This window comes from Neomonachus schauinslandi, chromosome 8 (genome assembly GCF_002201575.2).
Source record: "Neomonachus schauinslandi chromosome 8, ASM220157v2, whole genome shotgun sequence".
Classification (NCBI taxonomy): Eukaryota; Metazoa; Chordata; class Mammalia; order Carnivora; family Phocidae; genus Neomonachus; species Neomonachus schauinslandi.
In genome coordinates this window covers 145,193,702-145,265,061 of record NC_058410.1, presented here as the reverse complement: position 1 = coordinate 145,265,061, position 71,360 = coordinate 145,193,702, and the positions used below count along the sequence as shown (strand labels likewise).

At 43.9% G+C, this 71,360-nt stretch overlaps 1 protein-coding gene and 5 non-coding genes across 7 annotated transcripts; 4 read left to right on the top strand and 2 right to left on the bottom strand.

The window, feature by feature from the left end:
- Nucleotides 1-119: 119 nt before the first annotated feature.
- On the top strand, nt 120-193 carry TRNAT-CGU. The gene has a single exon. It is a non-coding gene; the product is annotated as a tRNA-Thr (tRNA).
- A 17,326-nt stretch (nt 194-17,519) lies between these two features.
- Nucleotides 17,520-17,591, bottom strand: TRNAA-UGC. The gene has a single exon. It is a non-coding gene; the product is annotated as a tRNA-Ala (tRNA).
- A 4,625-nt stretch (nt 17,592-22,216) lies between these two features.
- On the top strand, nt 22,217-22,288 carry TRNAA-UGC. The gene has a single exon. It is a non-coding gene; the product is annotated as a tRNA-Ala (tRNA).
- A 9,164-nt stretch (nt 22,289-31,452) lies between these two features.
- Nucleotides 31,453-31,524, bottom strand: TRNAA-AGC. The gene has a single exon. It is a non-coding gene; the product is annotated as a tRNA-Ala (tRNA).
- Nucleotides 31,525-41,537: 10,013 nt separating this feature from the next.
- TRNAS-GCU lies at nt 41,538-41,619 on the top strand. Its single transcript has one exon. It is a non-coding gene; the product is annotated as a tRNA-Ser (tRNA).
- A 6,383-nt stretch (nt 41,620-48,002) lies between these two features.
- ZBED9 (zinc finger BED-type containing 9) lies at nt 48,003-65,230 on the top strand. 2 transcript variants are annotated; one of them, XM_021697092.1, is made up of 4 exons: nt 48,003-48,543; nt 59,755-59,902; nt 60,810-62,302; nt 63,314-65,230. In XM_021697092.1, the coding sequence occupies exons 1-4, from the start codon at nt 48,124-48,126 to the stop codon at nt 65,228-65,230; spliced, it is 3,978 nt and encodes a 1,325-aa protein (XP_021552767.1). In that variant the 5' UTR covers nt 48,003-48,123. The 2 variants fall into 2 exon arrangements, 1 of the variants encoding a protein (XP_021552767.1); XR_002480731.1 differs by lacking the exons at nt 59,755-59,902; nt 60,810-62,302; nt 63,314-65,230 and adding an exon at nt 49,609-49,680 and having other exon boundaries at nt 48,517-48,543.
- Nucleotides 65,231-71,360: the final 6,130 nt, after the last annotated feature.

Here is a 71,360-nt window from a genome sequence, read left to right as displayed (position 1 = left end):
ACCGCCGCGTCCGGCTCCCGCCCGGCCGCGCGTTCCTGCGCGCTGGAGCGGCTGCGGCGCGGCCTTTCGCCTGATGCAGGGCCGTTGATCGGGAAAGTACCTTCACGGGGCGCCCGGCTGGCTCCGTGGCTTAGTTGGCTAAAGCGCCTGTCTCGTAAACAGGAGATCCTGGGTTCGACTCCCAGCGGGGCCTACGGAGGCTTTTTTCGTTGTCTTTTTTTTGTTGTCAATTTATTCAAACTTTTTAGTCTGAAATCAGCTTAATCTCAGTATCAGGTCTACTGCTTGGGAGCTCTGATCTCTGCAACCTCTCATTACAGCTGCATTCTCAATGAATCTCTGCCTCTCGACTGGTGATTTACCATACGGTTCTGCTGTGGGCGTTCAAGAATTTCTAAAATAAAATTGGAAAATTTTTAATTCATTTAAAAATAGATTCTGCTGGGGCGCCTGGGTGGCTCAGTTGGTTAGGCGGCTGCCGTCGGCTCAGGTCATGATCGTGGAGTCCCGGGATCGAGTCCCGCATCGGGCCCCCTGCTCGGCGGGGAGCCTGCTTCTCCCTCGGACCCTCCCCCCCTCATGCTCTCTCTCTCTATCTCATTCTCTCTCAAATAAATAAATAAAATCTTTAAAAAAAAATAGATTCTGCTGGTTTTCCAAACTCAAGCCATTTTACTTACATCATACATAGATGAAAAATGGTTGCAATTTACTGAACACTTACTATGTTTCACTTTGTGTATTTTCTCACATACCTTTAAATCGCTAAAAATACTCATAAAAGTAAGCATTATTATGCACATGTTATGGATGAGAAAACAGAATCAGAGAGAAGCGAAGTAACTTGCCCAAATCACAGCTAGTAAATAAATAATCAAGCTAGGGTCTTAACCTAATATTTCTTAGTTCAAAGTCATGGTCTTGCATTTCAGATAATTTTAGTTATAAAATCACACAGTGTCCATATGCTTTAGAATAATAGTTCTTAAAATTGTACGGCACATGAACTCATTAGATTATCTGATGAAAACTGGCTTATAACTACCGCCAAAAACAAAAGCAAAAAGCCAACAGACATATGGATACATTTTATATATTCTTTCAAGATGTTCACTGACCTGGGAATGCAAGCTGGTGCAGCCACTCTGGAAAACAGTATGGAGGTTCCTCAAAAAGTTGAAAATAGAGCTACCATACGATCCAGCAATTGCACTACTGGGTATTTACCCCAAAGATACAAATGTAGTGATCTGAGGGGGTACCTGCACCCCAGTGTTTATAGAAGCAATGTCCACAATAGCCAAACTATGGAAAGAGCCCACATGTCCATCAACAGATGAATGGATAAAGAAGATGTGGTATATATATACAATGGAATATTATGCAGCCATCAAAAAAAAAATGAAATCTTGCCGTTTGCAACGACATGGATGGAACTAGAAGGTATTATGCTAAGCGAAATAAGTCAATCAGCAAACGACAGGTATCATATGATCTCACTCATATGACGAATTTGAGAAACGAGAGAGGATCATAGGGGAAGGGAGGAAAAAATGAAATAAGATGAAACCGGAGAGGGAGACAAACCATAAGAGACTCTTAATTATAGGAAACAAACTGAGGGTTGCTGGAGTGGAGTGAGGTGGGAGGGATGGGGTGGCTGGGTGATGGACATTGGGAGGGTATGTGCTATGGTGAGCGCTGTGAATTGTGTAAGACTGATGAATCACAGACCTGTACCCCCGAAACAAATAATACATTATATGTTAATTAATTGAATAAAGATGCTCATTGACCTCCTAGGTTCTTGGGTGCCCATGAACCACTGAAAAAAATCTTTGACTTTCATAAAGTAATAGATTAAATAAAAATGGGCATTAAGCAAACATAAGGTATTATGGGGAGATATTTTACTTCTTGATGTTATTTTTTATAGGATTCTTAATCCCTCTTCTAAGTAGACTTAAATTAGGCCACGAGAGGCAGACATCTGGTTAGAGTTGTCATGACTCTGGGCCAGGATGCCGATTTCAAGACATTACACTTCTGGATCTGTGACCACTGAAATGAGTTCTGGAGGAATTCTGCATGCACAAACAACTCTAATAGCTGGACCCAAGAAGTAGATCTACCTTCATCTCTTTTAGCTGATAGTTATGAAGTTCATTCATTCCCTCAGTTATTTAAAGAATTATGTATTGTATGCCTACTCCTCCAAAATATGGAAAGGTAAGCTGGGCAGTTCTGGGCTCCACCTCAAAGGAGATAAGAGCTTAGCGGGGAAAGAGGAGGAGATGGAAATCAATTACATGATCACCAAGAGAAAGAAAATGTCATAGCTATGATAAATGCTACAAAAATAATGACTAAGATTTAGGAGAACATACGCAAGAGATTTCACTTAATCAGGGAAGTCAGAGAAGGAGAGACTTGAGTTGTAAAGAAAAGGAAGAATTATGTGGGAAAGAGAGGTAGAGCATAGAGTCATCCCGCAGAGGAAACCAGGCAGGGCGCATAGGACTGAAGGAAGGCCAACATAGCTAGAACAGAAAGGGTGCACACAAGCAGGATGAGAAATGAGGCTGGAAAAGGATAGGGCTAAGGACAGGCTTTTATCCGCCATGTTGGGGTGTTTGAACTTTATACTAAGAGCAACTACAGTGTATGTGAGAGTTACCATGAACGCATAATCATTCTGAAAAACCACTAACCAAGACAAAGAATGTGAAATTTCAGATTTATTTTCCTAAGTTATTTATTTTCTTTTTGGAAGATAGATTTAAAATTTTAAAATATATATATTTTAAGCAACCTAACGGAGGTGCAGAAAGCATAAATGTAAGACATAATCAAAGGGAATTGGCATCAAGTTTTAGGGGAAAAATTCCCCAGATTGAGGAAGCTTATTTCTACAGCTCCCAGGGAGGTATTGCTCGAAAATGACTCCTTTTCAAGATGTTTTTAGAATGATCTTTGGCAGAAAAAAAAGTAGATATATCCATTCCCTCTGCTTAATTATAGAGCAGTAAGGAACAATCCTATCCTCTTTCTCTCTTTACTTAATAGGTGAACCCACTGATGTATTCCTGAGCATGCATTTGTGCTAATGGGGAGTTCTCTTTGGAAATTCACTCTCCATTCTGTTTCTTATTGGATGTTCCTAACTGTTTGATGTAAGAGAATTTGGAGGTCAGGTCTTCTAAGTTTTTTTTGGTTTTGGTTTTTTGGGGGTTTTTTTGGCTTTGTTTTGTTTTGCTTTTGTTTTGGTTCTGCGCTCCGAAAGAGGTTATCTAAGGTGCCTTAATGGAGCTTTGCCGTCTCCTCAAACTCAGCCAAAAGTTGAATCGGTTTCTTCATAATGCAAACTTTGTAAGATTCTGCACTGGGCATAAATTAACAAGTGAATTCAGTCCAGAGATGTTTTCCTCTGTCTGGGGAAAGCAGTATTCACTCAATGGATCAAATTGTTGTTGTAAAAAATAAAATCTGTGTTCCTGTAAGTGCAGAGAAAAGGCTAGTATTTAAGTGACTGAGCACAAAAGGAAGGGAGCACGGAGTTTGGGGTGACAAAGGCATAGCATGTCCAGATCTGCCATTAACCAAATGTGGAACGTTGTTAGGTGACTTGACTATTCTAGTTTATATTTCATTCTTTTACTTTTCTTTTAACTATTACTTTTAAAGTAATTTTATTTTTACAGAAAAATTACAAGAATAGAACAAAGAATTCCTACATATCCATCATCCAGATTTCCCAAATATGAACATTTTATCTCATTTAGTTTACCCTATTATACATATATATATATACCCTATTATATATATATATATATATATATATAAAATTTTTGGTGGCTCATTGGAGAGGAAGTTGGAGACCATGATGGTCCTTTACCTGTAAATACTTCAGTGTATGTTTCCTAATAATAATATTCATTTACATAACTGCAGCATAATTATCAAAATCAGAAATTAACATTGATATAATACCATTATGTAATAAACAGGGCTTATTCAGACTGTTAATTGTCCCTGTAATGTCCTTTTAGAAACTTTCTTATTCTATTTTGGTAAAAACACTTGACCATGAGATCTCTTCTCTTAACCAATCTTTTTTTTTCAGTAGACCCTACCACCAGTGTGGGGCTGGAACTCACCGCTCCAACATCAAGAGTCACACACTCTAGAGACTGAACCAGCCGGGCACCCCATCTTAACCAGTTTTTAAGTATACCATACATTATTGTTGACTGTAGGTACAATGTTTTACAGGAGATCTTTAGAGTTTATTCATCTTGTTTGACTGAAACCTTATGCCCCTTGATTAGTAACTCCCTCTTTCCCCCTCTCCTCAACCCCTGGTAACCTCCATTCCACTCTGATTCTATGAATTTTTTTTTTTTAAAGATTTTATTTATTTATTTGACAGAGCGAGACACAGCGAGAGAGGGAACACAAGCAGGGGGAGTGGGAGAGGGAGAAGCAGGCTCCCCGCAGAGCTGGGAGCCCGATGCGGGACTCGATCCCAGGACCCTGGGATCAAGACCTGAGCCGAAGGCAGTCGCCTAACCAACTGAGCCACCCAGGCGCCCTGATTCTATGAATTTGACTATAGTAGACACCTCATGTAAGTGGAATCATGCAGTATTTGTCTTTTTATGACTAACTTATTTTACTTAGCATCATGTTATCAAAGTTCATCCATGTTTTACATATTATAAAATTTCCTTCTTTTTAAAGGCTGAATAGTATTCCAGTGTATGCCCATATCACATTTCCTTTATCTACTGATCTATTGACGTTTAGGTACGTCTCACATATTAGCTACTGTGAATAGTTCTGCAGTGATGATCAAAAGAGTACTAATACCTCTTCTGGATCCAGATTTCAATTATTTTAGATAAATACCCACAAGTGGGATTGTGGGATTATATGCTAGTTCTATTTTTAATTTTTTAAGGAAGCTCCATTCTGTTTTCTATAGCTGATGCACCATTTTGCATTCCAACCAACAGTGTGCAACAGTTGCAATTTGTCCACATCCTGACCAATACTTGTTGTATTTTATTTTTTTGATAATAGCCATCCTGATAGGTGGATTGAAAATATCTCATTGTAGTTTAATTTGCTTTTCCCTCATTATTAGTGATGTTGTGCATCTTTTATATACCTGTTGACTATTTGTACGTTTTCATCAGACAAATGTCTATTCAAGTCCTTAGCCCATTTTTAAATCAGGTGATCAGTTTTGTTTTGTTTTATTTTGTTTTGATTGAGTTGTAGGAATTCCTTACCTATTTTGGAGATTAATCCTTTGTCAGACACGTGGTTTGCAAATAATTTCTCCCATTGTGTTAAGTTGCTTTTTCAATCTACCAGGAGATTTGTTTCCACTCATTTTTTTCTTTCTGTTATGCAGAAGACTTTCCATTTGATGTGGTCCCACTTGCTTATTTCTGTTCTTGTTGCCTTTGCTTTTTGTGTCCTATTCAGAAAATCATTGCTAAGACCAGTGTCATGAAGCTTTTCACTAGGTTTTTATCTAGGATTTTACAGCTTCAGGTCTTACATTTAAGTCTTTAATTCATTTTGAGTTGATTTAAGGATTCAATTTTATTCTTTTGCATGTGAATATCTAGTTTTCCCAGCACTGTATATTGAAGATACTATCCTTTCCCCACTGGTATTCTTGGCACCCTTGTCAAAGATCAGTACCATATATGCATGGATTTATTTCTGGGCTCACTATTCTGTCCCATTGGTTTATATGTCTGTCTTTATGCCACTACCCTATTGTTTTAAAACTGGCTTTGTGATATGTTTTGAAATCAGGAAGTGTGATGCCTTCAGCTTTGTTCTTCTCAAGGTTGATTTGACTATAAGTGGTCTTTTGTGGTTTGGTATGAAACTTATAATAATGTTTCTATTTCTGTAAAAAATACCATTGGGATTTTGATAGGGATTGCATTGATCTTTAGAATGCTTTGGGTAGTATGGACATTTAAACAGTGTTAAATCTGCCAACCCGTGAACATGGGACATCTTTCTGTTTGTGTCTTGTTTAACATCTTTCATCAGTGTTATAGTTTTCTGTATACAAGTCTTCCTTCCACTTCCTCAGTTAAGTTTATTCCTAGGTATTTTACTCTTTTTGGAGCTATTATAAATGGGATTGTTCTCCTAATTTCCTTTTCAGATAGCTCATTGTTAGTGTATAGAAACATAACTAACTTTTGTATGTTAATTTTGTATTCTGCAACTAAACTGAATTTATCCATTAATTCTAACAGTGTTTTAATGGAGTCTTTAGGGTTTACAATTCTACTTTTTTCTTGCTTTCTGGATGCCTTATTACCTATTTTTTGGATGCCTTTTATTTCTTTTTTCTTGCCTAATTGCTCTGGCTAGAACTTCTACTACTATGTTGAATGGAAGTGGTCAGAATGGGCATCCTTGCCTTGTCCCTGCTCTTAGAGGAAAAGGTTTCAGTTTTTCACTGTGGAGTATGATATTAGCTGTCGACTTTTCATATACAGACTTTATTATATTGAGGGGCTCTCCTTCTATTCCTAGTTTGTTGGGAGATTTTATCATGAAAGGTGTTGAATTTTGTCAAATGCTTTTTCTCTGTCTTTTGAGATAATCATATGATTTTTATCCTTCATTTTATTAATGTTGTGTATCACATTGATTGATTTGTGGGTATTGAACCATCCTTGCATCCCAGGAATGAATTCCATTGGTCATGATATATAATCCTTTTAATGTATTGTTGGGTTCAATTTGCTAGATTTTGTTTAAATTTTCTGCATCTATATTCATCAGGGATATTGGCCTGTCGTTCTTTTCTTGTGATGTATTTGTCTGGTTTTGATAGTGGGGAAATGCTGACCTCATAAAATGAGTTTAGAAGTATTTCCTACTCTTCAGCTTTTGGAAGAGTTTGAGAAGGATTTACATTAATTGTTTTTTAAGTGTTTGGTAGGATTCGCCTGTGAAGCCATCTGGTTCTGGGCTTTACTTTGTTGGGAGAGTTTTGATTCAATCTCCATAATGTTTATAGGTCTGTTCAGACTTTCTATTTTTTCACGATTTAGTCTTGGCAGGTTATATGTGCCTAAGAATTTATCCACTTCGGGACGCCTGGGTGGCTCAGTCGTTAAGCGTCTGCCTTCGGCCCAGGTCATGATCCCAGGGTCCTGGGATCGAGTCCCGCATCGGGCTCCTTGCTCAGCAGGGAGCCTGCTTCTTCCCCTCTCCCCCTCTGCTTGTGCTCTCTCTGTCAAATAAATAAAATCTTAAAAAAAAAAAAAATTTATCCGCTTCTGGGTTGTCCAGTTGGTGGCATTAATTGTTCATAGTTAGCTCTGATGATCCTCTTTGTCCCTGTGGTACCAGTTGTCCCATCTCTTCTTTCATTTCTGATTTTATTTGAGTCTTCTCTCCTTTTTTACTCATTAGTTTAGCTAGTGTTCATCAATATTTATCTTTGCAAAATCAACTCTTAGTTTTGCTCATTTTTTTCTATTGTTTTCCTAGTTCTCTATTGCATTTATTTCTGCTCTATTTTTTTACTATTTCCTTCCTTCTGCTAACTTTGGGCTTACTTTGTTTTTCTTTTTTTTAGTTCCTTGGGATATAAAGTTAAATTGTTTATTTTAAGTATTTCTTCTTTTTTTTTTTTTTTAAGATTTTATTTATTTATTTGAGAGAGAGAGTGAGAGAGAGAAAGAGCACAAGAGGGGGGAGCTGGAGAGGGAGAAGCAGACTCCCCGCCGAGCAGGGAGCCCGATGCGGGACTCGATCCCGGGACTCCAGGATCATGACCCGAGCCGAAGGCAGTCGCTTAACCAACTGAGCCACCCAGGCGCCCAAGTATTTCTTCTTTTTTAATGTAAGCATTTATTGCCATGAACTTCTCTCTTAGTACCACTTTTGCCACATCCAATAAGTTTGGGTATCTGTATTTTTGTTCTTGTTTCTCAAGGTTTTTTTTCTAATTTCTGTTTTGATATTTTCTTTAACTCAGTGGTTGTTCAGTAGTGTGTTATTTAGTTTCTACGTATTTGTGAATTTTCCAGTTTTCCTTCTGCATTTGATTTCTAATTCTATTCCATGGTAGTGAGAAAAGGTAATTGGTATGAATTCAATCTTCTTAAATTTGTTAGGACTGGTTTTGTGACTTAACATATGATCTGTCCTGGAGAAAAATCCATGTGTATTTGAGAAGAATGTATTCTGATGCTGTTGAGTGAAGTTTATATGACCTTTAGGTCTATTAGGTCTGTAGTGTTATTCAAGACCTCTGTTTCCTTACTGATATACTTTGATTGACATACTTTCTGGATGCTCTTGTATTGCTATCTATTTCTTTCTTCAGTTCTACCAACGTTTCCTTTATATATATTTAGATACTCTGATATTGGGTGCATATATATTTATAATTGTTATATCATCTTTGTGGATTGATCCTTTTATCATTATAAAATGTCCTTCTCTGTCTCTTGTGGCATTTTGACTTTCTCTCTCTAATATTATATTAAACATTTTTTTAAAAGATTTTATTTATTTGACAGAGAGAGACACAGCGAGAGAGGGAACACAAGCAGGGGGAGTGGGAGAGGGAGAAGCAGGCTTCCCGCTGAGCAGGGAGCCTGATGCGGGGCTCGATCCCAGGACCCTGGGATCATGACCTGAGCCGAAGGCAGACACTTAACGACTGAGCCACCCAGGCACCCCTCTAATATCATATTAAATATAATACTTACTCTAAGTATTGCCATCCCTGCTCTCCTTTGGTTACCATTTGCATGGAGTATCTTTTTCCATCCCTTCACTTGCAGCCTCTGTGTGCCTTTACATCTAAAGTCAGTTTCTTGTAGACAGTATATAGTTGGGGTGTTTTGTTTTGTTTTGTGAGAAAGAGTGTGGGGAAAGGGGCAAGGGGAGAAAGAATTCTAAGCAGGCTCCACGCTCAGAATGGAGCCCAACACAGGGCTTGATCTCATGACCCTGAGATCATGACCTGAGCTGAAATCAAAAGTCGGATGCTTAAAAGACCAAGCCACCCAGGCGCCCCAACTGGGTCTTGTTTTTTAGCCATTGAGTCTTTCTGTATTTTTTGTTTGGGGAGTTTAAACCATTTACATTGAAAGTAATTGTTGGAGCTGGGCGAAGTCCCCGGGGTAGGTCTGCACAAGCGCAGAGCTGCGAGGGGCGAGTATGGGCTGGTGGGGCGGCTTGGCTTGAGGGTTGTAGGGTTGTTCTGTTACCGGGTTGTTTCTAATTGCAAAATCTTATAGGCATTTAAGAAAAAAAAAAGTTACTGAATTAAAAAAAAGAAAGTAATTGTTGATAGGAAGAGTTTTACTATTGCCATTTTGTTAGTTGTTTCCTGTTAATCTTGTAATCATTTGGTCTCTTATTCTCTCTTGCGGTCTTCCTTTATGTTTTGTTGCTTTTTAAAATTGATACGCTTTTATTCCTTTGTCTTTTTCTTTTGTGTCACTTCTTTAGGTATTTTTGTGTATGTGTGGTTATCTTGGGGCTTACATAAAGTATCTTATAGTTGTAACAGTCTGTTTTAAGCTAAAAACAATGTACATTCAATTGCATACAAAAACTCGACACTAACTTCTCCCACACACTATGTTGTTGTTGTTACAATTTACATCTGTCCATATTGGGTATGTTCTAAACATATTTTTAGTTATAGTTATTTTTGATAATTTTGACTTTTAACTGTTATGTGGAATTAAAAATGATTTGTTTACCATCATTACAGACATACAGTATTCTGTACTTGCCTATGTATTTACTTTTACCTACGAGTTTCATACTTTATGTTGTTGTGTTGCTATTTAGCGTCCTTTCATTTCAACTTCAAGAGCCGTCTTTAGCATTTCTTGTAAGACAGGTCTAATGGTGATGGACTCCTTCAGTTTTTGTTTATCTTGGAAAAATCTTTATTTCTTCATTTTTGAAGGAGAGTTTTGCTAGGGATAGTAGTTTTTGTTGGTAGTATTTTTCTTTCTGCACTTTGAATATATCATCTCGCTCCCTTCCGATCTGCAAGGTTTCTACTGAAAAATACGTTGAGTCTTATGGGGGCACTCTTCTCTTTCTGCCTTCAAAATTCTTTGTCTTTGACTTCCGACAACTTAATTAATTAATTAATTAATTAATGTGTCTAGGTGTAGATTTCTTTATGTTTCTCTTATTTTGTGTTCTTGGGGCTTCTTGGATCGGATGTCCCTTTCCTTATCCAGATTTGGAAGTTTTCAGCCATTATTTGTTTGAATAAATTTTCTGTTCCTTTCTCTGTCCTCCTCCTTGTATTTCCATAATGTGTGTATTGTTCTGTTTGATGGTGTGCCATAATTTTCTTAAGCTTTCTTCACTTTTTTTCATTCTTTTTTCTTTTTGCATCTCTGATTCAATTACTTCCAGTGACCTTTTCAAGTTATCTTATCCTTTCTTCTGCTTGATCCAGCTGCTGTTGAACCCTTCTAGTGAATTTTTCGGTCCAGTTATTGTGTTCTTCAAGTCTATGATTTATGTTTGGTACTTCCTAACATTTTCTCTCTCTTTGTTAAAATGCTTACTTTGTTCATGCATTGTTCTCTTGACCTTCATGAGCCTCATTATGAGAGTTATTTTTAATTCTTTGCAGGTAAATCATGTAATTCTACTTCATTACTGTCAGTTACTGGAGATTTACTGTTCCTTTGTTTGGAACATCTTTATTTGGTTCTCCATTTTCCTTGACTCTCTGAGTTGGTATTTGCACATTAGACAAAGCACTAACCTCTCTCAATCTTTATGGCCTAATGTGGGAGAAGACCTCCACTGATCAGCTCAGCCAGAGTTTCTGGGTGTCTCTACAACTCCTTCCCCAGGGAGAAGTAGGCAGTTTGGTTTTTGTCTGCTCTGTGCTAGGGGTGGGTGGGGAGTTATTGCTTCTACCTGCCCACGCCTCTGTGTCCATTCTCCTGTGGGTGCCTAGACTGTACCAGATCCATCAGAGTAACAGGACTGGTGATATAGGTGCTAGTTATTTGGGAAGCCCAAAAAGTTGGGGCTCTGGGCACGTGAATCACTCCTTTCCTCCCCCGGGGGAACCTGAGAGCTGGGATTTTTTTCCTGTCTGCTAGCGCTCTATGCTGATCAGGAAGGAGAACTGTTGACACCTACCAGCCCAAGCTGCTGCCTCAGTTCTCCCCCAGATGGAAAAACTCTGCGAGAAGTGTCACAGCTCCAAGGATGGCAAGACAGAAACCAATTCTCTGGGGAGCCCCATTGGAAAAGTTGGGGTTCTGAAGGCACAAATTAGCCTTTACTCCCCTTGTATGAAGCTGGGAGTTAGGGGGTGCTTTCCTGATTGTTTGGCACTAGACCACAGGCAGGGTCTCTGGTGAGAGGGTATTCTGAATCTCCCTACCAGCTTCAGTGAGGCTGGTTTTATAGTCCCCTGGGGTGCAGGAGTCTTTCTGTTAGTTTCTGATTTCTCCGAAAGGGAATCTGTCCATGAATGATTGCTGAATAGTGCATTGTGGAGGGAAGGAGGCTCCAAGGCTTCTTACTCTGCCATATTGCTGATGTTAGTCTCCCTCCCCCTACAATGCCTTTTTTTTTTTTAAGATTTTATTTATTTATTTGAGAGAGAGAGAATGAGAGAGAGCAAGCACATGAGAGGGGGGAGGGTCAGAGGGAGAAGCAGACTCCCTGCTGAGCAGGGAGCCCGATGCGGGACTCGATCCCAGGACTCCGGGATCATGACCTGAGCCGAAGGCAGTCACTTAACCAACTGAGCCACCCAGGCGCCCACCTACAATGCCTTTTTAGCAAAAGAAAATCTTTGATTATGTGCTGAATTCAGCTGTCATTCTCTTTCACCTCCTTTCATCTGTAGGCTTTGTTTTTCTTTTATGACATTGGCATTTTTGGGGAGTACAGACCAGTTATTTTGTAAAATATTCCATAATTTGGGTTAGTCTGCTGTCTCCTCACAATTAATTCAGGCTGTGTATTTTGGGTGGGAATACAAGACAACTGATATTGTGTCTTTTTCAGTGCATCTTATCAGTGGACATAAAATGTCAGTTGTCCCATTACTGGTGATGTTAATTTTGATCATTTGCTTATGATGATGTCTGCCAGGCTTCTCCATAATTCTTTTATTATTACTATTATTATTATTATTATTATTGCAGTTAGTATCTTATGAGGAGACTATGTAAATATCGTGTTCTCATTCAACTTTGACCTATTTATCACTCATTGATGATCCTTGCCTAAATCAATTATTAATGTTATGATTTCCCAGTGGCGATTTTCTAAATCCATCATTCTTTCTACATATATCATTTGACGTCTTATTATAAGAAGAAGAATATTTCTTTCTTCTTTTTTGACTTATTTGTATGGACTCATTCATAGGTTGTTATGTATTCAATAGGTTATAACCCATTACTATCAGTATTTATTTTGATACTTCTTAATCTGAAGCAAAATTCAGAGTTCAATGTAGGAAACAGGACGCACTCGAAATGTTTTAAGCGGGAAGGATTTAAAAACAGTAAGTTGGATGCTACAACGGTAAGCTGGTGGTTAGTATGAAATCAGCAGAAGTGATTGAGAAACAGACTTTAGCCCAGACTTTCAAGTGTGACTCCAAACAATACCTATGGGGCCTCGTTAGTGCTCTTCCCTGATCTAAAAAGTGTCCATGCATGGAAGTGATCTGCAAGGCAAGCTAGTAGTAACACTGCTGAGGCCCCGAACGTGCCACTGTCCCTGCGGTCTGGGGAACACGAGGTTCAGGTTAGGAGACTGCTTTCTCTGTAATTCTGCCATTACTTTCTCCTCTTTCCAGAGGGGGCTTGTAACACTGCCATGTTGGGGTTAATGTAGAGCATGAACTCAGCCATGGTACCTGGCTCGCTAAAATGTTAACCGGGAGGCTGCTGGGGGCGAGGGAAGGTTTCGCAGGAGGGCGCAGGCCTTTGGAATGCTGAGGCCCTCGTGAGTGCTCTGCCATGGGAATGCCGCTGGGAGTTGCCTTCCTGAACTTTCTTAGCCCAAAGAGCCGCCCTGGGATCCAAGAGATGTACGCATTGTCCCCTAGGCTACGTTTAGCAGAACTGGTAGAACAAGATGATCCGCTGATCAGTGTATCGTTATCTTTCCTGTAAACAGATCCTCCTAGTTCCAGTAAGACCCCTTGTCACACATCACGTGCTTGAGAAACAGTGATAAGGATTTGTGATTCTCCTGAAGGACCAGTAAAAGCGGGAGCAAAGAAGAGCGAAGGGTCTTTGTCTCTGGGCGGGGACCCCTTGCCTTCTCTCTTTCACTGCCGAGTCTGGAGTCATCTTGCATCCTCGCCGGGGCCTGCTGGCCATTCCCAACACTGCAGAGAAAGCACAGGTCCACGATCTTGCTTGGCCAGCAGGGAATTGCCAGCATCAGCAGGATAATACCGTTTTGTAAATCTCGAGAAGTGTGCCTAATAATTGTTGTAATACCCTTTGTGTAAAGATCCTTAGGTAAAAGGGGCTCTGGGAAATACACTTGTAGCTTTCCAAGCCCTCCAGTCAGCCAGAAGAGTGTGCGAATGGATGCTGACTGCCAATACGTATCCAAGGAACGTAAACTTCTTTATCCCTGGCATGTGAAGAGAGTAACAATACCGTGTTATTTTTAGAAATTGCTTCCTGGATAGCATTTAGAATTGCATCCGTTTCTTGGGCTGCCATAATAAAGTCCCTCAGACGAGATGGCTGAAACAACAAATTTATTTTCTCACCACAATTCTTGAGGATCGAAGCCTGCAGGTCTTGGCTGAGTCATTGCTAAGGCTTATCTCCTTGTCTCCCTGGCTCATGGATGGCCAGCCTCTTCCAGCATCTGTGTGTGGTCTTGCCTTAGGGTCTGTGTGGTAATGTCTTCTTTTTATAAGGACACCAGTTATATTGGATTAAGGCCCACCCTCCTGAGCTAACTTTAACCTAATTACATCTTCTCTTCAGATCGCAGAAATCTTTCACCTTTAACCTAATTACATCTTTAAAGAGCCTATCTCTAAGGACAGTCACGCTCTGCGGTACTGGAGGGTAGGACTTCAACATTTGAATTTTGGAGAGACACAATTCAGCCCATAACAAGGATTAATTAATGCACATGTGGAATTTTCTTCAAACAAGTTTCTTTCATTTGCTCATTCACTCACTATCTTACTAATTTATTTACTCTTCCTTCCATCCTTCCTCAGAAAGTGCAAGTGCCATTTCATTTCTTTCAATTTAACAATATTTTGAACAGATGTTAATATCTTGTCTGAAACTCTCATTAGCCAAAGAGCACTTGTTTTGAATTCAATCAGATGAATTATAATATATTAATAACTTTGTACTTTCGATAGGGATTTGAGCTAAAATGTCTAATAATTCCAATAAAATATTATTAGCAAACTGGAAAGGTAGAATTATGTTTCAGGGCACAACTTAAGAAAGCTTCAGTGACTGAGTGAAACATCACTTAAGAGTTTCTGTGATATTGTGATTCATAATAAGAAATATATATTTGATCCTTGTCCCTATTCCTGGCACAGAGTTCCTAAAACCCTTATAAAATCTCCCCCCCCCTTTTTAAAATCTTTTTAAAGATTTATTTTTTTAGAGAGAGTGAGAGTGCAGAGCCCGACACAGGGCTTGATCCCATGACCCTGAGATCATGAGGACCTAAGCTGAAATCAAGAGTCGGCTGCTTAACTGACTGACCCACCCAGGCATCCCCGCCCTTATAAATTTTAAGTGATAAGAGCACTAGGAGCATCTTTTGTTCTAACGAGGCGACTCTGTATGGCTCCTGGATGGGGCCTTGTCATCAGAAAGACTAAGCTTAGATTAGAAGCTTGGGATTTTCCTCACCCCTGCCTCCCACCTTCCATTTTCCGGACAGGACAGAGGGCTGCAAATTGAGTTAATAATTGATCATACCTACATGAGGAAGCCTCCATAAAATCCCCAAACTATGGGGTTTGGGGGAGTTTCCAGGCTGTTGAACACATCCAGTCAGGGAGGGTGACACACCCCTACTCTAAGGGGACAGAAGCTGCCATGCTCGGGATTCTCCCAGACCTTGCTCACCCTGTGTATCTCTTCATCTGGCTGTTAATCTTTGTCCTTTATCATATCCTTGAATAAACTGGTAAATGTGTTTCCCTGAGTTCTGTGAGCTGTTCTAACAAATAATCAGGAGGTCACGGGAACCTGTGATTTGTAAAGCCAAGTCAGACAAGCTGTGGGGAACCTGGGCCCCCCAGTTTTTGCATCCGGCATCTGAAGTAGGAGACAGTCTCGTGGGACTGAGCCCTTAACCTGTTGGATCTAACTATATCTGTCAGAATTGAGTTAAATTGTAAGACACTGGCTGCTTAATATGGGAAAACCCCACCCACACCTGGTGTCAGAAGTGTTGTGAGTGTGGTTGTTGCGTAAGAGTAGAAGAGAAACCTCGGAGGGGACGAAGGTGTTCCTTATAGTTCCTGGTGGACAAGACAGTGCAAAGCACTGACTACGTAACTCACAGTTGGAAAGCAGGGAGCCTGACAGACTTAGAGAAAGAACATCTCTTCTCTGCACCTGAGGTTTGAGACATAACTGTCAATTCCTTCTTTCTCTTTCTTTCTTTTTCTTTCTTTACCTAGAAGTACAAAGTTACTAATATTTATAATTTGATTGAATTCAAAACAAGTGCTCATTGGCTAATGAGAGTTTCAGACAAGATATTAACACCTGTTCAAAATATTGTTGAATGCAAAGGAATGAAATGGCACTTGCAGTTCATTTTAGATTGAAACACTACCTGCCACACACACCCAGTTACATATATCATCATTGGCATCGTCAACAATCAAGGTTCCCTCAGTAGAGGCTCTACCTTTGTCCCAACTGTTGGGTAGATGAAGAATAAATTTGCTTATTTTCTAATTGGTTTCCTTTAGAAATTGATTTGTACAAGCTTCTTTTTTAGTTTTAATGACAACTTTCATCATATCTAGCATATGTAAATATACTTAACAGTTTATCCCTGGTTTATCAGTTTGTCACAAGGTTCATTTTAAATTTGATCCAGGCAAGTGAATAATATTTGTATTTATGTAGGGTTTTGTGGGGTTTTTTTGTGTGTCTCAAGTAGGCTTTCCCTATAGAAAGTTCAGGAACTTTAATTTCAATTTTATGGAGAGACCAGTCTCTGTTTCTTAACCTCACAATATCTTTTTTTTTAAATATTTTAAATTTTTTTATTTTTTTATTCTTATGTTAATCCCCATACATTACATCATTAGTTTTAGATGCACAATATCTCTTTTTATCTTCCATATTAAAAAATGTTAAATAAATTACAATTGCTCAGTCTTAACACGTAAAAGATGAACTTAATTGTTGCTCAGGCAAGGGAGGGGGGGAATGCAAAGAGAAGTACAGGCTTTGACCAAACAAAGCAAGAGGCAGAGTTATAGAATTTGGGGGTAGGGGTGGCGGTGAAGTTTAACTTTTTGATTTAATATCATTTGATTTTGTTTAATTGAAGCAGAGTTTTATAGAATCAAAGCAAAGCAGGACTGTGAGTAAAGTGGCAGCATCCTGTTTTCTTAAAACTACAGAGTTATGAGAAATTTTAAAAGATGTTCCTGAATCCTTATTGAAACTCTGGGAAGTGGTTGGAAGTCGAGTCTGAGTTTCTATGTTGAAGTCATAGCAAAGTTTTTGTTAAAGCCTCCGTCACCTGAGCCACATCACTCAGATAACCGGGATACTCTATTTTTACTGATAGGATTTCCAAGAACAAACTTCTCAGCCTATGTTTTTAGAGAACACTGTTCTTTAGCCTGTGTCCCTGGTGACAGTTGATAAAAGTGGTTTTGTCTACTTTACAAAAAGAACCAAGGAGAAGCTAATAAAACCCCCTCCCTCTCTGCCTAGATTTCTAACCATGTCTCTTTTACCTCTTATACCTGAAGACTGTTCTTTGCCTACAATTTCTCCTAGGCACATTCTCAGCAGCCAACTAATTAGAAATTAGTCATGCTTTCGCCCATGTAAACCAATGGTGCACTTTCTATTCAGCGGTTGACTTCAAATATGAACTCTTCTAAAATAGAAGGAATGAGAAAAAACATTTTTTATGGCTCGGTAAGGTAGAAGCACTTGTGACCAGGGTCAAGGAATTGTTGAAAAACATAGTTGCAGGAGTGGAAACAAACCAGTCCCTGGTCTCCCGCTAATGTCTCTTAAGTATCCTCCAAAACAGGGATAGAGCACCAGTCTGAGTGCTCTTGGCAGTGGTGGCAAAGTGTATTTTTTTTTTTCAGCAGCGTATTTGACTACCTAGAACAAAGTGTGATTTACTTGTTTAAAGTTTAAATTGCTTGGAAATACCAAAAGTCCTAAAAACCAAGTATGTCTGCTTTAAGATGAGCATTTCAAAAATGTACCCAACGGGCAACAAGAGACTGGAGATGCCAGGGATTGAACCCGGGGCCTCATACATGCAAAGCATGTGCTCTACCACTGAGCTACATCCCCAGGCCTACCCAAGCTGTCCAGTGTAACAATACCTTTCTTTAGGAATATACATCAACTTTTCCCTAAAATGTATTTTGTTATACTTTGATGTGCAAGAATAATATGAATTTTATAGGTCTTGAATGTTGGAAAGAAGGTGTTTGTGAATTAATATCACTGAAGGCTTTAGATTCATTTGAATCTGCCCAGGCCCAGCTCAGAACCAGCAGGGACAAAACTGGCTTCTATCCTAGCAATCACCACGAATACAAGTCATTCAGATCAAAAGCCTCTTGGACAGGCCGGCATCAGAAAAAATAGAACCATAGATGGCCACAGCAAACCACTGGAAAATGTTACGGTGCAGAGTACAAAATCCCACTGGAGGAGCCTCTCCAGCCGGGTAAAGGACTGGGGTAGACTCATTTTGCAAGGTGCATTCAGTCTCAGGTTCCAGGCCTGGCATTGTCCATAATCTCAGCCTGGCAGAAGAAGGAAAAGCCCACTCCGTAGATTGGGTGAGTAAACCTGTATCCCGTGGATTAAAAAGTGTAAGAAAAATGCTGATGATTCAAATATAAACCCAGGTTTTTACAGTTTAGAAACAGGTTTCGGTGTCAGGCATTTGGACCACCCAGCACCAGCATCACCTGAGATCCTGCTAAAGATACAAATTCTCGGGCCCTGGCACGGACGGAGTCAGGAACTCGGGGCGTGGGGGTGCAGCCATCTGTGCTCTGGTAAGACCCGGGAGGTGATGCTAATACTACACTCCGGAACCACTGGGATACTGGGATACGCGAACACATTACTACATCATTCTCTAACGACACAAGACTAAGGTGTTTCCAACGTTTAAAGATAAAATAACATATTAGGCCTGAGTTTTAATAAATGCGTAAGTGCGTGAGGGAAATCTGATTTTTGAATTTAGTTTTTAAATATACGGTGAAAAATAGTATGTGAATAATTAAAATGTTCATTTTTAAAACGTAATGAGTTGTACACGAACGCACAACCAGCAGCAGGTGTATCTCTTGATATTCGGAAGCCCTTGAATATGAGATACTCTATCCGCGCGAGCCATTCGAAGAGAAGAGGAAGATAAAGATGAGTAAGAGCGGCCGACAGCAAAACGCCGAAGTAACGCAGATAGCGGTCCTGCTGTTGGACACAGCGGGGCATGCGGAACATCGGCCGAGGCCCCCCCTTGAGAGCGCCCGCGTCGCCGTCACGTCGGCGGGAGCGAGGCGGGGAAGGAAGAGGGACCGCGCGGCTCCGACTTCGCCCAGCCATCGGCCGCTAGCAGCAGCCCGCACGGGGCGCACGGTCTAAGGACGTCTGTGAGCGAAATTACAAAAAAATTCCTCGTTCGTGGGGAACAGTCGCAACCCCTGATTGCCATCACGAACGGGATTCAAGGGAGCAAAGATTAGCACCTGCCCTGTGGGGCGGTGGGTCGCGGGCTGAGCGTCGAAAGGCTTGGAGACCCCGCGGGGCTCAAACCCGCAGGCTGATTGTCTCAAGAACTGGGTAACGCGGGCCGTCCAGGGATCACGTACGCGGCTCATTCCTTACCTCGGTGCGCCAGAACCCCCGCCCCACCGCAGAGAACGGCCTGGCGGCGCTAGTCACGCATCGGAGGGAGCTTCCGTGCGCGTCGGGCGCTGGGCCGCGCCGCAGCCCCCTGCGCGGGGGGACGCTGGCCATTCACGCGCCCGCCGCCCTCCTTGCACGCGGCGGCCGGGGTTCCAAGCTCCTTCTCCCGCACAAAGCCTTTGTGACGTTTAAAATCTCACCGACGCAAATGGGTAAGGGGAGCGGTGCTGGGGGCCTTCCTGGGGTCCCGGAAGGGGCAGGTGCGCGCGAGCCCGCTCATCAGCTTCGGGTTATCAGCCAAGCGGACTTTGGGAAAACAGACAAGGACGACAGCGACGACGACTCTCGCTTCCTCGGCCGCACGCACCACCGTCAGATCTTAGTTCGGGAATAAATGCAGCGATCTGAGTGGGGAAGGAGCGCGTTGTCACCGTCCCCACAAGGCATCCTTAGTCGTGCGGGCGGCATCGTAGAGACAAGCCTGTGCCCTGAGAGAGCAAACCAGGTGAGGACTCTCACTAGCAGGTGTAAGGGGAGGGGACACGCGTGGCAGTTGGCCCGGGGTTCAAAGGAGCCCCACGGACGAAGGCGCCGGGAGAACGTTTGGCACCTCTGCAAACGCACGACCCAGAGGCGGCCTCAGCGGCGGGGCTACAGAGGGGTCCTCCCCGGGCCGGGTGGGGTGACGGGTCCTGCGCCGGAACACCAACCCACACCTCGCTGATGGGGAGCAACCCTCGCAACACTTCCCAAGCCCAGCCGCTACCCGACACCTGAGCCCAGCGACCTCGGCGCGCGACCCCGAGAGACCTCCGTGCAGCCTGGCCGGCGACTTGCTCCAAGGACCAGGCGGGGACAGGGACTGGGGAGGCTGAGAACCAGGGAGGGAGGCGGTGGCTCCACTGGACCAAAGACTTCACTCCCGGGGCAAACTCCGCGTCCGCAGGTGCCCTTCCCACCACCGGAGAAAAGCGACCACACAGCTCGGGAGCGAAGAGACTTCCCACTCGGGCGTTCCTTCACTCCCTGGGTGTCTGTAATGCGTGCCCTACCCTGGCCGGAAGGAGAGGAGGGAATTGGGACGCAGGCGAAGCGGCAGCCGTGGACTGGGCGGGCCCACTCTCCCCGCGGAGCGCGCAGCTTGCTCAGAAGCGCACACCCCGCGCCAGCCTGCGCGTCTGCTTGCTAGCTTGCTGCAGGGGGGCGGCTGCCATCTGGGCCACCGCTGGACCCGGGCACGTTCACTGCACAACACAGAGGCCTTCGCGGTAGACGGGGACCACTAGGTGACCAGCGCGTCCTTCGGCCATCTGGGGCTGGCGCGCCGGGTCAGGCCCGCCGGGCTCCCCTCCGGCGGGACGGTCTCGCGCGGCGGGGGAGGCGGCAGGTGCGGAGTGGGCCGGTGCACTCGGCAGGGAGCTGGAGACTCGAGGGGACTGCTGTCGGGAGAGCGCGGGGACACGGTGCGCTTCCCTCGACCTCCCGTGGTAGTGAAGTAGGGTCGTGGGAGGTTTGCGCCGCGCGATCCAGGCGTACTCGCCCCCGCTCACGTGGCGGGGGGGCTTTCGGTGAGACGCACATCTTAGCCAGTCGTCTCGCGCCTCGCGGGAGGATAAAACCACCACTTTATTGCTTATTTGTAGACATTTATATTCATTTTTTGTGTCTCCCTTACTGGTTCCAAACGTGTCCCCTTAGGAGGGTCCCCCGTCCTAACCCCTTTGCGACACGGCAGTGCCCAGGGGAGTTTTCAGACCGGCCGGGCACTGTCGCTGCTCTGGGCATTTTCTGGGAGAGTCCAGTGCTTCCGAGGCCCCGGGAACAGCCGGCCTGGTAACAGAGCACGGCTTGCTCCAACCGCAGAGGAGCGGCCTCGGCGGGAGGTGAACCCGGTGAGGCCAGGGACTCCGCCCGGAGGAAAGAGAAACTGAGGCAGGGCGAGGCACAAGTTGAAGCTGTGGCCTGGCTCCGAGCGCTGGGAGCGACCGGGGCAGTCCTCGCAGCACCCCGCGCTGAGCCTCGCCTACGGCCGACACCAGGCCGGGCCTGCGGGGCACGTTAGTCCGCCCTCCTCCCGAGGACCTGACGCCGAGATGAAGACCCCGCGAGCGCGGAGCAAGGACCACGCTTCGGTCGCTGAAGAGTGGCGCAGATGTTGGCGTCGGGGACTGTGAACGGTCCTGAAAACACTCAGCGGCCGGCTCCCGAGCGCAGGGGTCTTCCGCACCCGGGAGGGTCGAGCCCAGTGACACCCGGGGCCAGGGCACTCCCGCCCAGCGACGAGCTTGGCGAGCATGAACTCGGGACAACCAGCAACGCATTTCGGACCCGCAACTCCTCCGACCTGGCGGCCAGCGAGTCCCCGCTTGGAGCCCGAACAAATCCGTGCGGGGAACGTCTCTGCGGTGTCCGCGCGCCACCTTGGCGCAGAACTTCGGCCGCAATCCGAGAAGCGTCACCGCTCACCGCGGCAAGCCCCAGATGGTCCTTTATTCACTTGGCCAAGCGCTGATTTTAAGACTGCTGGGCGCCCAGCTTCTGATCAGGGATGCGGATACTTTTTGTCTGCTGCGCCTTGCCAGAGCGCTCGTCCTACCGTCCTGAACTTACCTGTCTCTGTGGTTCTCAGTCTTCCTGCCCCCACACCCTTCGCAGTCACAGCTGTCCTGAACGCAGTGCGCCCCGGGCGTCCTCACGCTGCTTCCCGCGTGGCTGCTCCGGGCCGGGCGCTGTGCTGCCGGCTTGGGGGGTGGGGGGCGGTGAGGAGGCCCACAGCCACCCCTTCTGCCCTTCTAAATCACCCGACGCGAGAGCGAAGCAGATTGAACCCAGTGGCGTAAATCTGCAAGTACAAAGCGTGCTAAAGGACGTTACAGGGAGGTACAGGGAACCGTGGAAGGTGTTACTTAATGCGCGTTTGTTGAGTCCCCTGGCTGTGTTTCTGTGAATGCGGACTGAAGAAACCCGCGGAATCCTAGCCGCACGCCTTACCAGCAAGGCAGAACTCTTGGTCGACAGTTGAGGGGAGAAAAGAGCATCCGCGCGGTGGGGATGTAGCTCAGTGGTAGAGCGCATGCTTTGCATGTATGAGGCCCCGGGTTCGATCCCCGGCATCTCCACTTTCAGAAGGTCGGAGCGAGAGTTCCGACTGGCTTCTTATTCAACCCTTGGCAGGCCTTTCTTCAATTATTAAAGTTACTGAGGACGGAGTTTTCCTCCAGCTGAAGTCCTTAGTAGCCTCAGAATTAAATTGATTTGAGACAGATTAACAGGGCGAAGAAAGAGTTTTATTACTTGTGCACAGAGACCCAATAATAGAGGGACCTATTTCGGACAAAGAATAAATTTGTGAGGACTTGACAGGATAAAGAAAACAGATGCTTGGGAGCCTTATTTTAAGTGGACTTTGGGCTGAGGTAGATTTAGTAAAAAAGCAACAAGTTTTATTTATACAGCTGTCTCGATTTTAAATTTCCTATCTCTGGTGATAAGGGTGTCTTTAACTTCTTAGAGCAGGGAGGGGACCTTTCACATGAAAGATCTGTTTCCTGCTTCCAGGGGCCAGAGGAGGGTGTGATGTCCTTGCACCTGCTGTTTCCCCTGAGTAGCTTCTATTAAAAATAATTACTATGCCATAGAGGTCCATTTTGGGACAGGCTGCCCTGAGCTCTACAGTACTTAAATAAATAAGCTATTGGGGGCATTTAAAGTTAGGTGTACTAAATTACTGGGGAAGTTCAAATAATGCCAAATTCCTCCACTTGATAAAAATTATAAAGCTACTATATCAAAATCATGAAAATACTTTAGAGCATGGAATACTACTCAGCTGTCAAAAAAATGGAACCTTGCCATTTGCAACAACGTGGATGGAACTAGAGGGTATTATGCTAAGTGAATAAATCAACTGGAGAAAGACAATTATCATATGATCTCACTCATATGGAATTTAAGAAACAAACAGAAGATCATGGGGAAGGGAAGGAAAAATAAGAGGAAATCAGAGAGGGAGACAAACCATAAGACACTTTTTTTTTTTTAAGTGACACAGCATTTTTTTTTTTTAAGATTTTGTTTATTTATTTGACAGAGAGGGCGAGAGCACAAGCAGGAGGAGTGACAAGCAGAGGGAGAGGGAGAAGCTGACTTCCTGCTGAGCAGAGAGCCAGGACGCTGGGACCTGAGCAGAAGGCCACTGTTTAACTGGCTGAGCCACCCAGGCGCCCCCCCATAGGATACTCTTAACTCTAGGAAACAAGCTGAGGGTCGCTGGAGGGGAGAGGGGTGGGGGGATGGGGTAACTGGGTGACGGGCATTAAGGAGGGCACGTGATGTGATGAGCACTGGGTGTTACATGAGACTGATGAATCACTGACTTCTACCTCTGAAACTAATACACTATATGTTAATTAATTGAATTTAAATAAAAAATTTAAAAAATAGAATCATAAAAAAATACTTTAGAATATATTTAAATCTCATTACAAACAAAATGATTATAAAACCTTCCTCTAAAACAAGTCTCTGAATGGGGTTTACATGGAGGCAGATATCAGTTGACTGGAGGTGATGACTCGAGACCAGAAACAGAATTCTCTGCAGTACCACTGAAGATGAGCCTACCCTCTTTTCTTGCCTATTTGGATCATCCTCTCTTAACAGTTAGACTTTGAGCTTTATATCAGGAACTGTCTGAGCAACTTACTTTAAAATACCTTTTCTTTTTATGCTGGTCTTTTACCAATATGCTACTTTTTTTCTGACTGTCGTACATAACAACCAAATTTTCAACTGCTTACTGAACAAGACACGGTCTTGAACAAGGAGCTATGCAAATCTGGTTAAAACTTGTTTTCCTTTGACCAAAGATTGGAGAGAGAACAGACATAGTTGAGAGGATCTAATAGGTAGGAGAGTTTATAATGTGCGTGGATGGGATCCCAGTTCTATCTTTGTTATCTCTACTTTATGTCTCCCCCACCAAGGGGTTAGTGCAGCAAAACTTCTAGCTGCTCATCTGTCTGTTCATTCATTCATGGCTTATTTCCTTCCCCTTGTCAAGTCCCTGCTAGTTTTCACTTTCAAGCTTCCTTCCCACTTCCTGGCACCGTTTATCTCTAAGAAGCTATAGAAAGATGCCATTTTGTTGGCATTTTTTGTCAACGATCAGAAGATTCAGGAATACCTATCAGGGGGACGTGGTTAGTCTTGGAGGGAAGGCATCCTGTTGGAGGACCCAGATTGGACAGGACCCCCCAGCAGTTCCTTTTTCCATTGGCCCCTTCAAAGGTCAAGGCATGACCTGAATTCTGTAAACAAAACAAGGCTTTTGGCTTTGTCCCCTTGGCAACTCTCAAATAGAAGTACAGGCAGTTAAATACAGACTTACATGCCGTCACATTTATTGATTATCGATGTATCATTCCATGCGCTAGCTGGTCAGCAGGCTTGATGTGGATACCGACCGAGTAGGCTTCTGATCCCCGCAAGGGCCTCCGTGTATTTAATTTACCCTTTCGCATGAGTCTTCAGCATCTGTTTATTCTAGGTCCTGTCTGCCATCACATGATGAAAGTTTTCTCCCTTTTGGCTGAGGAAAAAATCTATTTTCAATTACTCTTCCATAATTTTCTTTTCGATAGACTACACCTGCTCTGGTGTAACAGCTGTTGACCTGAGGACTATCACTGAACGAGCTGAAGACTGATGCCACACGGGCCATCTATGCTCATGGCTGTTCTTGTATTCTGTGACATATAACACTGAACATTTACAAGTAACTTAAACTCCTTTCTTCATCCAGTCTGAAGAAGAAGTGTAGATGCTGAAGGGAAGCCACGCTGCCTTCCATGCTAGGACCTTGGATGCAGATGTACCAGCTCTGCTGGGAGGGCAGAATAATGCATGGGTGCAAACCCCACTCGGTCGTTTATCTTGCAGTAACACTTTGATCTCTGCTGCAGGGGGGGCCTTCATTCTAATTTCCCTTCTTCCCAGTTTCCTTTGAAGCCAGCTGCTTGTAAATGATATGCACCACAGGACATACACAGCTCTGGTAGGATGGATTCCCAGTGCAGGGTAGAGCAGGGCTTCCTCAGTCACAAGAACTGGTTCTGAAGGGAAAAGGCATCTCAAGCAAGAGGGGGCTGGATGCATAAACTTGCTCTTCATATTTGCTCCATTCCGGTTGCCCTTCCAGCAGGCAAAGGAGTTATTATTATGTTTTTATGGCTGATATTTTCGTTCTGTTCTTTCATAATAATTACCACCATGACCCAGTTTTAGTAACAGCAGTCCAAGACCTCTTTCTTCCCTGTTAAATACACAGTGAATTAGCTGCCCCATCATCACCTGCATCATCACGATAATTTCATTACAACTGCACGTGTCAGCTCACAAGACTCACACACGGGGGCGCCTGGGTGGCTCAGTCGGTTGAGCATCTGCCTTTGGCTGGAGTCGTGATCCCGGGGTCCTGGGATGGAGCCCCGCATTGGGCTCCCTGCCTCGAGGGGAATCTGTTTCTCTCTCTGCCTCTGTTCCCCCTGCTTGTGCTTGCTCTCTCTCTCTTTCTGTCAAATAAGTAGAAAAATAGAATTTTAAAAAAAAAAAAAAAAAGACTCAAGTACAGTCGGGAAGGTTGAAAGATGTGATAGATAAATTATAATACATCAAACTAAACATTTATTTTAATTGTATTCTTTAGTTATAAAGAAACTAAAGATTGTTAAAGATTTAGGATACCTTAGAAACAAAGGATACCTTAGCAAAAATTAACACATCAATGACTGTGATGATTAGCTTTTCTGACAACTTCACTGGGCCATCGGTGTCCAGATGTCCGATTAAACATCTCTGGGTATGCCTGTGGCTTTTTCCAGGAGAGATTCCCGTTGGAATTGGTAGACTGAGTAACGCAGATAGCCCTCCCTGATACGGCTGGGCATCATCCAATCTGTTGAAGGCCAGAATCGAACAAAAAGGCAGAAGGTTGGGTTCACCTCCTCGCTGCCTGACTGTGGGAGCTGGGACATTGAGCTCCTGCCTTCAGGGCTCCTGGTCTCAGGTGATCAGCCTGGAATCAGAATCTCTATCATCCCCCTTCATCCCTCAGGCCATCACACTACACCACATATATATGAGCACCACCTAATACAACAACAGAGTGGGAGAAGTTACTTGCAATAATTAAAATTTCATTAAAAAATGAAATAATTTCTAGAATATTCAGAGAACAACTGCAAATCAATAATAAACCTGTCAACTCTTGACATTACTCAGGTTTAATGCCTACAGTGAGGTACATTTGATGGACAAAGAACTACACCTACTCGATGTGTATAGTGTGATGAGTTTGGACATAAGCAAATACCCATTATACCATCACCACACACAAGGTCTCAACATATGCACTACCTCCCAAAGTTTGTGTCCTTTTGTTTTTTGAGTGTGTGTGAGAGAGAGACCTACCCTCTTAAACTCTGAAGTGCAGGATACCTTCTTGCTAACTGTGGGCCGACTTCTGTCATATTCATCTAGCACAACTGAAACCTTACACTCACTGAGCAGTAGCTCGCTCTCTCCTCCCCTCCACCGGCCCTGGCAATCCCGACCACATTCTCTGCTTCCATGAGTTTGACTGTTGCACACAGATGCCTCACGCAGGAATTGTCCTTCAGGATGGCTTATTTCCTTTAGCACAGTGTCTTCCAGGTCCATCCCTGTTGTCACAAATGGCAGGATTTCCTTTTTTTTTTTTTTAAGGATGAACAATATTTTTGTATATATATATATATATATGCCAGAGTTTCTTTATCCATTCACCCGTCAGTGGATGCTTTGGTGGTTTCCATATCTTGACTCTCAGATGTCTTTTCAAAATCCTGTTTTCAATTCTTTGGGATATGTATCCAGAAGTGGGATTGCTGATCATTTTGGAGTTTTGTTTTTCCTTTTTTTGAGGAGCATCCATACTATTTTCCATAGCTGCTGCACCATTTTACATTCTCACAGACAGTACACAAGGGTTCTAATTTCTCCATATTCTCACCAACATTTGTTATCTTTTTTAAAATAATAGCCATCCTAACAGGTGCGACATGGTATCTCATTGTAGTTTTGATTTACATTGTACATATATCACCACATTGTACATTTTTAAAGAATTATTTATTTATTTGAGAGAGGAGTGGGGGAAGGGCAGAGGGAGAGGGAGAGAATCTCAAGCAGACTGCCCACAGAGAATGCAGCCTGATCTTACAACCCTGAGATCATGACCTGAGTCAAAGTCAAGAGTTGGCTCCTCAACTGACTGAGCCACCTATATCCGCATTTTAAATATATTACAATTTTATTTGTAAATTATGCCTAATTAAAAAACTATACACTGCAATGATTTTCTTTTTTTTTTTTTTTAAGATTTTATTTATTTATTTGACAGGGAGAGACACAGCGAGAAAGGGAACACAAGCAGGGGGAGTGCGAGAGGGAGAAGCAGCCTTTCCGCTGAGCAGAGGGTCCGATGCGGGCTCGATCCTAGGAGTCTGGGATCATGACCTGAGCCGAAGGCAGACGCTTAACGACTGAGCCACCCAGGCGCCCCACACTGCAATGATTTTCAAGAAACAGAAGCCATTCTTTGAGAAAAATGAAAATTAAATTTAACACCCCCTCTCCTCCAGCAACCCTCAGTTTGTTTCCTGAGATTAAGAGTCTCTTATGGTTTGTCTCCCTCTGGTTCCGTCTTGTTTCATTTTTTCCTCACTTTCCCTATGATTCTCTGTCTTGTTTCTCAAATTCCACATATCAGTGAGATCATCTGATAATTGCCTTTCTCTGATTGGCTTATTTTGCTTAGCATAATACCCTCTAGTTCCATCCACGCAGTTTGCAAATGGCAAGATTTCATTTTTTATGGCTGAGTAATATTCCAGTGTGTGTGTGTGTGTGTGTGTGTGTGTGTGTGTGTGTGTGTACCACATCTTCTTTATCCATTCATCTGTCGATGAACATCTAGGCTCTTTCCATAGTTTGGCTATTATGGACATTGCTGCTATAAACATTGGGGTGCAGGTGCCCCTTTGGATCACTACATTTGTATCTTTGGGGTAAATACTCAGTAGTGCAATTGCTGGGTCGTAGGGTAGCTCTATTTTCAACTTTTTGAGGAACCTCCATACTGTTTTCCAGAGTGGCTGCACCAGCTTGCATTCCCACCAACAGTGTAGGAGGGTTCCCCTTTCTCCGCATCCTCGCCAACATCTGTCATTTCCTGACTTGTTAATTTTAGCCATTCTGACCAGTGTGAGGTCAGAATGTGGTTTTGATTTGTATTTCCCTGAGGATGAGTGATGTTGAGCACTTTTTCATGTGTCTGTTGGCCATTTGTATGTCTTCTTTGGAGAAGTGTCTGTTCATGTCTTCTGCCCATTTCTTTGAGAAAAATGAAAATTAAATTAAAAATATATTTAAATATATAATGTAAATAACAAATATTAAATGTAAACATTTTTAACTTTCTGTTTTGGACATTTTATTTTTAAGATTTTTTTAAAATATATAATCTCGGGGCACCTGGGTGGCACAGTTGGTTAAGCGACTGCCTTCGGCTCAGGTCATGATCCTGGAGTCCCAGGATCGAGTCCCGCATCGGGCTCCCTGCTTGGCGGGGAGTCTGCTTCTCCCTCTGACCCTCCTCCCTCTCATGCTCTCTGTCTCTCATTGTCTCTCTCGCAAATAAATAAATAAAATCTTAAAAAAAAAAAAAAATTTTAAAATATATAATCTCTACCCCCAGTGTGGGGGCTTGAAGTCACAATCCCAAGACCAAGAGTCATACGACTGAGCCAGTCAGGCACCTCTGTTTCAGACATTTTAAAATAGAGCTTATACTATAATGAATACAGCTGCATTCAGTCACACAATTTCAGCATTTAACCATCACTTTGTTGTTCTTGTTCAATTTTTACCAACTTTCACTTTTTATTTTTGCTTCCCCCTGGAAAACAAATCAAATTCCAAACATTATATTAATTTCAGCCATAAATATTTTCACATGGATAACTTTTAAAAACATTACCATAATAGTATCACAACCAGCAGAATTAAAGAAACTTCTTAATATAATCTAATGCTCAGTTCATGTTCAGTTGTTTCATTTTCCATTTATTTTGTTCGAATCCAGATCCAAACATGTTGCATTTAATCTCCTTGTATGTCATTTCATCTGTATGAGTTCTACCTCCTTTCCCCCCCCGATGCCATTTATTCTCTGAGGGTCAGTTTACCCAGGAGAATTTTTCACACTCTGGATCTGGCTGATTGCATGTGTTATTAAACAGATTCTTGTATTCCCAATACTTACTGTCAATAGATGGCTCCATTGGTTTGACTGGATAAAGCATTAATTTTTTAACTCAGGTGTTTCGTTGGTGGGGTTGGGTATGTTCTATTTCATTGCATCCACACGCACATGATGTGTAGTTCTCTTACTTTTAGTGTCATGGAATTAATCGTTGGTTTTAGGTGATGTCAGCCCATTCCGTCCATTCTAGAGTTCCCCATCCAATTTCTCCTCATGGTTGTAGCTGCCATTGATGATTGTGACCTGGATGCATCGTATCTGTTGTAAACTGTTGACTCTAATTTTAATCATTCCTCCTGCATTTATCAGCTGTGACTCTTCTTTGGAGAAAATCTTTGTCTTATCAACTATATGTTTATCTTAAAAACATTCCAGGGGCGCCTGGGTGGCTCAGTCAGTTAGGCATCTGCCTTCAGCTGAGGTTGTGATCCTGGGGTCCTGGGATCAAGCACCCTGTCTGGCTCCCTGCTGGGGGCAGGGAGTCGGCCTCTCCTTCTCCCTCTGCCCCTCCCCGCTCTCATGCTGTCTCTCCCTCTCAAATAAATCCATAAAATCTTTTTTAAAAATCCCATATTACTCATATAGGATAAATACTTGATTTGTTTCCTTCATTGGTCAGCTTTCAAAATAATGAGTGCCATCCAAAAACCTCCAAAGGTTGGACTATTGCGTGTGAGTCTGTGTTGGTTTTACAACTAGGTCCTCTAAATTCTCTATTTGTAGTAGCTTTCCCACTTTGAAAGATGATTTCCAAATGTATAATCCTTCCAAGATATATGGAGAGAGCTTTATCACTTACTATCCAATACTTAATCCTCTATTTTTTCATATCTGAATGCCTTGATTAATACCTCCATCACAGAGGCATCTACCTGGGTGGCTCATTTGGTTAAGGTTTGGACTCTTGATTTTGGCTCGGATCATGATCTCAGGGTCCTGAGATTGAGCCAGGCATGGAGCCCCACATCTGGCTCAGCTCTGGGTGTGGAGCCTGCTTAAGATTCTCTCTCTCCCTCTCCCTCTGCCCCTTTCCCCATCTCTCTCTCTCTAAAAAAAAAAAAGAAATACCGCCATCACAGCATTAAATAGTAATGAAGATAACAGACATCCTTGCCTTGTCATAAAAAATTTTAAATCTGTTTGACACAAAATACCTTAAAGAGACTTAAATAGGTGGTAGAGATCCCAAAAATCTCCTAACAATATATATTACACAGCATTGTCTTCCAGAATAAGAAACAATCCCTAGAAATTAATAAATTTAAAGTGATGGCTCTCTCCATAGTATATATTCAACTAATATCGCAGACTGGCAAATCAGCTTTGAGTTTTGAATTGGCTAGGCTCTGCAGGTGTTATCGTGGGATGCCTGTTGGTTTGGGGCAGTGGAAATGGTCCTCTGGTCATTTCTAAAATGAGCCTGACACGTCGTTTATTTGATTGAAGAGCTATTTATCGAAGAGGCAGGGACTTTGGGCCGCTCGGCCACAGTCTGCGCCCAGTCTCGGTCGCTCCCGGTCTGGGCTCGGAGGGCGCCGCGTACTGGGACGGCACTTCGCTGTCCCTCGTGTGCGTCAAATCCCACCGTTACGACTGGGCCGGCTCGGTCCACGTCTGGTGACGCAAAAGGGTGAAGTAGCTCGCAAGTTCAGAAGGAAAAAAATCAATACGATCTTCTTCTGCTGTTCCACCCCCGGTGTGTTCTTCGCCCCAAGAGCTTTTCAAATCAGAAGGAACGAGGCCGAGCGGCAGGTGTTTCCTGTCGCGCGCGATCCGGGACGCGGCGGCGGCGTCCTCGGCACGGACGGTGGCTGTCGCGACGGCGGTCCGCAGGTGGAAAACGGAACGGGAGAGGGCCCGGGGGGGGCAGGAGAGGCGGAGGGGGGCGGGTCGGTCACAGGCGCAGCCTCCCAAAACTGGTGGAGGTGCCGGGGATTGAACCCGGGACCTCGTACATGCTAAGCACGCGCTCTACCACTGAGCTACACCCCCGCCTGCCGGTGCGGCCCTCCGGATTCCTCTCGTGATTTATAATCATTATTCCTTCGCCTCTGAAAGATCTGGTGGATTGCAGAGGAAATGTGGATGCAGACTTCCTCGCGTGCGGAACAGGCCGCGCGCTGGCTTCGAAAGCAGCGAAACAAAACAAAAAACCCCAAAACCCCAGAATGAGATTTCGGAGGAAGGAGGCTGAAAGGGCCGTGTGCGGTCTCGCGCTTTCCAGCCGCGTTTCCTGCTTTCTGCGCTGAGAAGCCCCGGGAGGCCGCGGCAGGTGGCGGCGCGGCGGGGGGGGGGAGGGGAGGAGGCCGCGCCCCCCGCGCCCCGCGGGCCCGAGACCCTCACGCCACCTCGGTTTCCGGGCGCCGAAAACGGCCGCTGAACGCTCCGTGCTGGTGGGACGCCCCCGCGGGCTCACGGAGTCCGCATGGATCGCAAGGACAAGCTGGGAGCCCGAGCCTGGGTGACAGGTGTCCCCGTCCGCAGCCCCCGGCGGCCCCCGCTGTGCGGGGCTCGTGGGGGGCTGGGGGGGCTGTTGGCTCGGTGTCAGGTGAGCAAGCCAGACAGCCCTGGCTTCTGCTGCCCCACGACCAGCCCGTGGGGACCTCGGGAGCGGTGAAGAATCACGGGTTCCTTGGATGGCTTGGGGGCGGGGGCTTCTGCCTTAAAGAGTTGGCCCGGTCCAGCCCAGACTCGCAGCCGTCGATGTCCCTGGAGCACCCGGTGCAGTCCCTCTCTGCCTCTGAGGCAATTTCAAACTTGCTAGAAAATTGAAAAAGAAAAAAGAAAAATAGTACAAAAATGTCTTTAACCCAGATTTAGCCATTGTTAATATTTTACCCCATTCGCTTGAACCTTTGCTTCCCCTTTCTCTGATTCGAGAGTAAGTTGCAGTCGGTCCTGTTCAGTTATCCTCACGTACTTTGCTCGGTAACCAGGCGCCTTGAGGAACGTCGGGGACTTCAACGCTTGACACCGTGGCTGTGTTTCATCTGCAGCCGGCATGCCAATTTGACCAACTGACCCGATTTCCCTCTGGTAAGGCGTCCAGTTAGAGGTCAGGCATTGCATTTAGTTGGCCTCTTTTAGTTTGCTTTAATCTGGAACATTTCCACAACCTTTTTTTTTTTAATAGAACGTTTTCACTTTGGGTCTGACTGTAGTTTTCTCATGGTTAGTTTCAGGTCGTGCATTTCCCAGCGGAATACTTGGTGGCTGGTGTTGTGTAATGATCATATCTGGAGACTGCCTCGCATGGATGAGTGACAGCACCGTTCCCAAATACTCTGGTGCTTAGTGGGAGAACTCACTCGTTCATAGTATTTAGAATGAAAAGAGCAGAGACGAGGAAAGAAGAGGGATAAGGACCAGATTTAAAGGCTTAAAATTAGATGCCGTGCCTGCTTACAGAAAGCATCTTTGTAAAGTTTTCCCTGAAGATTTGAGGGAGAATTGGCTGGGAGATACACCCAGGGTCCAAAAATACACATGCTGTGGTCCACTAGATCACACAGCCCTCAAATGCATGCAGGTCTCAGTCCCTGGAGCCTGTGAGTGTTACCTCGGACAGCAAGAGAGTGCAGACGTGATGGAGGTAGGGGTTCTGAGCTGGGAAAGTCATCCTGGGTTCTGGGGATGGGCCCTGAATGTAATCATCCCTGTCCTCCATGAGGGGAAAGCAAAGGAGAAGACCGTGTGTTTACGGAAGGTAGGTGCTGCCCTGAGGCTTTGAACGCACAGTAAGCAACCGCGGGCTCAGAAATGAAAACAGTGCAGCTCTAAAAACTGGAAAATTAAACAAAACGGATTCTCCCCTGCAGCCGCTGGAAGGAGTGCAGCCCCACCAACACCTCTAAAAGTGTAAGAGAATAAATGTGTATTGCTGTACGCCACCCAGAGTTTGTGGTAATTTGTTACAGCGGCCATGTGATACTTGATTGCACTAAGTTTTGCAAGTCGGCATTGGAAGACAGCTGTGGTGATTTCCCTCCTGCCAGAAGCACATAGAAGTTTCCATTCCCCAGCATCTTTAACAACACCTGCTGTTCTCCACCTTTATGGTCTGCGCCATTCCTTTGTAGGCAGGATTTTGTGTTACTCTTCCTGATTGGCATTTCTCTGATTTCTAGTGAGGTTCAACATCTCTTAATATTATAAGTCATTTAGGCATTACTTTTCTGAATTATTTATTTCCTTGTCCCATTTTTCTTTTGTGTTGCCTCTTTTTCTGATGGTATTTTATTTTTTTAATAAGATTTTTTTTTTTTTTTTAAGCAATCTCTACAGCCAACGTGGGGCTTGAACTTACAACCCTAAGATCGAGTCGCGTGCTCTACCAACTGAGCCAGCCAGGTGGTATTTTTAAATTTTTAAATTTTTGTTTTTTAATTGCTCTTTTGCAAGGGGTCTTTTATATAGTATATATTAATTTCTTGTCGGTCTTAGTTGTTGCAAAAAATCTCCTTCCAGTCTATTATATGTTCACAAATTTCATCTGTGGCATTCTTTATTGATTGAAAACCAACACTTCTCATGACAGGACTGTCCATTTTCAATGATTTGGTTGTGCCTTTTGGTTCTTTTTGGTTTGTTTTTTTTTTAATCTTCACCAATTATGACTGATTAGAAAGTCCTACTTCCCAACCATTAGTCCTTGAATAGTACATCCATTGTGACATTTCCAGTCTCACAAAGAGTTGGAGAATTCTCTAAGGGGTCACTCAAAACAAATAAAAGTTATCTGGCTCTACAGTAATTCAGGAGCCCCTGGAGCCCAAGTCAGGGCAATTAGTGATCCAAGCTTTAGATGTGGGAGCCCTGCCCGGAGTGCCTGGGAGTCAGAGCAGCTGGGAACGAGCAGTATAGGAAACACACCTGGGTCAGTCCAGGAGCAGGTTATCCTGAAGCCAGGTGCTGACACAACTGTGGGGGTGAATGATTTCATGTCATAAGAGTGGGGATGTGGAAGAGCAGAGCCTGACGCTTGTTATGGGCTGAAACCTGTCGTGGGACGTGGGTGGCTCAGGGTCAGCTTTGTCCCCAGTTCTGGGAAGAAGTAGAAACATACCTTCTTTGACAGAAAACTTCCCCAAGTTAGGCCTGCAGGACTCATTCATACTAAGATCACACAGCCAGCTCAACAGTAAGGGTGACTACACGCACAAGAAGATAAACCACTATGCTTATGGTTCAGCAGATACAAAATGTGACATATATAGACCTAAGGAACTGCAGATGTTGAAATTTTAAGAAACAAGATAAAGAATAGCTATGTAGGATATGTATCAATAAATTAAGGATACAGAGTATGCAAGAAGAATGAATAGAATGATATAACATTTAGAACTCAAGAAATAAAGATACAATAGTTGAAATTAAAAATTCTGAGTAGGTAAGACTAAACAGCATATTAGCTACAGCTGAAGAAAGAATTACTACATTGAGAGATAAAGCCAAAACGCTGATCCAGAATACGACAAAAATAGTTAAGAACATGGAACATTTGAAGCAAGCTGTGACAGATGAACCTGACCACAGGTCATTTGCACCTCCTCCCATCAGGGGGTGGAGTCTAATTTATTCCTCTAAACCTTGAATCTGAGCTGCTCTGACCAGTGGAGTACAATGAGGTGATGATGTGCCACTTCCAAGTCTGGTCTCCAGAAACCTTGTCGTGCCCCCCCAACTTTCCTGGAATACTACTATCATTGTGAAAGAAGGCTGGACCATCCTGCTAGAAAGATCACACTGAGGAAACCTGATCAAATCCCGGAAATAGTCCCTGCCTACCGTCAGATATGTTATTGAGGCCATCCAAGAACAGTCTCCAGCTGACCTACCAACTGGCCACAAAGAAATTAGTCCAGTTGACCCCCACAAAGAGAAGGGTTGATACAGCCCACTTGAGCCCTACCCATATTGCTACCCCATAGGACTGTGAGAAAATAAGTGGGTGTTGTTTTAAGCCCCCGAGTTTCAGGGTAGTTTATAACACAGCCACAGAAGATCGATAAAAGAACACAGTAGAGATGTAGGATCAAGTAATAAATTCTGAAGTATATATAATTAGAGCCAGGAATAAAAGAAGAGAAAAATGTAGGTGAGGTAATATCTGAAAACATAATAGCTGAGAATTTCCCAGAACTGGAGAGGAATTTTCATGCATAAAAGATTCAGAAAGCACAGTGCATCACGAGCAAGGTAAAGTGAACAACTATATCTTCACACCTCCTACTGAAAGTATGTTACACCAAAGAGATCTGAAATCAGCCAGAGAAAATGGGCAGATCTTCTGCAAAGGAGGAACAATTAAAATGTTAACAAGAACCTTAATTTCATGATACAATCCAGGAAAAGGGAAATCTATTTTAGAAGTACTAAAATAAAATAATTGTCAGTCTAGAGTTGTGTACTCATCAAACTAACCTTTAAGAATGGGAGCTTTTTACACCGTTTACAAATAAAGATTTATTTATTTAAGAGAGGGAGCGGGGTGGGTGGGGGAGGGGGAGAGAGAGAACTCCAAGCAGACTCTGCTCTGAGCAAGCAGAGCTGGGCTGGGGCTCGATCTCACAACCCTGAAATCACACCCTGAGCTGAAATCAAGAGTTCGATGCTCAGCCAACTGAGCCACCAGGTGCCCTGACCACAGTTACGAATAAAAACCAGGAGTTGACAACCAAAAGACCCACATCAAACAAATTCTTTTAATTTGTATTATTAAAACATTCAAACTTGCATAGTTAGAATAGTATAATGAATGTCCACGTCCATCTCAGTCTGGTTCAACAATGATTAACACACACTATTCTTATTTCATTCATCCCTCCCCGTTTTTTCTGAAGTATTTCAAGCTATTTTCAAGCATCATGCAGTTTGATCTTTAAATATTTCAGTATATACCTCTAATAGATAAAGACATTAAAAAAGTAATTTCAATAACTTTATCACATCTAAAAAATTTAACTCAAATTCTTTTTTTTCTAATGTTTCTTTTTTTACGGAGGGGCAAAGGGAGAGAGAATCTCGGGCAGACTCCACACCCAGCTCGAAGCCCAATGTGGGGCTCAATCTCACAACCCTGAGATCATGACATGAGCCAAATTCAAGAATCCAACACTTAACTAACTGAGCCACCCAGGCACCCCTAACTAAAATTCTTAATACTAATACTCAGTCCAAGTTCAATTTTCTCAGTTTTGTAAAAATGCCTTTTTATAGTTGATTTGATTCATAATCCAAATAAGGTCCACACATTGCTTATGGTTGATAAAATCTCTTAAAATTCTCACCGTGTAACATTGCCTCTTTTATTTTTTTTTTAAAGATTTTATTTATTTATTTGACAGAGAAAGACACAGCGAGAGAGGGAACACAAACGGGGAGTGGGAGAGGGAGAAGCAGACTCCCCGCCAAGCAGGGAGCCTGATGCGGGACTCCATCCCGGGACTCCAGGATCATGACCTGAGCCAAAGGCAGTCGTTTAACCAACTGAGCCACCCAGGCGCCCGCCTCTTTTATTTTTTTAATGCCATTCACTTGTTTATGTAACTGGGTGATCTGTCCTCTAGAATCTCTTATGTTCTAAGTTTGGTTGATTTTATCCTTGTGGTATCACTTAATGTGTTTTCTTACTCTCCTTATCTCTTATAAACTGGGGATTCACATTCAGTTGTTCTCAGCTAGAATTCATTATAAGTTTCACTATGTAAGGGGTGCCTGGGTGGCTCAGTTGGCTAAACATCTGCCCTTGGCTTGGGTCATGATCCTGGGGTCCTGGGCTTATGTCATGATCTCAGCGTCCTGCTCCCTGCGCAGTGGAGAGTCTGCTTCTCCTTCTCCCCCTGCTCATGCTCACTCTCTCTCAAATAAAATCTTTAAAAAAAAGTTTCACGGGGCGCCTGGGTGGCTCAGTCGTTAAGCATCTGCCTTCAGCTCAGGTCATGATCCCAGGGTCCTGGGATCGAGCCCCGCTTCGGGCTCCCTGCTCGGCGGGGAGCCTGCTTCTCCCTCTCCCACTCCCCCTGCTTGTGTTCCCTCTCTCGCTGTGTCTCTCTTTGTCAAATAAATAAATAAAATCTTAAAAAAAAAAAGTTTCACTATGTATTTCCTCTAGTATCACATCAGGTGGCATATAACTTAGGTTTTTCCACTTCTAATTATGCTAAGATTGTTCACTGGGTTCAAATATTATCAGCTGGTCCACCCCTTTGCCTTCCACCCAGTGGTTTCTTCAACCACTGATTATTACTTCCTACATTCATTATGCGTTAACAGTTGTAAAATGATGATTTTTTTAAGAAGATTATTTATTTATTTGACAGAGAGAGAGTTAGCGAGAGCAGGAGCACAAGCAGGGGGAGTGGGAGAGGGAGAAGCAGGCTTCCCGCAGAGCAGGGAGCCCAATGCGGGACTCTATCCCAGGACCTTGGGATCATGACCTGAGCGGAAGGCAGATGCTTAACGGCTGAACCACCCAGGCGCCCCTAAAATGATGATTTTTAAAGCATTTCTTTTGCATTTCTATCTGTAACTATTCTACAAATGGTAACTTTTCTTTTTTTTTTTTTTTTTTTTTTTTAAGATTTTATTTATTTGTGAGAGAGAGAATGAGAGACAGAGAGCATGAGAGGGAGGAGGGTCAGAGGGAGAAGCAGACTCCCTGCTGAGCAGGGAGCCTGACGTGGGACTCGATCCCGGGACTCCGGGATCATGACCTGAGCCGAAGGCAGTCGCTTAACCAACTGAGCCACCCAGGCGCCCCCAAATGGTAACTTTTCTTAATCATTTATTGGATATCTTTACAAAGGCAAGGTAAATGATAGGTTAATTATTAAAATAACTTCTAAATGATGTACTTCTTGCAGATTTTTTTTGTTTTTTTGTTTATTTTGTTTCAGTTCAATTAACGTATAGTGTATTATTAGTTTCAGAGATAGAGTTCAGTGATTCATCAGTTGTATATAACATCCGGTGCTCATTATCATTACATGACGTGCCCTCCTTAATGCCCATCACCCAGTTACCCCACCACCCCACCTCCCCTCCAGCAACCCTCAGTTTGCTTCCTATGATTAAGAGTCTCTTATGGTTTGTCTCCCTCTGTTTTTATCTTATTTTATTTTTCCTTCCCTTTCCCTATGATCCTCATTTATTTCTTAAATTCCACATATGAGTGAGATAATATGATAATTGTCTTTCTCTGATTGGCTTATTTTGCTTAGCATAATACCCTCCAATTCCATCCACATGGATGGAATGATAAGTATTCATCTTTTCTGGTGGCTGAGTAATATTCCATTGTATGTATGAACCACATCTTCTTTATCCATTCATCTGTCGATGGACATCTCGGCTCTTTCCATAGTTTGGCTATTGTGGACATTGCTGCTATAAACATTGGGGTGCAGGTGCCCCTTTGGATCACTACATCTGTATTTTTGGGGTAAATACCTAGTAGTGCAATTGCTAGGTTGTAGGGTAGCTCTATTTTTAACGTCTTGAGGAACCTCCATACTGTTTTCCAGAGTGGCTGCACCAGCTTGCATTCCCACCAACAGTGTAGGAGGGTTCCCCTTTCTCTGCATCCTCACCAACATCTGTCATTTCCTGACTTGTTAATTTTAGCCATTCTGACTGGTGTGAGGAGGTGGTATCTCATTGAGGTTTTGATTTGGATTTCCCTGATGCCGAGCGATGTTGAGCACTTTTTCATGTGTCTGTTGGCCATTTGGATGTCTTCTTTGGAAAAATGTCTGTTCATGTCTTCTGCCCATTTCCTGACTGGATCATTTGTTCTTTGGGTGTTGAGTTTGATAAGTTCTTTATAGATCTTGGATACTAGCCCTTTATATGATATGTCATTTCTTGCAGGTATTTTTGATGTCAGTGCCCATCATGGTTTTTCAAAAGTTGTAAAAGGCCCAGGGCAATTTCCACTTTTTTTAGTCTTACAGCACATCAAAATAAATACAAAAGGAAGATTCTAAAAATTGGGATATATTTGAAATAATTATACTGAAAGATGAACTCTGTTAACACCAAATAAATATACAGTAACTGTATGTATAATGTACTTTGGAGGTATCAAGAAAGGTGTGAATTTGAGCCTTCATGCAATTGAGGCTGAGGCTAAATGGGCCTCACTGATATTATCTAAAACTCTTTATCGATCTACCTTCATATGTATTTAAAATAATAATAATAACAAGACTGTGCATACTACACTTGAACTTGCATCCCTCCCACCTCCACTTGATAGTTGGGTTTTAAGAAGGGAATAAGGATGTAAGTTTTTAAATTTTAATAGGACTTAAAAAAGATTATCTTTTAATGTGTTTCTGCCAGTGTACATTTTCACAGCAGTATTTCAAAACACGCTTTCCAACATCTGGCCCAGATTTGTTATTATTAATTTTATAAATATTTGTCAATCTGATGGAAGGGAGAATTTATTACTATTTAATTAGCTATCTTTAGATATACATGAAGTGGAGCTTCTTTTAGGACGTTTATTGTCTGGTTTTTTCCTACTTCTGTGGATTGCCTGCATATATTACTGGTTCATTTTTTTTTTCTGCTGGTTCTCTTTTCTTAGGGATAATAATGATAATGCAGAGCTTTGTTAACCAATGGTGATTCCAAGGGTCAGGCATTTTAAAGCGCTTTGCATATTCATTCAATCCTTACAGCAGCCCTGCAGTGTTACTCATGAGCCCAACAAACTGAAATAATTGAAAACAGTCTCTCTGAGTACCTTGCTTTTTGGTTTTAGTAGTTCTTTTATTAAAATGTAGATTTGTTTCATTCATTCACTCAAGAATAGCTATTGTGTGTGCCTACTACTCGCCGGATGTGATGTGATGAATAATGAACTATGATCCCTGCCCTCTGGGGAGCATTGGAGGGAAAACAGTAAAAAAAAAAAAAAAAAAAAAAAAAAAACTTTGTTAATCTAACAGGGAAATTTCCGACTCAAAATTTGTATTGAGAAATAGTTCTGAAGTCACCGGTATAAATTGGGTTTCCTGGGAACTGTAAAGAGGGACACACAAGAAGTGAACCTAATCGATTTGGACAAAACAGGAGTCCTAACTCAAGGCTTAAGGAAAATCATAACACCGATAATATGGTTGTTTGACTCACTATATGAATAAATCCTTAGTGCTTTAACCTATGGATTGTAGGTGAGTTTCCCATGATGGGTGGTGTATGCTGGAGGTGAGTTTATGAAATTCAGTAAAGGAACCTGACAGGGAGAGAAGCCGAAGCTAAGAATAGAGGTGGAGGCTTCATGGGAAGGAAAAAGCATCTTGGCAAGTAAGAACCTCATCTTCCCATTTCTCTCCAGAATCCTGCACGAAATACAGAAAAGCATAGAAGCCTGGTGAGTGAAAGGGGTTCCTGATGCTGGGTTTACCGAAGTTGTCAAGTTTCCCCTGGGAAGAAGCACCACGGAGGTGGGGAGAGCGCTGCAGAGGGAGCCGGCGAGGTGGCCTCCCGAAGCCCCCGGCAGCGCTCGGGGCCCCCGCCCCGGGCACGCTGGACCCCGATCCCGGGTCCCCGCCCCCGGCCGTGCCCGGAGCGGAGGCGGCCGCGCTGCGTCAGCCTCGCTGGGATTGCGGTTCTCTCCGGCCCCAGCGCGGGCTCGTCCGCGCGCTCGCGTTCAGTTTGCTGCCGCCGGCTTCCCGCGCGCAGGTGCCAAGCCCCGGAGAAGCGAACAGGGGAGACGGGCAGGCGCGGCGCGCAGGCTGACGCGTTGGGGGCGCGTCCCAGGGGATCCCAGCCCTGCCCGAGCGGCGGGCACGGCGGAGTCCCGGGCGCTGCGCCGCCAGGTGCGCGCACAGGCTCCGCTCAGCCTGCCGGGCGCCGTGAAGGGACCTGAAAACACCTGACCGGGGGACGGCCGGGGGGACGGAGCCGGCACGAGGCCGGCGGCAACGCAGTCTCGCGGACCACGGCGGAACCGAGCGCGGGGTGAAGAGCCTGAGCGCGCCGGGGAGGCGCCCGACGAGGTGGCCGAGTGGTTAAGGCGATGGACTGCTAATCCATTGTGCTCTGCACGCGTGGGTTCGAATCCCACCCTCGTCGAGAGGTTTTCCTCGCCCTCCAGGCGGGGTGGCTCTGGGGGGCCGCCTGCGCTCATCCCGGTGCCCCCCTCACCCACCGGCTCGGAGGCTGGCAGCGGCCGAGTTTTCCCCGCGGCACAAGCAGCACGGTCGTCACGGTGGGTCCCTTGTCTTTACTTCCGACCTTCTTGAGGGCGGGAGAGAGATTCACGGTCACCCGGGAGTCCCCGGGTCTTCCGAAGAAGCAGTTGGATGGTTAGCGGGAGGGTATAGGAAAACAGTGCCTCACCTAAGTGATAAAGTCACCCACAGAGATAGGTAAATGAGTTGCTTATACTGTGCTTTGCACGATATTTTCAGCCGGATTTTAACTGTTCTGCAATTTTCAACATGTTTGCTAATTTAAAGTGTCCCCTCGCCCCCAACACATGTAATTTTGAATGTGTTTATCTGTAAAACTGTAACATGTTCTTAGAAATGAGTTTGCTGCGTCCCAGCATATATGCATTTGAAATATTTAGACGTAGTGCCAAATTGCCCACCAAAGGAATTTTATTAGTCTACACTCCCAACCAATAATGATTGAAGTCCTTGTCCCCTCACCCTCCCCAGTATGGTATGTTGTCAACTTTCAGTTGTCTGTTCATTTAGTAGGTGAAAGTGATATTACAGTACAATTTAACTTCCATTTCACTTATTATGTCAGAATACCTCTTACATTTATTAAAAAATAGAATTGTTTTTGTTGTAATTCATCTGAATTTTTATTTATTTATTTATTTATTTGAGCTGAGAGCAGTATTTGAAGTATGATCTCTGGGCTGTTTCAAGTGCTTGCTGTGAATGGAGAATTCTGGGCCTCACTCTTATCTATTAAATTATGATCTCCGGGACTGTGCTTTCGAATCTGTGATTTAATAAAGCATTCAGATGTTTCTTCTGTTGACCTTAAAGCCTTGTACCTGGCTTAGGTGTCTACATGTTACATCTAACCACCCAGAATTCTCTCTATTTCTGTAAATGTTCAGCCCAGGAAAGCTGCTCCTATCTTCAGTCTTTCCAGCCACATCTCTCCTATTTTGTGCAGATTTTAAAAGCTGTTTTCATATCCTCAGATGATTGGCCACCATTAATTCATTCACTCTACTCTGGACACACCTCTACATAGCTGATTGCATCCTCAAATCCTGAGTTAGGTCTCTTCTCTGGAAAAGACATTTTCCCAGGATGTGTCTGTAAGTTCTTTGAGGGAATTATCAAAGAAAAATTGCACCAGATGGAGTTAAACAGGCTTAAGTTAAGACTATTGCAATAGAAGACAGAGATTGAACTCAACTTGGAATACAACTGGGGCAGCTAGGTTCTTAACAGCCAGTGGGCAGGGAAAGAGAGTCACTGGATGGAAAATTGCTAAAAAACAAAAAAACAAACACACACACAAACTTGATTAAATATTTAGTGGAGTAGAAGGAACTTGATTTGATATCAAGGGTAGGGGTTTCCCACCTAAACTGGTTTACAGGATTCTTGCCCAAACTGGACGCCATAGGATTCTTTCTTAACCTGGGCTTGACAGGCCGAGGATGGAGCGAGCCTCTTTCAGAAGAAGGCTCAGAAGAACCTCACTTGTTTGGTCAAGGAGGGAGTCCTTGTCAACACCCCTAGAGGTTCCCTCAGCTTCCTAAAGGCACAGGAGAGCCACTGAACCTGTGAGGAACCAGCAGAAGTATCCACATGCCCTCCCAGCCTCTCTCATGTGTCTGGCCGGTTCTGGCTCCCTGTGGCACCTTCTCTGGGGCCTTCTCCCCAGGCCTGGGTCACTCGGGCGCAGACACCCCTCCACCCAGGCCTTTTCCATTACCTTAATTTAGAGGATTGGAATAAAGTCTGAATTCGTGGATTTGAGCTAAGACAAGTGGGTCCACGATGCTAGATATGATCACAATGATTATGTCATTAAATTCTCTTTCAATATTCAAGAAGTATTTCTTCCTTCTGTTCCTGTCACTCATAAAGTTCCAGGAGGGCAGTTGGAAGTCTGGGGTCTATTTGTGCTATTGAGTTTGTTTTGGTGAGGATGTTGGTGCTGCGTGGCTGAAAGACCACAGGCTGGCGGTGGTGCTGGTTCAGAGGACTGCAGGTACAGTCTTCCCAGACGGGGAAGGCCTTCGGGCCATTTCACAAGAGAGAAGACACTTTGGGGGAGGTCTCATCACACTAGCATCCACGAGGTGGAAAGAAGGCAGGACCACGCCTGCTGTGGCAACAGCCTGAGCAGAAGAGGTTATTTCCCTTTGCAATTAGCATTATCACAGACCATGTAAGTGGAGGTACCATCAAGCACCCCCGGTGGGAACCAAAAGAATGTTCTCATAAACTTAGTAGCCTTCATTTGTTATGTAATTTCTGTGTAACCAATGGTAATTCATAATAGGAGCTGATATTTGTAGTCTAAGGAATTACTGGAATTGAGGAGAGTAGGACTTGACTTTGTTATGAGAACATTAAAATGTTGAAATAAAAAGGAATCTGAAAATAAGTCACTGGATTTAAAGGTTGCCCCTTATGACATAGAAGAGATTCACCTGTACAAAACACAGAGACCTGTCTTTTCCTTTTTTTTTTTTTTTTAAGATTTTATTTATTTATTTGACAGAGAGAGAGAGAGCGAGAGCAGGAACACAAGCAGGGGGAGTGGGAGAGGGAGAAGCAGGCTTCCCGCTGAGCAGGGAGCCCAATGTGGGGCTCGGTCCCAGGACCCTGGGATCATGACCTGAGCCGAAGGCAGACGCTTAACGACTGAGCCACCCAGGCGCTCTCCTTTTTTTTTTTTTTTAATACCTATCTCTTCCTAATTTAGCTCCTGTCTTGTTGGAAGGAAATCTTTCCTTCCTGTGGCCTGTTTTTCTCTTCATTCTAAAGGTAAAATGAGTGTACGGACTTTCTAGGTTTGATCTTTACGTCCAACTCTATCCTGTCTACACAGTGAGAATAATGTTCCTCGAGCAGACTTTTTGTCCCTGAGTCTCAGCTAGGGTGGTTCAGTTGTAACGTTTGTTGGTGTGAGGACACCCCACCCTGTGCTGCCTGTGTTGGACTGGGGTGCCAGTCAGGGAGCATCCTGCCACCTCCAGGCTGCCCTCCAGGAACTTGAGGTTCCTTGTGGTAGGAATGAGGAGGAAGCAGAGAGGGTGGATGAGTGTTCCTAGTTGCGAGAGTGAGAAATTCCCTGGGTGTGGGGCTTGGCGTCTCTGCCTCTGTGCAGGGCACAGACTGAGAGCTCCAGGGGACACCTTTGTACTTGGAGATGTTGAAGGTGCTGGGTGCCCCAGAAGGTGAACTTTTGAAAATGGAATTTAATTCCCTGTTTCTTCTGTTTGATTCTAGTTGGGAAGTTGAATACTGCTGCGTGTTCGGATGCCATCCCACGAACTATAAAGTAATAAGAGATGGCATCGAGCCAGATCAAACCCAGCTTGAGGATTCCAAGTCCAGACACCTCTCCATAGTCGTGGTTAAGTATCTCCTCGGAGTAAATGCAGTAGCTCCAACCCAGAGGTGGGTCAGGCTTCCATGGGACCAAGCTGATAATGAAATCTGACGCTGTGTTGTTGCTGAAGAGGTGATGAGCAAAATATAACTTAAGGCAGTTGGGGCACTCTCCACCCCGTTTCTGTTGCCATCCAGATTTTGTGAGGTCTGCAGCCTACACAACTTAGCTGGTCCTGTTTTAGAAAAAGAATAGACGTTATCAACACAAAATTAGATACAGCCACTCCAAGGTGTATATGATGTATCTGAGGATAAGCTGCCGTAGAAAGAGGCAGCAGTCTTTTTTTTTTTTTTCAAGGTATGGAAAAAAATTTATTTAGCTTTGTGAGGCTTTACTTTCACAATAATACATATCCTTGGCACTGTAAGACCCTATTAAAGTTTCATAAATTGCCTTAATAAGGCAATTATTTAGGTTGATTTTATGAGACTTTAAGACATTTAAGTTTGAGAAAGTTAGTGGTTTTCAGGATTTGCACAGATGATGACAATCAAAACAGTAAAATAAAGAATAAGACTTTCTTAACACCCCTAATAACACAGTAAGCTGCAATTTCTTTTTTTTTTTTTTTTTAAGATTTTATTTATTTATTTGACAGAGAAAGACACAGAGAGAGAGGGAACACAAACGGGGAGTGGGAGAGGGAGAAGCAGACTCCCCGCCAAGCAGGGAGCCCGATGCGGGACTATATCCCGGGACTCCAGGATCATGACCTGAGCCGAAGGCAGTCGCTTAACCAACTGAGCCACCCAGGCGCCCTAAGCTGCAATTTCTAATGAAACACCTATTCCTAGGTTATATTCATTTTGATCAAAGAGGCAGCAGTCTTAACTAATTTCCATTATAATATACTTTGGCACTTTTACAAAACATGTTTCATACAGGGCTACCCTCTCCAGGGTCTCGCAAAGAGCGTGTGCAAGTGAGGGGTCATGATAAATACTTCTCTGAGGGGCTGTTTGGCAATATCTTTCAAAATAATCTCCCTCAACAGTTTTTTCCTTAAGCACAAAAAAATTAAAAATGTTTAAGAATGTTCATTGTAACATTTTGCAGTATCAGAAATTTGACAGTGTGCCCATCCACTTAACGGAAATAATAGCTGCTACTAAAAACACTGGGACAGAGGTAGGTACCCACATGTTGGCTTGGCAGTTTTGGGAGAGGATTTACTTTAAAACAAACAAAACCCAGCAATTTCTCAATTGTAATATAGCATGATGTAATTTTTATAAATCTTAATTTGTGAGTTTATATATTCATTTAAAAGTAGATTTGAGGAATATACACCGAACTCCGTATGAATTTTTCTGAGAAATGGAGTTGGGGAATAAAGGAGTTTTTCATTTTTTTGCCATGTGCACCTTTGTGATATAATTTTTCTTCTGTTTACACGTGCTATCACTTTTGATACTAAAAGTGACAATCTACCAAGAAATTAACACCCTTCCATAGAGCATTCAGAAGTCCTGTTTGCTCCATGTTGGCGTCCTGTGCGCAGCAGGGCCGTGATCGTAGCGCACAGAAAACGAACGGGATAGAAGGTGGATCCGTGCCTGCAACGGAGGAGCCATCGGCGAGGGAAAAGCACGGAAGGTAAATGCCGCGCGTTCACAGCGGCCAGGAACCTGGGAGGCTCCTTTGAAGATCCGTGACGAGGGCACAGAAGCCAACATTTTATATACAATTTCACTGGGTTTAGGGACTCACCCAAGACCATTTACAGAACCCAGGGGTAACAGCTTTTAATTTAGAGATTTCCAAAAGAAATGTCCTGATTCTTCAAAGCCTCTTGAATCGGAAATGCCAAAATGTGAGTCATCAGTAGGGACCGAAGCAGAAGGGAAGCGAGAACCGGGAGAGGGAGCCATGCAGCCGTTCAACAAACTCCCCTCGGGGGTGTATCATTCGCCGAGGCTGTTGGCCAGGCCGGGCCGGCTGGGTGCGGGGGAGGAGGAGGAACCGGGGCGGGCACCGTGGTGCCGCCGGTGCTCCCCGACCTGGCGCCGCGCCTTCTCCAGCCCCGCCGTTGCGCGCACCTGCCGACGCCGTGGCCGCGGAGCGCGCGGCCCGAGGGAGCACGCGGCGGGCGGGGCGTCCCCGCGCTCGGGGAGCGCGCACGGTGGCTCCGGCGTCGGCTCAGGGCGGAGCCGCCGCCGCCGCCGCCGGGGGAAGCGCCCTCTCTGTGGGTCGCGCTGCTTCCGCACCCGTAAAATGGAGAGATGACACCGGATGTCACAGTGCCTTCTCAAGCCTGGCTTGCGGCGACCGGGGAGGGAGGCGGGGTGCAGCCCGCAAATTCGCGGCCGTGGCGTGCGCCGCAGGGGTGCCCTCGCACCCGCGTCCGACTGCAAAGAAAACCCGGAGCCGCCTGGAGCCGGACGGCGGCGGCGCCCGCTTTCCCGAGCGCTCGCTCCGGGGCGCAGCCGCCCGCGGCCACGACCACCGAGAGCTCGCACCGCCCGGAGTCCTAGAGCGGACCGGAAGTGCGCACCCGGCCGGCGGGGACGTGCGGGCGACGGCCGTCGCGTCGGAGACCCCGCCGGCCGGGAGGGTGGCCCTGGGCCCGCGGCTGGGGCGTCGCGCGGGCGCCCTGCGCTCCTCGGAGGCGGGAGCCGCGGCTGAGGGACGCGGGTGTGCGAGCGGCCGCCGTGCTGGCCGCCGGGCTCGGCTCCGGAGCGACCTCGCCCGGGCGTCAGGAGGCCCAAAGCGGCGTCGGTCACGTCGGGTTTCGGCGTGGCGGGGCCCGTGCTGCGCGCTGGGTCCTGTGCCCGCCGTGCCGGTCCGCGCGGAGCCTGGCTTCCCGGCCCAGGGACTCGCCCCAGGAGTGCCCCGTGTTGTCTCGGACACAGGTCCTGCGCCGCGGCCGCCGTCCTTCCGTGTTCACGAGAACTTCCCGCCCAGCGTGGGGGGCGGCGCGCCAGGCCGAGCGCGCACCTGCCCAGACCCGGGCCGGAGCTGTCGGGGCTCAGCATGGCCGCGGCCGCCGGCGTCCTCCCGGCCCCGGCTGGCCAGGCTGCGGGGGACCAGGCGGAGATTATCAGAGTGAAGGTTAAAGAAGAAGACCACGTTTGGGATCAGGGGTCCTGCCTAAAGAAGAACGTGTCTCACACCCGGGAGCTCTGTCGCCGGCGCTTCCGGCAGTTCTGCTACCAGGAAACTCCTGGGCCCCGCGAGGCGCTGAGCCGGCTCCGGGAGCTCTGCCGTCAGTGGCTGCGGCCCGAGACGCACAGCAAGGAGCAGATCGTGGAGCTGCTGGTGCTGGAGCAGTTCCTGACCATCCTGCCCGAGGAGCTGCAGGCCTGGGTGCGGGAGCGGCACCCGGAGAGCGGGGAGGAGGCGGTGACTGTGCTGGAGGATCTGGAGAGGGAGCTGGATGAGCCTCGACAGCAGGTGAGAAATGGCAGGTGCCAGCTTCCCTGGAGAATGAGTGCGTGCGTCGAAGGTGGAGTACGTGCCATCAGCTTCCCACGGGTGGCTGCTTATCGTTTGAACACATTCATGCCTGTGGGACCACTGTTGATGTAAGTGACAGCTGATCCAAATAAGTAGATGATGTAACCAAATGGGAAACCTTGATCTATTGCTTACCAGTAGGAAATACATCTTATTTAGTGACTGTGAGATTAAAGTAGCTGTCTCTTCTTAGGGCACCCACTACGGTAAGCATATATGAAAACAAATCGGTATGAGAGTATAAAGAATACCTTCTAGGAGAGACAAATAGAGAAGTAGCCAAATGTAATAGAAATACCGGAAACGGTGAATGATGAGATTTGGATTCCATAATAGGCCCTGTCACCAATGAGCTGTGTAACCTTGGACATATCACACCTTCCCTGGGCTTTAATGTCTTCATCTGTACAACAAAGAGATTGATTGCATCATTTTCTAGATACTTTCCATTACTTGGGGTTGTTGGTGTGGGAAGTGTATCGAGCTCAGTATTTGGTCTTTCACCATCACACTAGAGATTATTTTTAAGGGAGTATACTTGTCTCCTAGGACAGTAATTTTAGACTGTGATGGATACTGCCACACACTCTTACTTTTCTGTAATGATACTATCCATACATCTATCTGAACCTTTTAAATAGGAACATTTTATGTATACAGTCTGATCTGTTAAAACACATTTTTCTGAAATGCATGTCTTTCATATGAGACTGATAAATAGGGACATGAGTCCATGTAATGCTGAAGTTGTGCTGACTCATACATGAATTTTACCAGCAAGTACATGTTTTGGGCCACCAGGTAAGAGCAGCTGAATGCGAAGTATCTGATGATAGTGGAATGCAGCACGTTGTGAAGACTTACAGTACTGTGCCAAAGGCCCACTCACCTACACCCCCTTCCTCTGGGCTCTCTTGGCCACACTCTCTGTTTTGGAAATGCTTATTTGTATGGTTCCCTCCCATCTTTGTGCATTTTTTGTTAAACTTTCTTGTATTCCAGAAAATGAGCAAGCACAGGGGTTTACAAGTGCCACAGGAACGTGCTGGTGATAAAATTTCTGCTAGTAAGCATAAAAGAAGAAAAGCTTTAACCATCAAAGAAAAGCTCGAAATCAAAATGCTTTGAAAAAAATGGAAGAACCTGGGACACTGATTGTGCACCTGGCATAAAGGAGTCAGAGAATGGGGCGCCTGGGTGGCTCAGTCATTGAGCGTCTGCCTTCGGCTCAGGTCATGATCCCAGGGTCCTGGGATCGAGCCCCGTGTCCGGCTCCCTGCTCCGTGGGGAGCCTGCTTCTCCCTCTCCCACTCCCCCTGCCCCTGCTTGTGTTCCCTCTCTCGCTGTGTCTCTCTGTCAAATAAATAAAAATCTTTAAAAAAAAAAAAATAAAGGAGTCAGAGACTGCTGGGAAAATGAAAGAAAGTTACCTTGCTGGAACCAGTGCTACGGGGTTCGTTAGAACAAGGCGTGAGGAAATGGAAGAAATAGCACATCTGTCAAGTGTGTGGATTGAATACCAAGCACAGAAGCAATCAGAGGCAGCCTTTCTCAGAATAAAGAGAAGGTCTTAGCAGGACATGAAGACCTTAAGAAAAAAGCTGGAGATCCTGCACATGTGCCTTCATTTAGCGGTAGTGTCTGTTCCGTGACTTCAAGCACCGCCATGCCTTCCGCAATGTTCAGCTCTCTGGTGAAGCTGTGCGTGCAGATGAGAGAAGTGTAGACGGTTCCCCCAGTGTTAGGAAATTTGACTGATGAAGAAGGCTGTACGTGGAATCAGATTTTTAATTTTGACGAAACCAGTCTCTATTGGAAGCAGATTCCCTCAAGAGCCTGTCTCTCGAAGGAGGAAGCACACACTCGAGGGCTGAAGGCTGCAGGTCGTCTGGTGTGATGCTGCCTGCAGATGCCAGTGAGGATGTACAGCTAAAGCCTGTTGTGACGCATCCCGTCGCCCACCCACAAGCCCTGAGAGGAGGTGCCCAGACTAGCCTACTGTAGTTCTAGCAAGAGAGGCTGCGTAACAGGGCAGATACTTACTGATCTTTTAGGTGATGTTTTTGTAGATGATTTAGGAAAGTAACTGTAAGAGGAAAAAAAATTCTTTCAAAATTCTTTTAATTCTTAAGAATTATAAGCCATCCAAGCCATTCTCCAGTAGTTGCTGAGCTTTCTTCAAATATTAAAGTTCTCTTTTCCCCTCCTAATACAACTTCTTTAGTCCAGCCCCTTGATCAGGGTGTGATCTCAGCCTTTAAAGCTTATTAAGGAGGACATTGGAGATGTTTATTGCACCTACAGGGGGTGAAATGCACACACAATTTTTGCATTCTGGAATCAGTTCAACGTTAAACCTGCCATTGATACTATTGAAGAGGTTTGGAATGATGGTCACGGAAGCCTGCTTGCTTGGAGTATAGCATAAAATTCTCCCTGATTTAATTCATGATTCCGAAGGCCTTGAGCCTTCACAAGAGCGCTCCCAAAGCAAAGCAAGCTGTGTTGCTCTGGCAGAGGAGGCTGAATCTGGGAAGTTGGGAGTGAGGGTATTGGGAAGCTACTGCAATCCTGTGCAGAAGATCTCTCCACATAAGAGCTGCAGCAGTTAGTTGCTCAGGCACAAGTGGAAGGTGTGGAAGGAGCTGCCCCGAAAGAGCTGTTCATTTCTCCCTCACTTTGTGCTTTAGGTGCATTGGAGAGGGCGTGGCAATGGCCAAAGGTAATGCAGAAGGCAGCAGGATCGCACTTCTGCGTAAGGTCCTATTCGGAACCATAGAAGCTGCTGCTTTATGAGCGAAGGAAAATGTTTAAGCAGCAAAAACTGGGTATCTTTTTATAAGTCAATGTCAAAGAAGTAAAAACAAGATGATGAGCCAGAACCATTACTATATTTCTTCTAAAATCACTGCATTTCTTGGAAAATGTGCAAATGCTTCTCCACCTGGACTTCTGAAAGCAGCATCTCTACCCTTGCTCCATCCTTTCCTTGTACCTCTTTCTAACACAATAGTTTCACCTTTGTAAGGTCAAGTTCTATATGAAATGTGATCATTCTTTATGTCTTTTTGACTGTGCTTTTATTTTTAGTAGAATTGCTATAGTTTTATTAGCGCCCTAGTGACAAAGTAGTGTAGATGTTCAGTAGTCTATCCTGTAACTTTTTTTTTTTTAAAGATTTTATTTATTTATTTGACAGATAGATACACAGCGAGAGAGGGAACACAAGCAGGGGGAGTGGGAGAGGGAGAAGCAGGCTTCCTGCGGAGCAGAGAGCCCGATGCGGGGCTTGATCCCAGGACGCTGGGACCATGACCTGAGCCGAAGGCAGACGCTTAACGACTGAGCCACCCAGGCGCCCCCCCTGTAACTTTATTTTCTCCATAAACCTTGTTATTTTTTTGTGCAGTTTTGCAGAAAGCATGTTTTTTCATGAGTTCACGTATTCTAATGTAGATGCCTATATAAGCAGTTTCTTACCTCTAGCCAGTACATCCTCTCCCTTTGTTTCAAAAAAACAATATTGGTTTTTCCCTTAAGATGTGCCTGTTACTTTAGAATTTCCCTCTTTTAGCTTTGTTAAGAAATGTAGCCATTGATAGGACTTGGTGTTTGGTCAGTTCTGGGTAATGTTCACATTTGATAGTTTTTCATACGATTCAGGATTATAGGAATCTCCCTAGTCTTAGAGAATATTATGTTTGCGTACGTGTTTCTCATTTTTCTTGTTTCTGTGTGATTTCTGGAAAAGGGGAAATGGCACTGTTGCAGACATTTTCAGCTGCCAGCTGGACACAGGTGTCCCTGCTTCAGAAAGTTTCTCTCTAACCCACTTCACTGTACTCACTTGCTCTTACAAAACACCTGCGTTAGTACAGGAATGGCTCCTTTGCATAAAAATGAAAATGCCCTCTGGATTTCTTCTGGTGAGCAAACCCAGGAACGAATGCAGTCCTTTTACGGGCGAAGTGGCCCCACGCGAACTTACAGAAAATGGGGGGGACTTTGCTGTATGCCATTTCGCTTGCAGTAGTTTTCATAGGAGCGCTCTACTCCTGTACAGCGGGAAAACCTGTGTCTGTTCTCCCCTCTTCCTTCCTTAAAACAGGATGATTCCTTCCAGCTTTCCTTGTACTCGAGTTGGCTGTGCAGCATACCTCTGGCCAGGGAGAAACAGGCATGTTTTCTGGGAGTTTCTGGGAAAGCTTTTACTTTCCTTATAGAATGGGACAGATGTGTTTAGTTCTGTATTTTCCCACTTCCTGTTTTGAACATAAATGTGTCTGGAGCCATTTCAGAAACTTCTTTTTTCAGTTGATAAATTTTGGAGAGGAGGTTGACAATACTACAAACAAAATTGTTTCTATCCATGGATATTGCAGATGAATATAAAATTATCTATAATCTGTACCTTTTAAAGCATAATATTTCACTAGCTGACATCTGAATGTTGGTATGGACTCTGTTTTTCTTTCATTTTTATTTAAAACAAACAGCATTTAGCATAGGAAATGATGAGATGCCACTGATAGCTAGTAAAGTGAATATAATGTTATATAATATTATATTTCATATATATTTATATGTCTTTATATATGCTTTATTAATCCAACAAAAATTAGCAAAAAACCCCCACTTAATTCTAAGTTTTATTGTCAATTATAGGATAACTCTTTGATTATTTAAGCTAGCATTTCTTTTTTTAAGATTTATTTATTTATTTGACAGAGACACAGCGAGAGAGGGAACACAAGCAGGGGGAGTGGGAGAGGGAGAAGCAGGCTTCCCGCCGAGCAGGGAGCCCGATGCGGGGCTTGATCCCAGGACTCTGGGATCATGACCTGAGCTGAGGGCAGACGCTTAATGACTGAGCCAGCCAGGTGCCCCTCTTTTTTTTTTTTTTAATTTTATTTTATTATGTTAGTCACCATACATTACATCATTAGTTTTTGATGTAGTGTTCCATGATTCATTGTTTGCGTATAACACCCGGTGCTCCATGCAGTACCCACTTTAATACCCATCACCAGGCTAACCCATCCCCCCACCCCCACCCCCCTGCCTCTAGAACCCTCAGTTTGTTTCTGAGAGTCCACAGTCTCTCATGGTTTGTCTCCCCCTCCGATTTCCCCCCTTCATTCTTCCCTTCCTACTATCTTCTTCTTTTTTTTTAACATATAATATATTGTTTGTTTCAGAGGTACAGGTCTGTGATTCAACAGTCTTACACAATTCACTGCACTCACCATAGCACATACCCTCCCCAGTGTCCATCACCCAGTCACCCCACGCCTCCCAACCGCCTCTACTCCAGCAACCCTCAGTTTGTTTCCCGAGATTAAGAGTCTCTTATGGTTTGTCTCCCTCTCTGGTTTCGTCTTGTTTCATTTTTCCCTCCCTTCCCTATGATCCTCTGCCTTGTTTTCTTAAATTCCACACATCAGATCATATGATACTTGTCTTTCTCTGATTGACTTACTTCGTTTATCATATAATACCCTCCAGTTCCATCCACATTGTTGCAAATGGCAAGATTTCGGTTTTTTTGATGGCTTAAGCTAGCATTTCTTTTCAGTATATACATATGGGGAGTTAGCCAATTAGCTAAAATAAATCAGGACATGCAGATCAACAGTATTTTATGGTAATTGGGGTTGTGTCAAACTTCACTAGGAATTTTATCATCTAGATTGATCAATGAATATTTCTAGGGCAGTATTAAAAACTTATATGTGCATTATAATGGACTTTTATGCTCATTTTATGCCACCTTTTATAGTAACATGGATAAAAAGTTTTTTTTTTTTAAATGTGCGTGGCTTGTTTAATTTGCCGTAGTAATTGTTTTCCATTGCTTAGCTTGTCACACCTTAGCATTGAAAATCTCAGCACAAGCTCAGACGTCAATGAAAGCATCACTTCCAAACACTATTTTCCAGACTTATATTTTCCCTATGCCAGATCCAAACTATGTACAAAAATCTCATATCTGAATGTATAATGTACTACAAACCAATAAGCAAAAGGACACATACCCCAATAAAGAAATCAAAAAAGATTTGAACATGCACTGTACAAAAAAAAGGGTAATTAGCCAATAAAACTGTAGAACAATGACTCAATCTTACTAATCAGAAAACTGCAAATTAAAACAATATGTGGTACCATTTTATTCCAACCAGTGTGGATTCAAAGTGCTGACATGACCAAATTTTGGTAAGGATGTTGAGCCACTAGAGTGCTTATATCCTGGTAGGAATAAGTTGTTTTGACCATTTTGGAAATACCTCCCATGCATAAGCATACTCTGTGATCCAACAAACCTACTTCCAGGTATGTATCTACAAGAAACACTTTCAGAGAGCAGCAGCATTATAATTACCAGAAACTCTAAACAACTGAAATGACTGTTAAAAGTGGGATGGGTGAACGTAATTATGGTGTATTTGTACTGTTGGATATTGTGCAACAATGAAAATAAAGGAACAACTACATTCAACAGTGTGGATGAACTTCACAAACACAATGTTGAGCAAAGAAGCCAGACAAAAATAAATACATGTTGTATGATTTTCCTTATATAAAGTTCAAAAAGCAACATGACTCTATGTCAGAGTAGTAATTAATTTGGGGGAAGAGAGTAGGGCACAAGTAGCCTCTGAGATGCTGATCATGTTCTGGGTGGTTCACTTTGTGATAAATCATCGAGCTCTATGCTTACGAGCTGAGTACTTTTTTCTAAGCATATAATCCAATTAAAAATTGTGTTAATTATGGGGCACCTGGGTGGCTCAGCTGGTTGAGGGCTGACTCTTGATCTCCGGGTGGTGAGATCGAGCCCCATGTGGGCTCCGCGCTGAGTGTGGAGTCTGCTTGAGATTCTCTCTCTCCCTCTCCCTCTGCCCCTCCCCCCTGATCACACGCTTTCTCTCTCTCTTTCTCTGAAATAAATCTTAAAAAATTGTATTAAAGATTTTTATCCCATTGTGATGTCTCCTGCGTGCTGGCTAGGGTATTTGACTGTATGCACATTTTTAGATTACATGTCATATGAATGAGGAATTATTTTTGTAAAGCCAAGACCTAGTGAGGGAAATTTTCAGAATTAACCAAGTGTGTAAATGCCCACCAAAGGATAAGCTAAATTTTTACTTGGATTTTGCAAGTTAGATGCAGAGCATGGGTAATCGATGCCAGGTGTATAGCAGAGCATGGATTGATCAGGTTTCCATACCAGGTTCTTCTGTATTGATAGATCAGATTTTTTCTTTGTTTTGTCCTCAAGAATATTTGGCAGACTGGGCGCCTGGGTGGCTCAGTTGGTTAAGCGACTGCCTTCGGCTCAGGTCATGATCCTGGAGTCCCGGGATCGAGTCCCACATCGGGCTCCCTGCTCAGCAGGGGGTCTGCTTCTCCCTCTGACCCTCTTCCCTCTCGTGCTCTCTGTCTCTCATTCTCTCTCTCAAATAAATAAATAAAATCTTTAAAAAAAAAAAATATTTGGCAGACTGTTGAAATGTTTGGTCTGACTGCAGTGTGGCTTCCACGAGGCTGTTGTGCAAGAACGCAGGCTTGGCAGGGATGTGAAGTGGCCAGGCCTCTTCACTGTACGGAGCCCACTCCGAGAGCCTCCAGCCGGGGAGTCCGAGCCTCTTATTTGCGTTCTTTCCACTGTAAGGTATATGAAATAAATACAAGTCAGAATTTCTGTTGTTAGGGAGATGACAACTTGCTTTTTTTAAAAAATTAACTTTCATCCTTGCTCTGTTTTATTCTTTTTAAAAATTTTCACTTAGGGGCGCCTGGGTGGCTCAGTCGTTAAGCGTCTGCCTTCGGCTCAGGTCATGATCCCAGGGTCCTGGGATCGAGCCCCGCATCGGGCTCTCTGCTTGGTGGGAAGCCTGCTTCTCCCTCTTCCATTCCCCCCTGCTTGTGTTCCCTCTCTCGCTCGCTCTCTCTCTGTCAAAATAAATAAAGTCTTTAAAAAAATAAAAAAAAAATTTTTTTTCACTTATTTGTGAGGGAGAGCACATGCACAGCCAGGGGGAGCAGCGGGCAGAAGGAGAAGCAGGGTCCCCGCTGAGCAGGGAGCCCAGTGCGGGCTCGATCCCAGGACCCCGGGATCATGACCTGAGCTGAAGGCAGAGGCTTAATCGACTGAGCCACCCAGGCGCCCCTAAAAATGGTTTCTTATGGGAGTGGGGGGGGAGTAGAATATGAGCAAGACTTCTCTGAGTATATATTTTGATTTTTTTAATATCATGTAAATGTTTTAAGTATTTAAAAAGCAATGTTAAATTCAAAATGATTAAACGCAAACAGATGAACTCAGCTGTACATGAAATTACAATAACAGCAAAACAATAATTGAGGTGACTTGAACACAGTGTTCTGACTATATACTCTTAGTGGGGTACTGTCTGGGCATAGAAAGCCACAGAGATAATTGATTTTATAGGTATGTTGTTGGGAGTGTTCTGTAACACACAGCACTGTAATTCTGAAACTTGAGTGTTTATTGTAGGTTAGAGCAAATGGGTACATAACATTGTATTGAACTGGGTTTTGTTTGTTTCACTGTGGGAGAAAGATATGTTAAAATGGAATATGGAAAGGTGAGGTATGGCATTGAAATGGAATGGAATTCATGATAATCTAGAAATACGTTTACCAGCTCTATCCATAAAAGGGCCTGGAGGGGATGACGCACCATTAACAATGAGCCCACCTACTACTCAGTCTTTGTTTCCAACACTGTTGCTCTAAAATGAATCAAGCCTTCTTGGGGAAACGGTTGAAACTAGATCTGGGACAGGGCAAGTACAGTGTGGTCCTTGGGTTTATTGTTCTGGAAAGCACAGATGTGCTAAAAACACTAGTGGGGTCATGTTCCAAGAATGCAGGAACCTGATGAAAGGGACGCTGGGGCTAAATGGGAGACAGTTTAAGATTGAGGTGAGTAAGGATGGAATGGATTACAGAATAAGTCTGTAGTGATATTCAAGATGAGAGACAGAGGAGGCGCCCGGGTGGCTCCGTCGGTTAAGCGTCTGACTTGATTTTGGCTCAGGTCATGGTCTTGGGGTTGTGAGGTGGAGCTCACCTCAGGCTCTGTGCTGAGCATGGAGCCTGCTTAAGACTCTCTCTCCCTCTGTCCTCCCCATGCAGTGCACACAAATGAGAGAGAGCTCTTTACAGAAAATTGCTAGCTAGTCAATGTAGAAGGAATTATAAAGGCAGGCAGTCACCATTTTGCAACCCCCAGTATAAAAATTGATCAGAATCATCAGTGAATGCTGAAACCATTGGGGAATAGGCTATTTATGTAGTTCCATACTATTACCCATAGCTGACTTATTAATTACAGTGGGAAACGTGAATGGATAGAGCTGGTAGGTCACTACCTGAACTGTGTAATCAAGTTTGGCATTATCAGTAATGAGATAACTTGGTAGTGTGTGCCCTGGGACGCACCACCGTAAGGACACAGCACTTGCGTAGTGTTCTTCCAGAAATTCCTCACCAGAGTCCATCTGTGAAGAAGGAGGAAGACAAATCCCTAATGTGGGATATTCTGTAACATAACTGGCTCTGAGTTTTCAAAAACTGAATGTCATAAAAAGGCAGGAAACTTTTAGATTAAAAGAATCAAAAGAGGGCGCCTGGGTGGCTCAGTTGGTTAAGCGACTGCTTTCGGCTCGGGTCATGATCCTGGAGTCCCGGGATCGAGTCCCGCATCGGGCTCCCTGCTCGGCAGGGAGCCTGCTTCTCCCTCTGACCCTCACCCCTCTCATGTGCTCTCTCTCTCATTCTCTCTGTCTCAAATAAATAAATAAAATCTTTAAAAAAAAAAAAAAAAAAAAAAAAAAAAAAAAAAAAAAGAATCAAAAGACATAATAACCGAAAACAATGTATAAGTACTGTTTCACAAAGTTAAAAAAAAATCATAAAGTATATTTTGGGGACAGTTAGGGAAACTTAATTATAAGCCATATATGAGATGATTAGTGTAAGAAGATAATGTTTTCTTTTTTACCCAGCACAGTCATCCAAAATGATCGGCTTCTTTCCCCGTCCATAACACTGGGGTGATGTTTTCCACATTTATTCTAAAGCAACTGTCAGATTCCTTTCTGTGTTGAATAGCTCATGAGTAACTCTTAGATAATTTGCATAACCTCACCCCAGATATTTATTTTTAATTGCTCACACTGAAATCTACTTAACAATTTTCTTTTTTCTTTTATTTATTTATTTATTTTAAAGATTTTATTTATTTATTTGAGAGAGAGAATGAGAGAGAGCACGTGAGAAGGGGGAGGGTCAGAGGGAGAAGCAGACTCCCCGCCGAGCAGGGAGCCCGATGCGGGACTCGATCCTGGGACTCCAGGATCATGACCTGAGCCGAAGGCAGTCGCTTAACCGACTGAGCCACCCAGGCGCCCAATGAAACTTTATTTATTTGTTATTTTTTTATAAAGATTTTATTTATTATTTGACAGAGAGAGAATGAGAGAGAGCACATGAGAGGGGGGAGGGCCAGAGGGAGAAGCAGACTCCCCGCCGAGCAGGGAGCCCGATGCGGGACTCGATCCCGGGACTCCAGGATCATGACCCGAGCCGAAGGCAGTCGCTCAACCGACTGAGCCACCCAGGCGCCCTTTAACAATTTTTTTTTTAAATGTTTTATTTATTTATTCATGAGAGTCAGAGAGAGAGAGAGAGAGGCAGAGGCAGGGGGAGAAGCAGGCTCCCCGCCGAGCAGGGAGCCCGATGCGGGACTCGATCCAGGACCCTGGGGTCATGACCCGAGCCGAAGGCAGTCGCTCAACCACTGAGCCACCCAGGCGCCCCAACAATTTTCTTTTGATTAATGCAGTTTAGGGAGGATTCCTTTCATGTGTTCCTGTTGTTATTCCCCCAAACAGGAACCACAGGGATGAGTATCTGTCCAGTGGAGACAGTTTCTGCTGCATGACTGGCTTTATTAGTCCCAGCATTTTTTATTTCTTCTTATTCCATATGGGACTCCTCTTAAGAATTCAGTGGAGACTTTGTCTTCTTACATACTATTTCAGTAGAATACTGTTCTGAGGTTTGTGCAGTGATCGTGTATATTAATTTCCAGCTGTACCTGTTTGTCCTCAGGTCCCACAGGGCACAGATGGGCCGGAAATTCCTATGGAGGAAATGACTCCTGTGGAGACCGCAAAGGAGCCCTTAGGTGCCCAGCTCCAGCCCGTGGAAGACAGAATGGAATGTGACTCTCCGGAGCCACACCCACTGCAGGATAACGGTGAGGATAATCTAGTCTGGAAAGAGGATGAGATTTGAGAGCGGGAAGGGTCTGGTTGCTGAGAAGTTATCAAACCTCATTCCGTTGCAGCCTACTGAACGTAGCTGAAGGAAAACTCAGCCAGTGTCGTGTGATGCTGTTAAAGGAATTGAATCCAGCAGCCACGTAATAATGTAAGAAAAAGTTGAATACAGCCAATAGTTCCATGGTTTTCCATGGATATTTTGCAGTGGAATTAAGTACCTGTGGGTAAATCAGAGGTGCATCTGTGGTGATTGTTTGTCAGTGTAGCCGTAGGTCCCATTTCTGTAGCCTCTGCCCCAGTTTTTGTCAGTATGATGTTTAACACTTGGAAATTCTACTTAGAAATTCTGTTAAAGAAAACGAGGGGCGCCTGGTCGGTGAAGCGTCTGCCTTGGGCTCAGGTCATGATCCCGGGGTCCTGGGGTTGAGTCCCGCATCGGGCTCCCTGCTCAGCTGGGGGTCTGCTTCTCCCTCTGACCTTCCCCCTGCTTGCTCTCTCTTTCAGATGAATAAATAAATCTTTTAAAAAATCTATTACTGTATTGCTGAGGCTTTTCTAGCCAAAAAAATTTATCTTTTGTAGTTAATAAATAACATCAATTTACTTCTTGTTTTATATAGAACAGTGCTTTACTTTAAGGCTAATCCCAGAGACTGCTCTGGAAAGTCACATCCTGGCTTTCTACCCTTTACTGTATCAGAATTCTTTGTTCCTGACTGGGGTTCTTCATTTACCTTCTATTCCTCCAAGGCTGAACTCCCTAACCCAAACTATATTCCCCCCAGCTTGTGTGCTCATAGCCTCTACTTCTACCCCAAACTCTAGTGGCTACTTGGGCAATATATATATTTCAAATTAATTGTGTTTTTCTTTATATTTTAGGGTCATTTTTGTGGCTTTCCATGATGTCTCAAAGCATGGGTGCTGATAACCCCAGTAGTTTAGACACTAATGAGTCAGAAATTGAACCAGAAAAGATGAGAGAGAAGTTCTTCAGAAGCTTAGCAGTGTTACTGGAAAACAAAAGCAGTAATACCAAGATATTTTCTAAAGCAAAGTACTGTCAGTTAATAAGGGAAGTAAAAGAGGCTAAAGCGAAGGCAAGAAAGGAATCCGTTGACTACCGTCGCTTAGCTAGATTTGATGTGATCCTTGTACAAGGAAATGAGAAGCTGATTGAAGCTATAAATGGGGAAACAGATAAAGTACGGTATTACTTACACAGCGAGGAGTTATTTGACATTCTGCATGATACCCATCTCAGCATTGGACATGGTGGGCGTACCCGCATGGAAAAAGAGTTACAAGCAAAATACAAGAACATCACGAAGGAAGTTATAATGCTATACTTGACACTCTGCAGACTATGCCAACAGAAAAATTCAAAACTCAAGAAAGTTCTAACATCAAAGCCAATGAAGGAAGTGAATTCAAGATGCCAAGTGGATCTTATAGACATGCAATTGAATCCTGATGGGGAGTACAAATTTATTATGCATTATCAAGACCTTCGTACAAAGTTGAGTTTTTTGCGGTCACTAAAATCTAAAAAGCCTAAGGAAGTTGCACATGCTCTTTTAGATATTTTTACAATTATTGGAGCACCCAGTGTCCTACAATCAGACAATGGGAGGGAATTTTCAAGCCAGATTGTCCATGAACTCAGTAATACTTGGCCAGAATTGAAAATTGTCCATGGGAAGCCTCCGCCCTGTCAAAGCCAAAGTTCTATGAATCAAACTCATGAGGATATCCAAAATAGGATTATCTCCTGGATGCAAACTAACCATTCATCGCACTGGGCTGAATTTTTATGGTTCATTCAGATGACCCAAAATCAACCCTATCACCGAGGCATGCAGCAGACTCCATTTGAAGGCACATTTAGCTCTGAAGCTAAACTAGGCCTGCGTCATCCTCAGTTAACTGAAGAACTTATTGCTAGCCTGAATCCAGAAAACGAATTAGAACAGGCCGACAGAGAATTAGAAAGTATGCCGGGAGCACCTTATGAAGAGAACATCGAGACTGGCACGAATAGCAGTGATACTGAAGAGCATCTTTCTACTCCTACCGGGGCAATGAAGAACCCTCCCGAAAACAGAGTAAAAGTTGTATCCTGTGTAGTTTGTGAGAAAGAACGCTCAGGCACTCATGGTTGTGTGTCATGTGATGGGAACGTCCATGCGATCTGTGGAGTGCCCCCTCAACGTAACACTGAGGGCTGTCATCACAGAATAACGTGCAGTCTCTGCTGTGAGACCACGACAGTGAAAAGGAAACGTGATAAGATCCAAAGAAGTTTGACTGGTCAGCCTTCCAAAATGCTGAAGCCGTCAGAGACACCATTTTCATCAGACAAAGTAGGAGATTGGGTAAGAGTCTGAGTACCTGCTGCAGAGCAGAGCCGGGAAGAGCTTCGTTACACGTCCCTGTGCTCGTGATGGGTGAGGATGTTCTGGCGTGGTGGACATGTTAAAGCACCATTGGGCCAACTTGGGTCTGTTTTCTCCAGAGAAAAGCCCATTACTTTTAACCCCCCCCCCCACTCCTTTTTTCAGGTCGGAAGTTATAACCTTGAATGCTGCTTTATTTGTTGTCTGGGGTTATGACAGTATCTTTTACTCCTTTCTGGTACCAGGCATTTCCTGGGGGAAGTGAGAAAGCTAGGATGGTGTGTGTGAGGGTGTTTCTCCAGGAGGATGAATGTGGGAAAAGCCGAACTTAATGTTACTTTGTTTTAATTGTACGTGAGTTTGGGTGGGGAGGTAAGCTAAGAAAGGGCATCTCGGTCAAGTGAAGTATTTAGGGGAAGATGATCAGTCTGATTGGAGATACGGGTTTGTGTTGAGAAAAAGCTCAGTTTTCAGATTTAAATGGAGAGCATAAGATAAGGCCAAAGAGATGTGTTTTAAATCAGTAGGTTTTATAAAGTAGAGTTAATGTGTGTTGAGTTTAGAGTTTTGAAATACGGAGGTTACACATGCAATTGAAACCGGTGGTCTGCAGACTGTTCCTACTAGCCCGCAAAGGGGTAAGTACCCTAATCGGGAGTTATGACAATTGGACAATGCTGTAGCACCCAGGCATATGATTCATGAACTCATGTTTTTGAATAGAACGCGGGCCGGTTTGGGCGTCTCTAACCTCTCAAGGCCAGTCGTCGTGCTGCGAGCTGCACACCAGTCAAGCACAGTTACGACGTGTGGTGTTTGATGGCTACTTTGTCTGCTGTAACTTGGAAGAATGTAAACCTTTATCTCTATAACTTAATTTTAAAACCATTTCTGAGTTTTTAATCAAGCCTAGTTTTTAATTTGTAGTTTGTTATCAGAAAAAGGAGGAAAGTAAAATTTGTATTATTTATTTTTATTCCTAATTTGCAGATGGCAAAACAAGCTTCACTGGACTTTTTTGTCAAGAAAAAACATACCTTTTCTGAATACAGCAGCAGTAGTAAGAGAAATGGTACCGATGGAAGTCGCCCAGAGCAGGTGAAAACCAGAAGAGTTCACACAAGTTTTACTCGGAAGTATGATCCCTCGTATATCGAGTTTGGGTTTGTAGCCGTAATTGATGGTGAAGTGCTGAAACCGCAGTGTATTATCTGTGGAGATATACTGGCTAATGAAGCGATGAAACCATCAAAACTTAAGCGGCATTTATTTTCAAAACATAAAGAAATAAGTTCACAACCAAAAGAGTTCTTTGAGAGAAAGAGTAGCGAATTAAGAAGCCGGCCAAAGCAGGTGTTCAGCGTGTCTCATACAAACATCAGTGCTCTTCGGGCTTCTTACAAAGTGGCGCTCCCGGTTGCCAAGTCGAAAACGCCGTACACGATCGCGGAGACGTTGGTGAAAGACTGCATCAGAGGAGTCTGCCTGGAGATGCTGGGTGAGTCCGCAGCGGAGAAGGTGGCTCAGGTACCGCTTTCCAATGACACCATGGCTCGACGCATTCAGGAGCTGGCCAGCGACATGGAAGACCAACTCATAGAGCAAATTAAAGAGGCGAAGTACTTTTCGTTGCAACTTGATGAATGCAGAGACACTGCTAACATGATCATTCTTTTAGTGTACGTGCGGTTCGAACACGGTGATGATATAAAGGAAGAATTCTTCTTTTCAGCCTCTTTACCGACAAACACGACTAGCTCAGAACTGTATGAAGCTCTGAAGAATTACGTTGTGAGCAAGTGTGGTCTGGAATTTAGGTTTTGTGTAGGACTGTGTTCAGATGGCGCAGCCTCCATGACAGGAATGCATTCCGAAGTGGTTACCCAGATTAAGGAGCTTGCACCAGAATGCAAAATAACACACTGCTTCATTCATCGAGAAAGTCTGGCTATGGAAAAGGTGTCAGCAGAACTAAACAGTGTGCTTACTGACACAGTAAAAATTGTGAATTATGTCAAGTCTAACTCGTTAAATTCAAGACTGTTCTCTTTATTATGTGATAATATGGAAGCTGATCATAAGCAGCTGTTACTGCATGCTGAGATTCGGTGGTTATCTCGGGGAAAAGTTCTATCAAGAATGTTTGAAATACGAAATGAACTCTTAGTATTTCTGCAGAGCAAGAAACCAGTTTGGTCCCAGCTTTTCAGAGATGTGAATTGGACAGCCAGACTTGCTTATTTATCTGATATCTTCAGTATTTTTAATGACCTTAATGTTTCCATGCAAGGAAAGAATGCAACCTGTTTTTCAATGGCTGATAAGATTGAAGGACAAAAACAAAAGTTAGAAGCTTGGAAAAACAGAGTTTCTACAGATTGTTATGACATGTTCCATAATTTAACAACAGTTATCCATGAAGTAGGTAATGACCTTGACATTGCCCATCTGCGAAAAATTATCAGCGAACATCTTACAAATTTGTTGGATTGTTTTGAATTGTATTTTCCATCAAAAGAAGATCCACGTGTAGGAAACTCATGGATCCAAAATCCATTTCTTTCACCAAGAGATAATTTAAATTTAACTGTAACTCTACGGGATAACTTGTTGAAGCTGGCTACTGATGAAGGATTGAAAATGAATTTTGAAAATACAGCATCACTTGCTTCATTTTGGATAAAAGTTAAAAATGAGTATCCTGAGCTTGCTGAGGTTGCTTTAAAATCCCTCCTTCTATTCCCCTCAACATCCCTCTGTGAGACTGGGTTCTCTACTTTGAGTGTTATTAAAACAAAACACAGGAACAGTTTAAATATCCATAATCCCCTGAGAGTAGCACTGTCATCAATCCAGCCTAGGTTAGACAAGTTAACAAGCAAGAAGCAAGCTCACTTATCACATTAAAAACTTGAAGGTGTCCAGTCAAAGTATGCATATACGCATCACGGAATAGGAAAAGTTATGATTAAAATAGCAGTTTTCTATATCAATTGTCTATATGTACACTTTCAGTTAAATGTACAGTTTTTATAATTGTTTTTTCTTGTTATATTTATTAAAATGTAACTTTAAATCTGTTGCTTCTAATATTAAAAAATTTGGTCTTACATTTTGTACATCTTTGTTACTGTTGTACTTCATTAGCATGTTTAGATTGTAACACCACTTCAGGATGGTAGTGATTTCTTTGAAATGGCGTCTTAGACCACTGGCGGGAAGTGAGCTCGGGGCTGGAATTAGAATCAGAGTGCCAGGGTCAGGAAGGGGGTGGGCTTCTGCAGCTAGTCCTGGGTGGAAGCTGACCGTAAGTTTCCTCCGTGGGTGCGTGTTTAGACACAGTGTTTACATGGCTGAGGTGGGGGAAACACCTCGTCATGGTGTCATGGCTTTGGATTCTCGTTGGTAAGTTCCAATTTCATTACGGTGGGGGATCGGGCCCCTCAAGCCACAGAGTTTAGATCAGGTACAGATCTTTAGATTTTGCTGGAGCCGATTGCTGTCAAGGTTCTGTGGGTCAAAGCCAGGTATTTTAGCACCTTGGGTAGATGTAGTAACCTCTACTGGGTGGAGACAGTTCAGGAAAATGCCACACATCTGCATTCGCTCAGAATTACCGAAAACAAACGATTAGCACAAGGCAGGTTCTTTAGGGTAAAACATGCCAAGATCCTTGGAGAAAGTGTCTTTTCCTAGGCGGGGAAGCAACATAACTGTAATGCTTCTGTTCTAAGAAATGTACCATTGAAGGTTGAAGAAGGGAAGGATATTTAGTAATACCGAATGTCACTACCACTTTATTGGTTAGAAAGTTTCATCAGAATGATCCCAAACATCTTAGAAAGTAGAGGAAATGTTTTCCACATTCAATTCTGAAGCGTTAGTAGGATTGTATTTCATTGTGTATGTTTAATAAAATCTTACAGCTTTTCAAAAATAAGGTGATAGTGGTGGACAGATACCCATGACAGTGGTTTAATTTTGTCCACCCACATTTCTGTGTCCTCTCTCCTACCTGACTATATTTTGGAACTAAGGGACTTATATGTTTCAAATTTTACCATTTGTTGATTGAATACTGTGCTTCCAATTTTCAATTTTAAAAAGCAGTGTATGTATGGTGATTTTATACTTATTTCTATAAATGCCTGAAGTGTCTGGGAGAAAATAAACTGAGGGACATAAAGAGTACATTTTTTTTTTTTTTTAAAGATTTTATTTATTTGACAGAGAAAGACACAGCGAGAGAGGGAACACAAACGGGGAGTGGGAGAGGGAGAAGCAGACTCCCCGCCGAGCAGGGAGCCCGATGCGGGACTCGATCCCGGGACTCCAGGATCATGACCTGAGCCGAAGGCAGTCGCTTAACCAACTGAGCCACCCAGGCGCCCAAGAGTACATTTTAAAAGACAACTGAATTCCCATATTTTCTCTCTAATAAATACAAAGTATTGGATATCTGAGAACAGAATTAGAATCATCTGGACAAAATTTTTGGTGTGATTTTTGGCCTCAGATATTTGCATTAGATGCCTGCCTATTTTTTCTGCAAATGACTCAGTACTAGGAGGCTGAATTGCTTTCCCTCTACCTTTTTTTTTTTTTTTTTTAGGAATATTTGTCTTTCCTCCATTTCTTCCCGTGTTTTATTGTCTTACTGTACATTTTTTTCTTCAACAGCTTTATTGAGCTATAGTTTACATGAAAACATGAATTTGATGAGTAGTGATTCTGTAAATCAGATGATCTTTTTCTCCCTATTTTCTCCTAGTTTGGCAGTGAGTTCACATGTGTGTATACGTGGTGTATGCATACACCACAGAGGTAACTGCATATTCTCTTGTGTGCACATAATGACTATTGTGTTTGGTCCCATTTATTTTATGTATGTGTTGTTTTTAAGTTGTATTTATAGCTATTTATGTATACCAGGATGTTGTGTTGAACTTTTCCTTTTACTCAAAGAATGGCAATTACAGAGGGGCCAAAGATGGGTCAAGGAGATGCTAAGTACCCCCTATTCTAAAGAACTGTTGGCATGCTAGACCCAGAAGCCTCCTGCCCTTCACACAGCACAGCACAAAGACAAACCTTCCAGTGTAACAAGTCGCTTGTGACGCCTTCAGGAAGAGGAGACTTGCGTTTCACTTCCAGACCGGGTGTTAGTCTAGGCAGGGGATGTGCTCACGGGCTCTGTGGCTCCCCAAGCAGGAAAAAGAAGTTGGGGAGAGCTATTTAGACCTGCAGTAGATCGGCCCACGGTCCCACAGTTTGGGACAGAGATATGCAAGTTCCCTGTGGGTCAGTTGACACCAAGGAGTGTAAGTCTGAGCCCTCAGCTAGTGTCCCATGCGGGAAAATGGTCCTCCAGCCAGGAGAGATCGCCAACTAAGGCTGCTGACATTTATAACTGCTGGGGGCTGAAGGTAAATTATTTTTCTATACACACATTTGTGGGCAAATGTCCTGAGAAAATCTCACGTGTTCCCCATAAGAAAGCTAGAATTCAGGGCGCCTGGGTGGCTCAGTCTTTGAGCGTCTGCCTTCGGCTCAGGTCATGATCCCAGGGTCCTGGGATCGAGCCCCGCATCGGGGTCCCTGCTCAGCAGGAAGCCTGCTTCTCCCTCTCCCACTCCCCCTGCTTGTGTTCCTGCTCTCGCTGTCTCTCTCTCTCCGTCAAATAAATAAAATCTTAAAAAAAAAAAAAAAAAAGAATTCCAGGGTTTGATCAGAGACATGTTACCAATTTACACTTCATGTGTGTGTACGTTGACCTCTTTAGATGAACGCCAGCCTCTTAGCAAGGATTATTGTCATGAATAGGGCTGAGTTTGGGGGAAGTAGGTTAGAGGGATGTGCAGGTGACGGCCAAGTGGCCTGCTCAACTTTATGCCCGCAGGGCTCTCCTAAATAATAACTTGCAGGATGTCTTTTCTGGTGTTCACCAAGATACATTATTGTGAATGTTCCAAAAACTATAGAATTAGATAGTACATATTTTTAATTATACACATCATTACACATAACACCTTTGTTTGTTGCTTATTTACTTGAGAGTGAGTGAGCAGTGGGGAGGGCCTGGTGGGGAGGAGGGAGAGAGTCTTAAGCAGAGTCCGAGCTGAGCGCAGAGCCTGTCGCGGGGCTTGATCTCATGACCCTGAGACCATGACCTGGCCAAAACCGAGTCAGACGCTCAACCGACTGAGCCACCCAGATGCCCCTAGAATTAGAAATCATGATGAGGAAATAAAACATATTTACTGGTTCAAAGAACATACTATGTGCTTTGTATTCTGATATACTTGTGTTAAGTTGAATTTACAGTCAATTTATTGTTATTGATTGATACAATTATGGTTTTAATTAATTAAGCCTTGGTTCATTAAAAAATATAAAAAGGGAAAGAGCGTGAGGCCATTTGGACTGTATGACTTTTAAGAGTGTGATTATGATTATAATGTGCTTTTATCTTAGTAAACACTAATTTCTGACTGAAATCTCTTTTACATCTTTAGGAGGGCAGATTTTCCAAATTGCTGTTTTTCTATCTGAAACATCTTCTCTCGTAGTTAACGTAAGGAACCAAAAGTGAACTCAGAGCGACCGGAGTACGGAGGAACGCAGGCCACTGTAGGTGGGAAAGGTGGCCGGAGATGGGGCTGCAGAAGAACAGAAGCCGATTCATGAGGACAAACCCAGGTAAGAAGTGTAGTCTTCATCTGGAAGACACTGGGAAGCACTAACGGATGATAAATAGAAGGTGACTTGAATTACATTTTAGCAAGATTTCTCTGCCCACAATGTGGCCAATGACCTGGAGTGCTAGAGGCAAGGAGGCCGCGTCCTGTCATGGGCTAGATCAGTGGTCGTGGTGTGGCTGGGGGCACGGCAGTAGGGATGAAAGAAAAGGGGCGTATCCGAAAGGCTCAGTTTTGTAAGTGTGCCAGTTTCCAATCCTATTGAATTTACTGATAGAGGTTTCATGCCGTGTAACAGCCATCTAATATATATATGAGCAAAGGGTCAGACTTGCAAAAACATTTTAAAAAAAGAGGTGAGAAAACTTGCTTATTCTCACCTCAAACACTGAACCTTATTAAGCCACAGTGTGTAGGACAGGGTGGTATGAGAGCAGAGATAGACAAACCATTGGACTAGAATAGGGATCCCACTGATCCATGGAAACTTGATATGACAGGGCTATTCCTGCTCAGTGGAGAAAAGGAAAAATTGATTATCCATTTGGGAGAAAATGAAATTGGATCCCTACATTCTAAATATATTAAAGATATAAATGTGAAATGCAAAGCTGTAGAACTTTTTCTTTATAAGTTACTACCCAGTGAAGTTGAAGACGGGCCTGCCCCGCAGTCTCTCAGGTCCACTGTTGGCTGTATGTCAAGCATCTGGAGGAGCCTCTGAATGCTGATGACACCTAGTGCTCCCAAGAGCCCAGATGGAAAACAACCCAACTGTCCATTCACAGAAGAAAATATGGGAGGATCGTTTTTGAGCTTGAAGAAGCAACTGATTTCTTAGGATGTAAAAATACAAACCATAGAAAATGAACCTAGCTTTACTTAAATTATTACCTTTTGTTTATCTTAAGACACCATAAAATGTTAAGTCACTAAGCAAAACTGGGAGTAGATATGTGCAACACATTTACTTGACAAAGGATTATTACATAAAATATAAAGAATTACTCCCAAATCAGTGAGGAAAAGACAAGCAACTAAACAGAAAAATTAGCAAAATAAGCACTTCATGTAAATATTTTTTTTATTCTTATGTTAATCCCCATACATTACATCATTAGTTTTAGATGAAAAATAAGCACTTCAAAGAAGAGACAAACTGAATGCCCAACAGACATAAAAAGATACTCAAAATCATTTGTAATCATGGAAATGTATATTTAAATTGCAATGAAATACTGTTTGTTTTTTTCCTAAAGATTTTATTTATTTGACAGAGAGACGCAGCAAGAGAGGGAACACAAGCAGGGGGAGTGGGAGAGGGAGAAGCAGGCTCCCGGCCGAGCAGGGAGCCCGATGCGAGGCTCGATCCCAGGACCCTGGGATCATGACCTGAGCCGAAGGCAGATGCTTAACGACTGAGCTACTCAGCCCCAAAATACTGTTTTTTTAAGATTTTTTATTTTAAAGATTTTTTTTTAAATTTATTCATTTGAGACAGATACAGAGAGAGAGAGCACGAGCAGGGGGAGGTGCAGAGGCAGAGGGAGAAACAGGCTCCCCGCCAAGCTGGGAGCCCGATGTGGGACTCGATCCCAGGACCCTGGGATCATGACCCAAGCCTGAGGCCCAACCCTCTGAGCCACCCAGGCGCCCCTAAGATTTTTTATTTTAGAGAGAGAGAACACATGCACGAGCAAGCGGGGGGGGGGGGGCATAGGGAGAAAGAATTCCCAAGCAGAATCCCCACTGAGTGGGGAGCCTGATGGGAGGGCTCGACCCCAGGACCCCGAAATCAAGAGCTGGACAGTCAACTGACTGAGCCATCCAGACGCCCCTACAATGAAATACTGTTTTACACCTACCAGACTAAAGTATCAGGTGTTGGTAAGAATGTGGATCAATACTGTGGATTTTCTGTACGTGTTGGTGTAACTACTTTGGGAAACAATTTGACATGACCCAGTGAAGCTGAAGACGGGACAACCCAAATGTCCATTCACAGAGTAAAATGTACTGTTATTCAACAACTAGATACAGTAGTAACATTGAGTCATCACTGAGAATTGGGGGGTTTGATGAAATATATCTGTATCTGTCAAAGCTCATCAAATTATGTAATTAGGTGCATTTTGTTGCATGTACCGAATACCTCAATAAAGTTTACTTTAAAAACGAGTGACCTGTAGCTGTGTCAACATGGGTTTAATTCAAGGGTGCGGTGTTGAAGGAGAAAGCAGAGTTGCCCAGCAATTCTCAAGTATTGCTCCATCCATATCCAAGAACGCTTCATAAAAAGGCTTGAAAGCCTGAAAACCTAAGCACCACGAGTGAGAGAT

Excerpts from the sequence above, each read along its gene's own strand:
- ZBED9 (XM_021697092.1), top strand. The coding sequence starts at position 48,124 with ATGGCCGCGGCCGCCGGCGTCCTCCCGGCCCCGGCTGGCCAGGCTGCG. Across the intron at positions 48,544-59,754 it reads TGGATGAGCCTCGACAGCAG|GTCCCACAGGGCACAGATGG; the intron begins GTGAGAAATGGC and ends GTTTGTCCTCAG. Across the intron at positions 62,303-63,313 it reads CAGACAAAGTAGGAGATTGG|ATGGCAAAACAAGCTTCACT; the intron begins GTAAGAGTCTGA and ends CCTAATTTGCAG.